This window comes from Lytechinus variegatus, chromosome 1, assembly GCF_018143015.1.
Source record: "Lytechinus variegatus isolate NC3 chromosome 1, Lvar_3.0, whole genome shotgun sequence".
NCBI lineage: Eukaryota > Metazoa > Echinodermata > Echinoidea > Temnopleuroida > Toxopneustidae > Lytechinus > Lytechinus variegatus.
The window spans coordinates 85070079-85142167 of record NC_054740.1 but is presented as its reverse complement, the minus strand read 5'-3'; the positions used below and the strand labels follow the sequence as shown (position 1 = coordinate 85142167).

Genomic DNA, 72089 nt, shown 5'->3' with positions numbered 1-72089 from the left:
AGATTAGTGTTGTCCTCTACCCAAGAACTCTTTCAAATTAGGGCACACTTTTTAAACCTTTAATGAGGTGATATCTTTAAGAGTAAAATTTAGGGTTAACTTCGAGCAGAATTCATATCATTTATTAATTCTTGACATCCCGTTGTGTATACTCTGGGAACACTCCAAATTCACTCTACTAATGTTTCTCATAGCTGGCAAAACTGGTTATGTGACTTTGTGAAAACTTTTGGCGATCCTCGTTCGTTTTGAAGGTTAATTTTACATGTCACATGTTTTTTACTTAAAGTTGTTAATGTGAGATATTTTTTGAGGAAATTTGAGTCGACCGGCAGACTTGACATAACTTGAAGCCATATCATATAGCACTTTAGTTGGAGAGTGAGCTTTGATCTCATACTCTTGTTTCAACATAATCGTGTGAATGCCAGTGATGGGATCAAAATAATTCGCTATACATTGAAGTGAAATGGAGAAATATATATTTCATGAAAAATTTCATTCTTCGATATTGTTGTGTTTTTTTTCTTCGAAACCTCACCCCTGACACACATAGACATGATAACCATAAAATATGAATCGTATGCGGTATCAATTTAGTACCCATCCAATTCATTTCATGATTATCAAATTTACCTCTACCATTCATAGAAGATATAGTAGGATGCATTTTAAGCGTTAAAAATATCCTTCAAAATACGCCATATGTGCAATCGCTTTGATGGGAGTATACAGTTTAAAGAGTATTATCGTCTCCACACTAACGAATTGACACCCTCTGGAGATCGCGTTATAAACCCGTTAGCTTATGTGATAATGTTTGATTAAGCCGACTGAAATCTAATCAATTATGAAATCCATCATGATTTTCCTAGCACATAAGGGGCTGTGATGTATTCAGAAGTAATTATGTTATATGGGGGTTTGTTGATATCAAGTCACTAACCATTCCCCGCAAAGTAGGCTTAACATTGTGCAGCGTATCCTGGCAAGTATTCCATGAAGTTTTTCTTAAAGTTACAAACAGTGTTAGCAATGACAATTATTAGGCCAAGAAAATGTGTTTTAACAGCAAATAAAACATTGCATAATTATTTCAAAGTAAATTGTTGCGATTAGAAATGATCGAAATTTGCTTGTCAAAGTCAGGCTTTATTCGAATCATACGTAACTTAATTCTATCACCAATATGGAAAGGAATTGTTTGTCACAATATAAGGTATAGTACAGAACTTAGAAGTCAGAATGCATAGGTGCAGCGATTGGCAGCTGCTAAAGGTGGAAAAATTGTCTGTCTAGTACTGGGATACACGTGGAACCGTGCTAGAAGTTTCAATCCAGTCTGTCTTCTACACCTGAGGCGTGATGTTTTCACGGAAGTTGACTCATTCGATTGGGAAGGTTTCATGCAAGAAGATGGAAGTAGACTGAAAGGGCATGAGGGGACTATACTCCCTACCCATTACAAATATGTGGAGGGAAAAAAGGAATTGGATATTTCATAGCGATCAAATCGTCGATTATTTGTTTGAATTGGATGGATTTATGGATCGATTGGTTGAGCGATCGATTGATTGATTGATTGATTGATTGATGATTGATTGATGATTGATTGATGATTGATTGATTGATTGATTGATTGATTGATTGATTGATTGATTGATTGATTGATTGATTGATTGATTGATTGATTGATTGATTGATGGATGGATGGATGGATTGATTGATTGATTGATTGATTGATTGATTGATGATTGATTGTTAGACTCATTGATTTATTGATTCATTCATTAATAATTGATTGATCAATTTATTTATTCATTTATTATCTGATTGATTTATTGATTTGTTAGCTGATTGAATATTAGTTTGAAAAATATTGATCTGTTTCATGTCCGAATGGTTGGTTAAATGATCAACGACTATTTCTTTATTGGATATTCAAATTATAATTTATCTTTATTCTTTATTTCCTAGGTGGACCAGTTTCCATGTTTTGCTTTTAAGATACATTGCTCCCACTTCAATGCAGCCTTTTTTATTAATCTTTTTTTATATAAATATGATATTTTATCTTATATCATTTTGTTGTGTTACTCATTTTGTAAGATTCTTTTTCTAAGTTAATCTATAAGAGAAATAGAAATGAAAGAATGTTTCTAACTCGTAGTAAACTCCAAAAATATTGGTCAAGATGATAAAAATGTAGCTAGTATGTGCTCGAAAAACAAATTGACCAATACAATGGTTAATATTGGTTATATATTAATATTTATCTCTTACTAATCAAATTATTAATTAATTACGTCGATAAAAAAACCGACCTCCCCCCCCCCCCGAAAAAGGAAAACTTCCAAGTGCCATAATGTGCTTAAGTATAAGTAAAAGTAACACGGTTAAATATGATTGAAACACAATCATATTGGAGAAAGTTTATTACGAATTTTCAGACTGCTAGATGATGCAAAAGACATTGCGGTCATTTGAGATAGATTCATAATTGAAATAATTTATCTCTAATGGTATTTCCTCTGGAATGAGCAATGTAATCTTGGCTAGTGTGTTTAGACACGTTTCATATAGAACTCAGTCCATCACATTAAATTTAATGAAGTCTTTTTGGTCATGTTGGTGGAGTATTGCAAGGTACTTCGTCCCGACCTATTTTCACCACCGGTGGCTCGGCGGATCTCTTTTTAATGGACCTCAAGATATTTTGCATCATTTCATGGCCCACTTTTTGTGTTGATCCAGTCGATACAAATTCGTTCCGATCATCCGGTAAGTTAAACCGATTAGGAATTGGGTCCCTGGCCTCGAGGACGCCCTGTGAAACTGCCCCCTGTCACGTTTGTAAACAAAACGCCCGACTGTGGGGGGTTGTCACGTGTGGCAGGTACCGTACGTAATGGCGTCATTTCCGAATGATCACACTGAACTCTTTGCAGACGCCATACAGGACATACACATATGAAGCATCATGTCAGTGGAATTTTGCAGTAATCCTTTGCGAGTTTTGTCAATGTAGGATGACATTGATCATCATTGCATGCTTCTTCGCCGTCTCGATAGAAACCCAAATCGTCGTCAACATCAATGTTATTACCATCAACAGCAAAAATGAACATCATCATTATCATGATCATCTTCATCACCTCCGTCTCCATTTCCTTTCGAAAAGGTTCGGGAGATTACGCCATCCTATCAGAAAATGATATTTGTCGTCATACCATTATGCCTTTTTGACGCTTAGAAAATATGGGCGTTGCCTGTTCAACAAATTTCCCATGACTCTTTTATTCAAACTTTGTACATCATACAGGTTCATTCATCGCTAACATCACTTAACTCTTGAATAATATGCAGTTTCAAATGATCAAATTACTGATTATTACTCGTTTTTATAACCTTGTAGAAAATTACCTGGTAATTATAATGAGTCCCAACAAATATGAAACAGGAGTTCAAAGTTATTTTTTCAACATACCCCAACAATTTATGTTCTTTTATCTATATCACCATAAATTCCAATTTCTTCATTTTGACACCAAATAATTTGGATATGAAGGTTTTACGCGTAGATGAACGAGAAGAAAACAGATTAATGTCAAAACCAAGATGCAGAAAAAAGGGATCGAGATTTTTATTTAAGATGCTACGGCCTTACGTAAGAAAGTGATAGCTCTTTAACATATCTTCTCAAAAGACAATGGAAACGTATGAATTGTCATAAGACATCGTGTGTATTTCCAACAATCACTAAGCATTTTATCGTCTACAAGTTGATAAAAATAATTTCTTGTACTATTTCTCTTGGGAAATTTTGATCACTGTGATCAATTATGGCCTCATACGTGAATGAATACTAAATTAATATTAAAAAAGAAATGTTTTTATGCTTTGTGAAACTTTGTTTCATTCATGCGTAATCTGATATGAAAAAGATCCTCCTGGACTCGATATCAAATAAAATATTTTTAACCATTGACAAGATCAATCTTCTGACTTGATGTGTAAGAACAGCGAAGCTAAAAAACTAAAGCACGAAGTTAAAATCAAACACTGCAATGCGGGAACATCATTATTGTTGTGAAAATAAAAACACTTTTGGAGTGCTCTGAACTTTTATCAATATTAAATTTTGAAACTTGCAGGTCATGTTTAGATAAGGGCTATTGTGCTTTTGATTCGGGATTGGATGGATCTCAAAGTCGACTTTTTAAATCGATTCAATGGCATTAAAATGAATTGTAAGACCCTAGAATCCAATTTATAACTTTAAGCGGAATGAATGGAAAATTAAATATGTATATATTACCATTAAATTGCATAGAATTTTAAATGAATCAATAAATCGATTTAAGTGCGATAAAATTCACCTTACCAATCCCACTATGTTTACTATTGTCTATGTGGAAAAATACACTTTCACTAATTTTGTCTTTTCAAAACACAAGAAAATGTTTTTAAGATGCAAGTTTCAGATCTTTATTTTTTCACAAGCATGGATAGGGTCATCTAACATTGAGTTATTAAGATAGAATTGAGGTTAAAGAGAGCAGACTGCCTCAATAATATTGAAATTGAAAGGCACATTTCCTGGCAGGCGATGAATAAATGTCAATTGTAGAATGATGCATTTGATATGTCGGCTTCATTAGCATAATTTTGATCCAGTTTCATCCTTCCTAAAGTACAGCCTTCTTTATATTAACTCTTCATATTGAGAGAATGGCCTAAAGCCGGTCGCATTCGGAATACAGTGATATAACATAATTTCAAATATCAATTACAACTTGAATTTAATCCAGTCAAAGTGATCATTTGAAATTTGCGAGTTGTTTTTACCACTTTGCTTTGTTTAAGCAAATATTTAACGCTGTTTTAGAAATCCGACGTTTTTAGGAGTTTAGATTGAAAATTTCGGACTAAATTAATTCAAAATGTTACATGTATACCATCGACGTTATTCCTTCAGCGAATAATAAAATACTAACAATTTTGTATTACGTCACTGTGATGCAGATGAGGTAAAGATGAATCCAGGTGCTCATCATTAGACCTGTAAAGGCTATTGATGACGTCACGGTCAGCTCCGATACTCCTTGGTTAAGCAAACGAAGCGATTAAAATGACGGTAATTCGACCAGGTGTGGGCCATTATCGCATGAACTTTCGCTTTTAGGCTCCACTCCCCTTCTATTTGCTACCCCCCCCCCCTCTCCTTCTCCTATTTCTCTCAGTTTTATGGATCAGAAAATGAAATCAATGAAAGCAGAGGGGGCCTTTTCATAAAGCTGTCCGTAAGTTAAGAGTGACTTTAAGTACAACTGGTGACCCTTCCCTGTGGTAAATGATATTCACCATAAAAGGTTCATTGGTGACTATTTAGCGCATAAGAAAGGATCACCAGTCGTTCTTAAAGTCGCTCTTAACTCACGAACAGCTTTATAAAACACCCCTGGGATCATATTAGTCATTAAACTTTCCATGAATAGAATGATGAAATGTTGTAGAAGGCTGAAGAGGAGAGATCTTTGTTTAAAAAAGAAACAGTTTCGTTGCAACGTAGGAGAACAATCCCCAAGCTCAATCGCTCAATTATATTTCATATACACTTGTGTGCCATTAAACAGTCTTGAATCAGTATACATAGCTATATTCTGAAGACTATATGATCTTCATCGGAAAAAATATATCATTCTATTGGGTATATCTTTCATGACTACATTGTTAAACTGCTGTATCTTGCGTTAAGAACTCGGGTATGCTTGAGAAGTTCAGGACCATTTACTCGTTATAACGGATTGGACAAAATGACAATTCTTTTGTGTCCTGGTGAAAAGTGGTCTTCAACAACAATATTGGTAGAAATTTCCAAATAATTTGGTTAAGTTTGACCATATCTGTCATATTCAAAGCATGCTGATCATTTAGATCAAGCTTTATCGAGAGTGTAGCAAATGGTTGTCGATATGGCGTGCTTTTTCCTTGAATCGTTCTGATTTTCTCGAGTAAAAATTATAACCGAAACCCATTTTTCTTACAACTACTCAATTTTCATTTACTCATGAAACGACAATTATTATTTTCGAAGAGAAGAAAAACCATGTATGAATGATAATTTTTTGTATTTGTGTCTCACAATGTTGTCAAATTTTAATCTAGGCTAGACAACACTATCATCTGATTTCTCATTTTACTGGATCTTACAAAATCAATTTGATGTCCGGTCATGACGTCGGGCAGTCATTCGTTTGTTTTCAATCAATATTTTCGTATAAAACAAAAATAATTTATTCACTTGTTATCTCTAGAGGGTATTCGTAATGATTTTGAAATCCTAGAAGAAAAAAAGAAATCATTGTTTCATCTTTAATGACAAAAAGACGACGAGTAGAATGACCAAGTAGGTTCGAATTGAATGACCTAGCGTCCTCTTTTCATTGCTATATTACTCAACCGGCTTGGCCAGAGTATTCCCCATTTCCTGTAGAATGGAGACTCCTTTTGGCGGGAAGATTCTCTTCAAAAATGACAAATGGCCAAACTACATGCAGGCAAATAATGTCGAGGGCTCGTGAAATAGAAAAACCCCCGATATTTGGCAATATTCCCCTCCGTGAAACGATTGGTAAACACGAAAGGCGGGTTGTCCTGGCAGGGAATGGAATGAAACCCATCACTCAAAGTGGATGCACGGGGAAAGTTTCATCAAAAGTTCGCGCGTCAGAGATAGCTATGAAATGAAGAAGCCAAATTATGATTCATGAAAAAACAGAGATCGGGAATATAACTTGGAAATAAGTAAGATTTGTCTTTCTCTTGGTTGAATCAATGATTGATGGCAGCGTGGGAAGATATGTGCGTTGTTACTTCATTTGATTTCAAATGCGAGTGTTTCATACCCATGCAAGGTATGCCCTTTACAGGGTGTACAGGAAAATAAAAGCCAAATTTTGATTTCTTCGTATAGGAAAAATATTGTATCAGTAACAATGAAGATGATTTTGTTTGTAACATACAGATTATTTACATTCCAATGATACCTCTATGAATTTTCTGGGACCATTTATCACTGACACCTAATGTGAAGAAAATAAAGTTATTTCGTTTGCATGAAATGTATACTGAACTTAGTCAACAATAAAAAATAAAAGCAAAACAATTAAAAGTGTGAAATTGCTGGATTCATGATCTTTTTAAAAGATTTTTCAACATAACTTTGCTTTTGAATGAAAAGATTCAGAAATTTCAATAAAAAACCCACCAAAGCAAGACTTTCTTGAAGTTGATAAAGCATTGTAAACATTTGCATAGATCCTTGGAACACACTAACAATTTTATTTTAAAAACACCTACTGTTTTGATCTTGTTTAGAAAAATTATTGTGATGCATGGTAATTAATCCTTGTCAAGGAATCATTCAAATACGAATAACATGCAGTTTTAAGTGATGTTATTTTATCGTCAATAATTTGATATTTTTTTTAATAGATGCATGTATGTGGTTGATTTTCTTTCTTTATACACCCAGTTTTTTAAAAATGAAATGGGTTTTTACGCTATCCAATTACGATAAGTGTTGTTAAAGTTTTTACACAAAAATAGATTGAAAATTTTCACAGAGGTATATTTGAATGTCATGTCGACAACGAGAGTGTAAAAGCTGAGTTAAATTTATTTCTCCGTGAAGTTTTTCATATCAATCTCTTTATCAAAAGTATTATAACACATCGTACTTGAATAGCGTAAAACTCAATATCAAAATCGACACTTCCTTCACCTCAGTGGGTTGCTAATAGATAAGTCATAAGTATATATATGTATATATATATATCAATGCAAAAAACGTTCATATTACTTGCATATTCATGTTCATTCAATCCCACAGACTTACATAGAAGTAAATGTTGTAAAAAGTGAAAACGGTAGAAATGATAATATTCAATATCGCTCTCGTGACAATCTGGTGTTGCCACGCAAAACCTGGCATTTGTCGCGTGTGTGTGCGCGTGTGTGTGTATGAGGGTGTGTGTGTGTGTGTGTATGTATGTATGTATGTGCGTTGAGGGTGGGTGTACGTGTGCTCTTGTGGGTGTATGTAACTATTACACCGTTCTCTAGAACGTATGTCCTCGATTCACAATTTCAACTCAAAATTATCGCAATCATCTTTCATCATTAACTTTAAAGTTTTCTTATTTTACTTTTATGGTTTTTTTTTCCTCCTACATGGGGTTTAGGTAAATATATTCCTAAGCACAAATATTTCGCCCTACTTCTGTTCACGTTTTGGCATTTATTACAATAAATAATCGTTTAAATTCGCACAGTGCTAAAGGCCAAGGTAGTTCATATTCCTATTTCGATTGGTGTGATTAATGGTCGTATTATTCATAAATGTAGCCCTATGACCCTATAAGATCGTTCCGTTTCTATATTGCTGCTGCTGCTTGGTGCCTTGTTGATATTTCATCAAATTTCTTGTCACCATCACCTCTGTTATTTTTGCGATTCAGAATCCTCGCTGATAATCGAAAACTATATCATTATTTTATCTTATTTCCTGGAAACAAAAGCGGAAAATGTAGTTAACCATACACAGCTTACATGAGGTGCGAGAAATACAATTCAACTACCTTCGTGAAGGGATTTATTCCCTAGTGATGCATTGAGGCAGAGGCACAGTACCTAAGATTTATATCAGAGTCAAGGAAATGAACCACAATACCAGAGGATTGTTTCACAAACCCTTTCGTGGAGGGGCACATTGGCTTTACAATATCTGGCGTATAATCTGCCAAAGGCAAATTTATTTTTTGTTTTCATTACATTTTAATGAAGTTTGGGTGTATTTTTTAATTTTGTGATAAGGCAAAATTGTATTTTTGTCTGAATCTTTTTCTCTCTAATCTATTTATTTAACTTAAACCATTGTGTGTCGCAATAACTGCAATACATTTTGGCTTGTCATATTCTAGATGTTTGTATGATTTTGCATAACCTTACTGCACAGCTTTATGATACACCCACTTGTTAAAGGGAATGGGATAAGAAAATATGAGACACCCTACCCCCTCGAAGTCCGTAGCCCTTTTCACATAGCAACAAATAATAGCCATAACCAGCAACTTAATACGAACAGATAGATAAACATAAAATTAATAAATAAATATATACAAAAATAAAGATGTATAAAATAATTCATAATTAGACTAATTAAATAAATAATTATTAAAGCTGTAAAAATAAATATATTTAAAAAAATATATATTACACCTTTATGTAATGGTTTCTAAAATTGATGGGGTACCTCTCACATTGAATATAACCAAAATAAAAAGACAGAATCAATTCACTCAAGCCCCTCTGGGATGGAAGACCCGTGTTTTGCCGCTTTGAAGGACACATTACTACCTGAATCTTCATGCTCAATCCCGAGCAGGCTTTGCTGTGGTTGAAATGAGTGTTTAAGTATTCGATCATGCGAGACCACTCCGAGTGGTTCTTGTAAGAGTGGTATTGACACTTGAGAATCAGAATTAATGTTACTCATTCAGCCAGCGCTCAAGTTGGTTGTCAAGATGATTGAAAATTTGAAATAATTACTCAAGACCAACCAGGTCAATGACATCTTATCTAGGCGACGCTTCTAAAGAGAGCTATACAGTGTGTATCAAAAAAAAAAAGTTTACACTTTGAAAAAGCCCTGGGAATTAAAAAATATACAAGTGGGTAATTTTTACACATATAATCTTGGGTTTGGGCCTCATCTATCCAATGAAAGTAAAAGTTTTGTCAGAATGTTACACTTGAGTGAGCACTGTCCGTTTTGTTGGAAAAATCTTCAGGATATTACAAATGTATAATTTTACAGGATTTTTTCAAAGTGTAAACTTTTTTTTGATACGCACTGTAGTAATGACATCGCTTGCTTTCGTAACACATCGTAATAAACTTCTCTTTCACCGAAATACATATAGGCATGAGGTTGTATGGGCAGATGAATGTATTAGATCCTTATTTCGGTAAACTGATGTTGAACTTGACACTAAGTATGTCGATAAAAATAGAAAGTCATAAACACTTTTTTATATTCATTTAACATTTTTATGATCCATATTGTAGAACTGAAGTCAAAGTAAAAATACGCATGTACGATTTACCATGAAATGTTTGACATTTGGTCAAAACTTGATGCCGATGTTTGCAAAAGAAAATTGCTCAGTATTTTTAATCGAATGATCATGGGTGAGTAAAATAAACTTGAAACAATGTGTAAATAGTGTGTAATGTTATATAACGCTGATGTTTACAAATGTTTTACCAACTCATGGGTATTCTGTCTCATTTCTGTTACGATATTTATTTGCTTACTTGCTTTGTCATACAGTCTATTTCGTTGCTTGCTAAATTACATTCTAAATCATTTCTTCAGTTATTTCTTTATTGACAAACAAATCAGAGATATAAACAGATCAAATGATACGCTCGCGTGAGAAAGTAATCGCCCCTAAGTTAAATAAAATGTCTTAATATCTGTACTATTTTCCCAAGAAGTAAAAAAATAGCAAAATGTAATTTATAATATTGATCCTTTTATAGTAATTAAAATCATCAACAAATTCATAATCTAAGAGAAATTCAAACATATCGAGGACAATATTTATATCACTCTGAAAATAGATGCCTAAAAAAAATTAACGAATTAATTGAAAATTTGCTTTTTACACAGACTTTTATGAAATGAGGCCAATTTCAGTTCACAAACTTAAAATATTGATGATTATATACGCGCTAATGACGTCGTATAATGAAATTGAATTAGACCAGGCAAGTATAGAATAATTCCATAATAATTGAAGGTCACTAAACAGAATTTCATGCTCTACTGTTTTAGGCAGAACCATGAATTATTTGAATTTTCATAGCATTAAAAATAGATGGCCTTGAGGATGCAGCGTTCCCGCACGAGATTAGAAAAAAAACACCGAAAATTGAAAATTTATAAGAAACAGACAATTCGTTATTTTTAACAACTGAAATATACTGAAATATTTTCGGCTCATGAAATTCAAAAGTTGTGATTGCTCGTCTGCGTGTATGCCTGACAGAATATATTGTTGCCAACGAACTTCAATAAATATAACATCCCCGTCATATTTTCTTGTTTCTTTGTGCTCTAGTAGTTTAGGTATCATCCAGTGAGTTGGGAGTCCCTGCTTCATCCTATATTTTAGCATTTTCAATGTTTTCATCTTTTCTTTAAACTATTTTATTTCCTCATATTTTTTTCGACGATCTCTGCCTTTTCGTGTTCAAGATCTTGCAGGATCAACTTGATTACTTCTTTCTCCTTTTTTTGGGGGGTGTTCCAAATAAATCCCCTTTACTTACCTTATCTGAAACCTGTAAAGAATATTTTGAAATTGACAGTATTTTATATAGAATGAATAACCTTTGTCATGAATGTTTTGCATGCGTCATCACAATGCATTTTTTTTAAAGTACGATATATATATCAATGTTCCTAATCTTCACGGCTAAGTGTAAAAGTACATTAATGAAAAGGGATAATGAGAATTGCCTCTTCAAGTATAAAACTAGAGTGGTACAAGTAATTTTTTTTTTCTATTTCCAAATTTCCATATTTGTTCTTCACAATTTGGGACTTGTCTCAAGATAGTTCTGCAATATGGGACCTATTATGAACAGCAATTTGAAGGTGTAGTATAATGTTTTAATGAATATGATGATATTTGCGAGTCTGTCATTGGAATCTAGTTATGTCTTAAAGTAGTTGCGTTTTCCCCCATATTTAAAAGCATTGTCTCTTCTCCTATATTTTCTAATAGGGCGCCGCAATGGGAACACGATGGTTTCTTGCCCTGCTCTCTCTGTTCTTCATGCTGCTAGCACCAGTGACGTCATTTCCGGCCAAATCAACAGAACAATCACATAAGAGTCTGGCTGGGGTTGCGTCATTCCTACGAATGCTCAAAGACCACATCGTCAGAGGGACGGATTCCAGGGGTACGCTAAGAGGGGTTAAAGGTCGCCAAGTTTCTCCCAAAGTCAAGTCACTCAACATTGATGTCCTTCCGGCATGGCCGCCAAAACCAAATGCAAAAGATTGGAGTCTTGAACTCGACATGGCGCCAAAGGAAGACCTTTCCAATTTGGCCAACGACAGCGATCGGGATTTACCACCGGAAGTGGTGGCAGCGGTGGGATCGACAGAACTAGAAGATGACAAACGCGGGAATGATTACGGACACGGCTTCTTTTTCGGGAAACGCGTTCCAAAAGATATACCCATTGATCGGCAACCAGAAGAGCCAACGATGCACCGCCAGAGAAGACCTGACGACTACAACTGGGGTATGTGGTTTGGCAAAAGGGACAAAGCTGATATGTACGGCTGGGGAGGCTTCTTTGGCAAAAGGAGTGGTGATGTTATAGATTATGAAGATTTTGTAGCATAACAACGATAAATCACTTCCCCATTCACCATATGAAAAAAATGCTTTTAAAAAAATAATGAAAAATGACAAAAAATGAAAAAGGTAAATGTTTTGAATCATTTTAAGAATTTACAAAAATCCTATTGAATCGAAATAAGTTGTTTTTAATGGTACCTAGGTATATTTAAAAAAAGGGGATCTTCCTAACCGATGAAAGTGCAAATTGCATTAAATATTGAAATACAATTGAATATGAGAATGAAACTAAGCCAATTTTGAAATGAAAACAAATTCTATGCGAATGAGATATGAGAATGCTTGACATGGTCTATCGATCTTTAAATGTAATATATTATTCCGTTCATGTTTTAGTACTTTGTAAATTAGTATCATTTTCTTTGGAAAATTTATGCCTTAATGCACTATATATATTTCAATATTGGCACCTCATAACTTAATATTACCTGTGGAAATTATACTTTTGCAGATAGACATATCAAATATGAGATGCTAACTCGTTAGATTCAATGCAGTATGTAATCTTAGATTTCATTCGTATTTTGCAAACATCAATCACACATGGTTTCATGTGAAAGCCAACTACTATAATTTATCATTAAAGGGTATTTTCGTCCTCGTTTATGTGTTCGAAATTCGTTTTAATCACCTCCCTTGTGATTTAGTACATATATCACACCTACGCCCTTAAACCCTTTCAACACTTGTTCATGAAAGGAAATATATTGCTCATATGAAACTTGGTGTAAAGAGAATGCTTAGGTAGAAAAGGCCCTGGATCATAAATAACAACCTCAGAAATCTAAGACATAAAATCAAATCGATGTATCATGCGTCTATTTAGAATTTATCTTTATATAATGATTTTACAGTGGATGAATGTATAGATGTAATCATTCATCGGAGTTTTAATCGTTCAAGGAATCAACGCCATTGCCAAGAATGTGTTACGGCTTGGGTGAAGGTAATTAAACTCAGGTATCGTAATGTGATGTGCCATACAGAATGATCATAAACAAACGCTCGAGACTATATAAGAGAGAAATTTCTACTCCTGTTTTATGTACAGGCAAATGACATCTAAGCATGATAAATCGATATTTAAATGTGCATTACCTAATTGTATACTAAGAAGGCAATTTTCCCTAAAGTGAGAAGTCGATCGTTAATGTAATGTTTTATAGATTAATATATCGATAACAAGACAAAACCATATATATATATAAACGTTAATATAAACCTAAAATACAGTGGAATGTGATTTCTTTTAACAATACAAGACCAGATATTTATCATTATTGAAGTGTTCTAAATGTAATTTTTCATATACAGTTACAACCCCAGTAATTTTTTCGTAAAGGAATCATATACAGGAATAAGTATAGTAATATTGCTTAACACAGAGGAGAGTGCTACAGTTGTCCCCTTCACCAGAAATTTTAACCCCCGTTTTATATTCGATTGCATCTTTTCATTAAATTGAAACTTTATTCAAGTATAGATCAAAACAGTGAACAACGATCCATACTATTTTTACGTAACTACCCCCATCCTTGTTTTTCAGAGTGAAATCCTCGCCGGCGTACTAAATATATTCCTCGCCTCCAGAAATATGCTTGTATGGCCTTGTAGCAAACAGTGTCATCATAAAAAGCACCTTTTTTTTTTACTTCTGTGTAATTAATTGTACTTTTAATTACTTTACTGAATACAAATGATTTCATATTCAATTTTAAGTAGGTAGTCATTTTAAACTTCAATAAATACATATATGTTAAGTATATCATTATGGATTGCCCAGCAGAGCCACAGTTCGACATCCCTCGTAAAATTAATTCATCTATACATTAAGCATTTAGAATATACCAATGAACGATTTTGTTTCAAAAAGAATCCACTCACACTACCATATTTTCTTTTAATCAGCTTGTGTTTTATTGCTTTATGTAGAGATTTATCTAAGCCTGAGTTGAGATTGAAAAGTTAGTATTTTTTCATAAAAACGGTTTTTAGATATTTTGGTGATCCATAATTATAGTTGCAGTTGCAGTGCCAGAGCATATTATTGTGACGTGTGGTTGCCTAATTTTTACTGTAGTAACGTGTTCATCATATTTTGCCTCCGACCATTTCATATTTGAAATTTTAAAATATTACTGATAGTGATAATAATCATAATTCATACATAAATTTGACAAATTGATTCACTATGATTGATTCATAATATACTACAATACCAAGAGTGGAATCGAAGGGGTGTATTCCTTTTAGAACTAATATTACCCGACAATGTACTCAAGAAAAAAAAGGGTTGCTTTGAAAAAGAAATTACATTTTCAAAATTTTACAAGGTTTTTTTTTCGATGATCTACACATAGTTTATTTAAATGCAAATTCTTCGTAATCAATGTGAATAGTTTGTTTGGTCGTAACACCTGGCAAAACGTTTTTTTTTTCATCATGCTTTACATAAATTGACAAATCATAAGTAATAAAATAATAACTAGATTATTACTGTTATTTAAAGAATTTGATTATACATATTTTATGAAATCTCAGAATTACTTTAAGTGATGTATTATTTATATTGTAAATTGTAGTGGCTGTATCTGCTTGTTCGAAGATCTCATTTAAACATATTGTAAAAAGAGTCCTTTACATTGTGACATAAGAGAAAAATAAAGAAAAACGTTTGATTTTTGATGCAATGTTTAAATTTGTCTTTATTCATCTATTTTCTTTTATAGGTTTTCCATATCAAACACTAGTACTATCATGATTATAACATTTTTTAAATTGATTTCTATTGTGATGGCGGTATACAAAGTAATTGTATTGGGCATGAAGAGTAACTATCTGTTTTTTCTACAATCTTTAAAGTGACAAAACTTTGGCGGCGTACACTACGGTAAAACAATCATTATAACTAATAATTTACTTTTTACATATTTTTTTTTCTTTGAATGCGTCACGTTTTGGTAAACACAAAAATCTTCCATTACAGTTTCTTATATTGAATCTAATCAAGTTGAATGTAAAATTATGAAAACAATATTTTTAAAGGAGATTCAACAATATTTTTTTTCTTAATGCTGCGTCTTATTTAAGAATAATCACGTAACTAAAAGGAAATCTGAAGATATTTCCGTTTAATCTTTGAAAAAAATCAGGTTGGATGTATGTAGAGAGGGAAGAAAGAGAAGTATGGATGGTAGAATGAAAGACGGGTAGGGGTAGTCGGAAAGGGGAAGGAGTTGATCGGAGAGGGAGAGAGAGGGGGTTAGAGTGAGAAGAAGAGAGAGATAGGAAAGGGCGTCAAGATATTGTGAAGGAGGTTTGGGTGGTGGATGTGGAATTAAGAGGATTATGAAGTACATATAGAAGACTCCATATTTTCATTAATAACAAAACGTTGGAGGATAGCTAATAAAGCAATAGGAAGTGTCAAATCAACATACCATGAAACGAACCTGATAACGAAGAAGAAGCAAACACCATGCCCGTCCAACTTTATCAATTTCAATCCATTTTTTCAATCAAACAAATGGGATAAAATAATCTGTTTAATAAGATATATCTTCTTCGGTTAAAATGAAAGAGGTATATTAATCAATTAATGACATGACCTTGTCATTGAAGATAAAATCTACATTACTATGATTGACGCTAATAATGTTGACAAATATTTATTTGTAGGGACACGAAAAAACAACTAAGCGATTACGATCAAAGGAAATGGTAAAACATTTGACAATAAATAAACCTGGTATAGGTTTTCATATTAGATGTTGACTTGCCAAGACGTTACATAATATTGTATAACAAGGCTAAAATATAACGTGATTATCGGATGTCAACTTCCAAATGACCTCAAAACTACGCACATTATGTATATTTAACATTGAACAAGGAGGAGGTAGTTAATGGATACAGAAATTGTACTTACAACTGTATACACTCTAAAAAAATAATAAAGAGCTAAATCTGCTCTTTTAAAGGACAAGTCCACCCCACCAAAAAGGTGATTTGAAAAAGAAGAGAACAATCCAACAAGCATAACACTGAAATTTCATCAAAATCGGATATAAAATAAGAAAGTTATGACATTTTTTTTCTCTTAATTTCGCGAAACAGTTATATGTACATAATTTTCGGTAATATGCAAATGAAAGGACTGATGACGTCATCCACTCACTATTTTGTTTTGTTTTGTATTTTATTAAATAAAATAGGGAATATCCTATTTTTCTCCTCATTGTCAAGTGAAACAACGATTAATTCCTCCCTGAACATGCAGAATGAGCATTGTTTAATGCTGTACGATTCAGTCAAGTTGGTCCTTATTGTCAAATCTATCAAAAAAAGGGAAATATTGTATAATTCAAACAATAAAAGACAAAAGAAATAGTGAGTGAGGGACATCATCGACTGTCCCATTTTGAGTTGTGTATATCACTGTTATGTGAAAAATAAGCAAAATTATGTACAAATTATGTACAAATATGAAACGGAGATTAATAAATCAAATCAATCTGAGTTGCAGTCACTATTCGAGCTCTTAAAAGCGTTGATTTAGCATCTTATCTATAGTTTCACATGACAAATAAAAATAATTATAAGTGGGCTATTTTTATCTTTAAGAATAAACTAAACACGTATAAAAACAAATTAAATTAAATATCACTGTTTTGTGAAAAATAAGCAAAACTTTAATATGCATAACTTTCTTAATTTACATCCGATTATAATAAAATTTTCAGCATTTTTCTAGTTTGATTTTTCTCTATTTATTCAAATCAACGTTTTTGTGGGATGGACTCGACCATTAAGAGCTCAAGCACTTCAAGTGCTGATCCGCAGCACCTGAAGAGCTAATAACAACTTGTGACTTCCTACCCAGAACACCCCAAGTACTATAGTAAATCAATAACTGATATGATATTGTATCTTGTAATATTTTGGACTAGTTTTGTTTATCAAAATTATGTACAAATATGAAATGGAGATTAATAAATCAAATCAATCTGAGTTGCGGTCATTATTCGAGCTCTAAGCGCTGATTTAGCATCTTATCTATAGTTTCACATGACAAATAAAAATAATTATAAGTGGGCTATTTTTATCTTCAAGAATAAACTAAACACGTGTATGTATAAAAACAAATTAAATTAAATTCTAAAAAGTAAATCGAAACACGCCATGAAAAGAGAGGACCACAATCCAGTACTGATGTTTGTGCAACCAATATGATCATGGCGATGCACACTCTAAATTAATCAAAAATAAATAGTGTTAAATTTAACACTTTATAGTAAATGTTCTCGGGTGTGCTAATTTTCAGCACTTTGAATGCTAAACACAGCACCTTTGTTGTTTCATTTCGCACATCACGTACTTTTTAGTGGGCTTTCCTTTTTATGTGTGTGTCTCTGTGTGTGGGTTTGAGGTGGGTGTAAGTGTCTGTGTGTGTTTAGCATCCAAAGTGCTATGAATGAAAATGGATTATACGAGCTCCTAAAGTGTCGAATTTGGCACTTCGTTTTTAAGAGCATATTTTTTTACACAGTATTAATCAAAGTAGGAGAGTGCACGAATGTTTTGTAAAAAAAACGTCAAATGCTGTGAAAATAATACGCGATGTTGCTTGAAAATTTTCCCCATGAAATTGCCCTTTACCTAAAATTGTACCAAATAATCTTACACATGATACAAGATCAAGCATATCATCACAAACCTGCCACTGGATCACTGCCGGGCGATGCAGCAAACAAGTTCAGGAGGCTGAGTTTATAATACTTTAAAAGGAGCTATATATATAAGCTCTAAGTATACGCGGGTTCTTCCAACACAGAACACGAACAGATGAAGAGGTGGATGTTGCTGGTTTGAAGGTATGTGCTCAACTGCCTGAGTTTGGCAGGGCATAATTTATTCCTCATTTCTTCTCTAGGCTTTTTTTGTACAATGTACTAGATTTCAATACATATTCAAATTAACTTGTAAGATGACAATAAGAAAGTAACGCATCATCATGGATAAGAACCAATCACACATAAGGAGTCTTACAATATAAATATTCATGATTCAGTCAACCAAGAGAGAGGAGGGTAGTAATTAACATAACTGAAGAAAGGACCAAGAGATAAAGGAATTTGATAACAAAATGAATGGTCAAGTGTGGGATGTAAGGAATGAAGGCTGGATGAGGGTAACAAAGGAGATGGAGATAACAAAGATAAAATAGGATAAAAGGCAAGAATGCTGATGGAGACTGAAGAAAAGGGGAAAGTAAATTAGGATTATTTTTGGAGTGGAGCAATGTCCTGTGAATGAGAGAGGGGTAAAGAACTTTGAACTCTGGCTTAAAAGCAATGAACTAAAAGCTACAATGAATACACAAAACTGCAATAAAACTTGAATAATGCACAAACTAGTGCCCCACACTACGGTTTCCTATACTGGAAGACGAGAGAGATCGTCACATTATCGAGCCATGGTCACATAATAGAAAAGAATTTAATGATTAATTGTTTTTAAAGAATAAATTTGGTGTACCCCAAAAAGGACTATGTATTTAAGGAATTCGATGGAAATTAGGCGAAATAAATAAATTCGATGAATAACGTTACAAACATCACTTTTAACGGTAGGTGGTGGCAGCGGTCAGAGCTTCCTGGGAGGGCACATGAGAGTAATTCATCCGCGTGCAGAGCATGCCGGACAGGCGTAAGTAAAGATCACATCACTTTATTAATTCAAATAATTCATTAAAAATTAGACAAAATGTTTGTATATCAAAATATGAATGATATAAACAATGTCATGTTCATACTCTTTCATAATTAAGGCCTCTGGGGAGGCTAGACTGCATTTTTGTATTTCATTTTAATCATTATTATCCATAATGCAGTTCGGGTTTTTCTGGCAATGAACTGTGTGTGTGTGTATTTGAGTTTTGTCAGACATGTATCAGTCAGATATGATTATTTACGTTTGGGACCGACCTTTAACGTCACCATCCGAAAGACGTAACCAGGGCTCGAACCTCGAACCTCTGCATCAATTTGTAACTTCCCCCCAGCTTAGATTACAGGCGCACGCCACAACGCCCAGAGGCCGAAATTATTGTTAGTCTTATTTCAGGCCATTTAACTTTTGATTGAGCTGGGCAAGTACCCAACCTAACATATCAAGTTTTAATGTACTGTTAATTGTGACTAATTTCAGTGAATTAAAGCAAAATCTATCGTGGGATTGATTTTTTATGATTTTTTGGTGAGCTTTGATTTAACACGTGAGTGAATGGGGTCTGTATACTACTCCGGAACCAACCTCAGGAAAGCAAGTGTGTTCTGCAAAATAATGAATCATTTAAAGTATGTTCTCAGGGCTAGTCTTTAGGTTTTACTAAACACAAATGCACCTAACACAAATTTTACGTCACTACAAAGTTTGTGAATTCATAAACAAAATATAAAGCAAAAATCACCCACGATAATAAGTGAATATATCTTAATATCTTATCACTTTCCCTTTGCATTAGTTCACGACTGGGATGAATACAGCCAGAAGAAAAAAAAAGGAAATTGAGATGAAATCAAATGCATTGTTTGACAGGAGACGTTTAAGTGATATTTAAGAATGATGCGATTTATTGTAAAGTGATGGATTTGTGGGTTTTAAACAAGTCTAGCTTGCAGTCGCCGTAAACATGCACTTTATACACACCTTTGCATCAGGTCGGTCCCGACTAATACTAATTCGTGTAAAATCCATCGTTGCCATGGAGATATAAAGGGATAATCATCTGCAAAGTCATTGGGTGAGTAGATTTCTTATGTCACAGTATCTTATCAATCAATTTAGTATATTTCCCAGTGGGGTTTCTACTTTTCCGCGAGTTGTTATCATCCGACTGGCTGCCCATAGTCTAAGCTTCTCTGTCTATGTTTCGTATGGGGAAAAAACTAAGATGGATGAAGAACTGGACCAATGCATATCATACGTTGCACTCCCAAATGGGAAATGGGCTGTTTATTCTTACCTAATCTAGTGTCAAACCTACTCTGCAAAATTGAACAGGAAGACTTTGGTTGAGGTACGGGAAATATACGGAATACTTAGGTGAACCGCAGTAACAATGAAGACGACATTTTTGGAAGTGATCTTTGTTAAGAGAAGACTATATTTGCAAGCCCTTAGACATGGGGGTCGGGGACGGGGGTTCGATAGAACGTCATAAAACTTCCAAGAATAAAACAAGGAAATAAGGTAAATGAAAAGAGAAGAAAAGAGAGGGAAAGGAAAAGGAGAGGTTGCCTGCGTTATCATCCCCCAATAATTTACAGTCGAACATCATAATATTTATAATGAATCATGTGACCAGTATGATAATGAAGATAAGGGGGAAGTACATGATAATCATGATCGTGATGGTGATATTGATTGAGGTATAACGCGTGATGACCATCGATTTTTCGGAATTTGCTTACGATTGTTGAATGAAACTTTCCTATCAGAAATTGTTGGAAACTGATGGATGGAGTATTAAATGATCCTCAAAGTGGCTCATTTTCAGGTCAACTCTTCAACAATTTTCTTTTAACCTCGCTCTTCGCGCTCGCATTATTTTACCTCCACCTCTACCCCACTCCTGCCGATGTGCAGATGTGGGCATGGGGCCATGGACCAACTAAAGTTTCATGACAAAGAAAAAAGGAGAAAAAAAATAAAAAGGAAAGAAAAAGTGTGAAATATAATATATTTTTAATTTTTAAAAATATTATGTAAAAAATGCCTCTCACTTAACAATTATGTCAGTCACTCTCCCCCACGCATGGCACCCATGTTCAAGAGGCTTTCACACTTACTAAGCCCCGTTTTAAAGTCTTTACACAAAAAATGTCGAGCTTTCAGCACTTTGCTTGATTTACGAAAAAAGCGCCCAGTGCTCCATGGAAATAGCAAAATCATTATCGACAATCTAACTGGTCAACGTTGAATTTCATTAGATTGAGATTGTGCAATGGAACCAGGGTGGGACACTCAGAGTATTTTTCATTTTCAATTCATATACAATACATGATAGAAGAAACTCGAAGATTGATACGAATTGAAAGACAGTCTGATAAGGACGATAAAACGTATAACTTAAAAGATGAAGGGAAAAAAATCATTGCCCTGTAAATGGGGTGCTGCGTTTTCAATTTACTATAGACGGCACCCCCGGAAATAAGTTTGACAAGCAAGCCAAAAAAGGCGGTTATTGCTCCCAACAAATCTCAGTAATTTAGGAGAAATAATCTTTCTTTTTTTTTGTCTGACGACAACCACACGAACAAAAACCCTATCACCCATTATTTAAAAACTGTTCCATGGCCCCAAGGAAAAATTAACATTAAAGCTTAAAACTGGCGTCCTTTTTAGTAAGGTCACATCCACTTGTGCTGGTCATCATGATGAAGATGATTGCAGCTGACAATAAACTATGTTTATCTTTATATCACCAAAAGCTAAATAATAACTTTTGTTGATATCACTTTATGTGAAGGGGTAGTTAATGTTTTAATCACACCGTTTCGGCATATATTATTACTTTTTTTTGCTTTTTGTTCGTCAAAACAATCGTTCTCATGGCCCTGAAAAAAGTGGGGAAAAAACTAGCGTAATAGATATTGTCAGTAAAGTCACAACCAATGATATTGTACAGGTCTTCATGATGAAGATGACTACAGCTGATAAAGAACCTCGTTTATCTTTCTCCGAATCTCGTAAATCATTGAGCCACATCTACGCGTGCCTGATAGGTCAGGTCTTGCCTTAAACCATATAATGAACACGTTGTTCAATGAATTCCAAAAAAATTGTTTCCTAAAAACATAGGCCTTTGTATATGACAAACAATAGATCAAATATACGAGACATCCAAAAATCAACCAGCATCATACCATTTCCCCCCGAAAGATGGCGCTCTTCTTCTTTTGCAAAAGGCTAGGCCACTGAACTGGAAATACGTATGCCTATTTCCAGTGGGCTAGGCAAATGACAACTGCTGATACATCAGTTTATTCAAAGATACCACAAGGGTCTTTGGTTTATTGTATTAAGCCGCTTGCAATGATTTATAAAAGTGTGTATGCGGAAACCGCTTGTTACGGTGTAAAATCGAAGCTCTTTGCATTTGGAGGCAGGTCCAGAATCAGTTGAGGATTAGGGATACATAAACCTGCAGTGAGACAAAATAGTGTCTCACCCTAATCCTCTATAAGGCATATTCATTGATGGAAAATGTAGTCATCCTTGTATATATTTCTATTTGACTAATATCAAATTTTCATGGTGCCGCCCTTGTTTAATGATGACTCTTGTCTTGACTCTTATGCCAACATAAGTAGCGCATCTAATTTTGTCTGAAGGAGAGCAACAATAGACATTTCTACTTTGATCGATGAACAGGCTTCGTCCTACAACATCGTTGGAGTAAACTAAACTAAACTATAAGTTGGCTTCAATAAATTCCTCGTATACTCCCCAGGAGTGGTGGATGTGCACACATTGTGCGCGAGAATTGAATCCAATGACCGGGGTAATAATATATATGTATCTGTAAAGTGCTTAGACTCTTCGTTCCGATGTATTAAGCGCTATATAAAAGCGGATTATTATTAGTAGTAGTATTATTGTTATTATTATTATTGTTATTATTGTTATCATTATTATTATTATTCTAATATTATTTACTATTATTATTATTACTTGCCGGATTATTTGAAGCATCAATGCTGCGATTTTACAATGTTGTGTTTTACGTTATTTATTTTAATCTCCATTTCAGTATTGAAGAACAGGACATAATACAATGTCAGGATCACTATACTCGAAAATAAAATGAGAGAGCTACGTACGAGGGCCAAGAATCAGGGGAATAAGGGATACAAAAAAGTAATTCAAAACAGGGATTGGGGTGACAGATATCCAACTCATTGTTGGTCTTTAGTACATTGCAGGTAGATGGGGCTGCCTGACTATGAAATCAAGATGAAATTAATTTAGGACATTGTAGCTAGTTTTACATGCGTTACACCACGGCGTTACTCTGTTAGTGTTACAAACTTAGAAAAAGAATCGAACTACAAGCAGCATTTCTGCTATGCTTCGACAACTACAGTGGCAAACCCTTCAAGAGCGTAGGGCCCAAGACTCTACTAATGTATCGCATCATTAAAAATCTTGTAGACGTCCAGCAACAACTGAAACACTCATCATTCAAATCCCGAGGTCATTCTCAAAAACTCATGATTCCATTTGCAAATACGGAATGTTACAAAAATTCCTTCTTTCCTGCCACTGCCAGGTTATGGAATTCCCTACCTCAGGACGTCGTAGACAGCACCTCAGCAAATATATTCAAGAGTGAGGTGCAACATGTCAGACTATGTTAGTCTGCATTTGTATGTAAATATTATATATATGTTTGCTTTTTTTACCACAACTTCAACGGTGGATTCTCAGCACTCAGCATTCAAATCCACAATACAGTACGACAATACACCACAGGTGGTATGTACTTATATAGGAAGAAGAAGAAAATAAAGTTAGATCAATTCTGTTTATTAATGGTGGTACCGGGGCCGAGTCCGAGTGGTCTAAGCGCCTGGCTATTCATAAAAAATCCGGGGTTCGATCCCCGGCCGCGGCACCTATGCCTGTTAGCAAGGCATTTTAATGTGTTATGCTCTTTTATCCCGCTTTCAAATAAAAGGAAATGCTATAGGCATTATTGGTAACTTGGTGTGCACTTGTTTTAAAAGTTTTAAAAAAAAAATGTTATCAATGCAATATCAAGTTCGATCCCGGAAGTATTTTTATCGTAGAGGGCAGTATAACGCGACCGTCGTCGATATCGATAGATCGATCTGGAATTTGTTGCAGACAAACATATGGTGAAGTTGAAAAGCGAGAATGACATGACGAGGTAAATTGTAAAAAAATGGAGTTTCTAGAGAGTCTACGCCGTTTGGAAGAAGATGTCGAGAATTATAGTGACTTCGAGGTTCGTATTTATTACAAAAACTATGATTTTATGATTTATTTAATTTGTAATACTTTGACCAAAATATCGTGATCTTTGAGACTCGCCCTTTTTTCTTTCGCGCGTTTCCCCGATCCAAATCGTTGTTACGCATTGAAAGAACGCATTCCGCAATGTGTCGTTACGGGTAACGTGGGAAGTCGAGACTTCTGACTGTGTCATGTGTGACTCAGACCCAAGTGAATAAAGGTACTGCCACATGACATGTAAATTAGTACTCTGTCTCTGAGAATTATCAAATTAAAATATGAAACTTGTAATTGTAATGTATTAGAATTTTAATTGTTATGAAATGAATAACAGGTTATTTTTTAGTAAAAAAATATGGTGGTGTGAGTGTTTGGCTTTGTGCACGTTGAATATCTTTATTCAGTGGTAAGACTAAGAGTAATTTTTTTTTTTATTTTTGGTGGGAGTGCATATGGAACTCTTTCCCTTTAACCTCCATCTGATACAATTATCTTGCCTTTGTCTGCTTGATTCCTTTTCTGAAGATTTGCTAACGAGCGTGCGCAAATAAGGTCACACTTTTTATGACACTTTTCAGCTGAGTGCGCATTATACTTTTAGTTGATCGCCATGGATTTTAAATCCATGGCGATCGACTAATGGCATGTGCACTCGGCTGAAAAAGTGTGACCTTATGATGGATTTTGAGATCACGACACCGCGAAACCCTTGGCCTTGACCTATTTTATATTGATAATTCTATCAAGCGAATTTCACTTAAGGATCTTGCCTACCGTTTGGTCTTTATGATTTTGATTAATTTTTGTGTGAACTGAGAAATTTTTGATCGAAAATCAACTTCGTGATAATTTCTAAAAATGCACGCAAATTATGGTCACCCCATCATAAGTCAAATATAAAAGTAAAAATTGAGGTCAATTATACTAAAGTTAGCCAGGAGGCTCGAGTCCTAGACCTAGGCAGAGACTTTTTTTGAACACTAATAATACAGTTAACATAATGTACCTCTCCACTGATTTTGAGACATACAAGAAAAGGCAAGGAGTGAGTCTGTGTCCGATAGTACAGTAATAGTCACTGTAGAGTAAGCGTAATGTCATTTTTTGACATGACATGTTGCCTTTTTTACCAAAAAGTGACACAGTTTGTCACTGGTTTTTGCGAGCGTACATGTATGGTCAGTTCCCCCATGTCTGCGCGGTCTCCCAAGTCTGCGCACCCGCGTATCTGCGCGATTCTAGTTAAAGAAGATACGCAACGAGCACGAACTTTACAAATGCAATACATAGGCAGGTATTCATTAAAAAATCCGACTCAAAATGGTGGAAAAATAATGAATTCAGGGCATTTCATGTGACAGCCTCAAAAATGCAGCCTTTGTCATCAAAATCCCCGAAACGTGTGCAAAGTGAATGAGTGCGCAGACATGGGGTACCATTGTTTTTTTTCAATCTGAAAATGACTGCCTGCAGTTTTTTCAAGAAAATCCTATATTTTCTGTTATTTTTAATGAGAAATTTGGTACACTTACTCTTAATAATTTAAGGAACATTATCAACTCAAAGATTTTGTGTAGTAAGAAAAAAATCATGTTAAATCTGAACTCAAATTGTTAGGTGCGCAGACTTGGGGCCCACCATCATATATTTATCGCCCGATGGTTTTGGTAGGTGTAGCGGTAGGGAGGTGTAGTGGAGCCTTCATGACCATCGCCTGAGGTACAGTTAACGTTTCATTCACTTACGTGTGCTTTACTCTCCACGGAGCCAGGGAATTTGCCCCTATCTGTCATGTGTGTATACCACTGTCAAAATGGAAATTGTTCTTCGCGATATGTCTCCTTTCTCTGTAAAGATCTAGCCTTACATGTAAATCACCACTCATTGTAAATGGGCTAGAACTTTACTTCTGACATTCATACAACATTGATTTCACTTTTAAACAAATAATGTAGGTCTAGACTGAGTAGACTCCAGATCTGTTCATTAAAAAAACATGAAGTATATTATGAGGACACCGGGAAAAAAATTGCCAATATTTATGTGCCCATCTTGTTCTCTTTGTTAGTACATGTAGCTGATGCATATAGAGGTTGGCAGATTTTCTGTCTTCTCATAATATTTCTCCTTTTTTTTTCATGAATTTGTTTGAATATGGAAATCAATGTTGAATGAATGTCTGAAATGAAATTCTAGCCCATTTACATGATTTAGGGCTAGATCTTTTACAAGGAAACAAGAAATCTTGGGGGCGAAAGTTCAATTTAGACCGCAGTATTATACGTACCTGATAGGGGCACAATCCCTGGCTCTGTGGAGAGTAAGCACACGTTTGTGAATTATTTTTACTCTCTAGGGGCCCCCTGGCTGGCTCCTAGTCAGGTGAGACCGCCAGAGGCATTCCACTTGTTTGAATTCATTGTCAATTGCTATAGGCCTACATGTATGAAGTATTATTTGCAGCTTTTCAAACATATTTTGAGATAGAATGAGTTCTTATTAGATTTACTCTTCTATCCCCTTGTTTTTAAAGTTATGTTTAAAAGTTAAAACCCATTTCTTTTCAAAATGTATCGAACGGGTCAACAGAACAGCAATTACTTTTTCTTTGTTATTTATGTGGAGTGGTGTGAAACAAACAGCTTACGGTTTGTAAGAGGACTAAGAGCACACTACAAATTGATATAAATAACATTTTCCCCCGATAATTTTGTTGCATTCTAACAACTCCTTAGAATTACTGATGTATGTTCAAGAGGGGATATTTTTCTGAGGGCAGTTTCTATTCTGGTTACATATTATACAGATATTTTTTGACGAGTGAAGCCACATCAAAGTTGAAATTAATATTCCACAACATGCATCTCCACTATTTTCATATTAAGGACAATGGTATCCATGCATTTCTATACATGTTGTAAACTACTCTTTCTCTCTTTCTACAGCAATTACCTGTACATAATGCCTTAGAGAGAAGGTTCAGAAACACCTTGTATTTGGGAAAGTCTACCGAGGGGATATCATTGCCTGTAGCTGGTGAGTTTTTATTAACCCCTTAATCCCTAGCTAAAGCTTCCTTGGAAACCCCTTTTTAACACCCTTAAATTCCCTCAAGTAATCCATACACTGAATGTGTAATAAAAAAAAAGAGAGACCCCAAAAGTCCGTGTGATGTGATACTTAAGGTAGAAGACCATTGTACTGTATAGGACATATTTTCATGATTAAATGTCTTTGTTTCTAATACATGTAGTGAAAACAAGTTCATGTAATTCAGCCTTTGTACAAATGGATTAGAAATGATACTATTCATTAACTAACACTTACATTGGTTTTATTTTCACAATATAGCCTGTCCAGAAGCCTGTCACAAAATTTTCAATTCTCTTCAATTCATTGTTACTAATGTACCAATCCATGTTGATGATATATGGTTCAAGACAGTTTAAAAACTACCATTTACATGAAAGATGTGTTTGCCCCTTCACTGACCACTGAAAGTGTATTCATGAAACCTGAATAAACCCTATTGAACAAGAACAAAAAATTTACTTCTTGATACCTACATGTACAGTATTTATTGAAATAAAAATCAATAAAATTGCAAAAATAATTTTTTTTTTTTTAAAGAACGTTTCAGTCTTGTGTTTCTTTTTAATACATATTTTATTTTAATGTATAAAATATTTCCTTAGAATATTGTTAATCTGCAATTTTTCAGATGTTGCTGTTGATCTGTTCCAGAATGCTGCAGAGAAGAATCTGGGCACGTTTACACGTCGCCATGTTGCCAAGTTTAATCGGTAAGTGAGTGTATCTGGAAGATAGTCACAGATGAAGGGGTCCATTTCCTCACTTCTGTTCATTACAAATAAGCTTTTGAATTTAACCTAACATATTAAACGTAATGTTTTTACATCTTTAGGTCTAAATTGCCCTCCAGCCCCACACTCCCTTTCTCAGTCAATTGCTGCTTCTAGATATGTTGTGTTTTTCAATGTAGTAATTGAGTAGAGCTCTTTAATGAGTCATATGCATGAATAAAACTGGAATTAATCATTATTTTTTGCGTGCAGAAATGGACAGATAAACCCCTCGTCTTCCATGCTGGGTATGATGTATGCTCGTCGTCTCAAACGACAGAAATCTTCCTACCTCCAGAAAGTAACTTCCACTGAACTCTTCCTGGTTTCCATGGTGAGTTTCAATTTATTTCTTAAATTTCACATGTACATTACAAGGAAAGATACATGTAACAGATTCATAGTTCATAACAGTGGGTACCAGGAATGGAATCAACACTGGCTTTAGGGACATGTTTTGTTATCGGCTTAGTCTTGTGAACAAAGTATATGAGAGAAACAGAATCCCACAATCCCATCCTTGGAGCTCGTGCCCTTGGCTCTATTCCCAATTCTATTGAGCTTGTTTCCATTATACTCATAGGTCATCAGTATCCTTTCGTTTTCCGAATTGAAAAAAACTTGGGTTTTAGATATCTTGTAAGGAACTGAATTTCACTAAATGGTCAAGTACAAGGTTCAATAACCTCTTTGTAGCCCAACTTAATAGGACTTTTAGCAAGTTCTCTTATAAATTTCAGTAACTGTCCAATCTTGTCACGATCACTGTTGTGTATGCAAAAACTTTGTGTGGCACATATTTCAGCTATTGCATTGTTTTGGCCCCATTCTAATAGATTTTAATGCCTTATTATTTTACTACAGATGCTGGCTACTAAATTTCTCTATGATGAAGGTGAAGATGAAGAAATATTCAGCGATGAATGGGCGGATAGTGGTAAGTTTAAACTGAAAACAGTCATAGTTATTGTTTTCTTTTTTAAAAAAGGGTTAAACAAGGGAGTGATCACCATCGTTTGTTTTGTGGTTGAAGTGGGTAACATTTTGATGATAGTTCTGTAAGTCTATGTGAAGCAATCAAGGAGTAATGCTGGTGGGTCTCATTTCATACCTCTGCTTAGACCATATGCATGCTGACAATCTTGCTATTATTTGCTTGTTTGTCGTACATTGTCCTTCATGTGCAGAACTCCCAATACATTGTAGATAGAGCCTAGGTGATTGCTGTACCATAGAAAACTGATGAACTTTTTAACTGCATGCACCATCCATCAACATTGGAAAGCCTTTGGGGGTTGGAGCACCCAATTTATCGGTCAAGAACTAGTACACATGTAGTAAGATGACCTCATCCAGTGTTAACTGTCTTTATTCAGTGTTAGCTGTCAATAATCTCTTTCCAAGTTTGTGTTTAGACTGAATTGCAAGGAAGAAAACATTCAAACTGGAAAAAATTATATTTGGTCCCTCTCAATCTTTGATATCAAGTTCCACATTTATGTATTTTAATTTATTGGACAGTTTAATATAGATGTTCAGCAAGATATTTGAAAGATGTAACGATAATTTTTTCTATTTATTATTTTTAACAGCTAAAATTGATGTTAAAAGGGTTAATGAACTGGAACGAGACTTTCTGGAAGCAATTGTAAGTATAGTTCTAATTCTTTTTCAAACTCCATCTAATGCTTTCATATTTGAACTGTGGAACTCTCAAAAAAATCATGTTAATTTGAAATGTGATAAATGGGGAAAAATGAGTAGATTCTCCTCAATGAAGCAAGTATTCGTTTAAAGTATTTAATCATTACAGTCATTGAAAAAAGGATTTATTCAAAACAGACAGCAAATGAAAAAAATATTGTTGATTTTCTCTGTTCCCCTCTCCCTTAATCAACACCCATAATTTTAAAAATTCTTTTACCATTGCGTTTTAAAGTGCACGAATACACATGCCTGTAGGATGGTGGAGCACGTGGTCCTCGGCCGTGTTTCCAGGCGTCTTGCGTCCAATGAGATTCTTGGTGATGCCCGGCGTGGCTTCCGCCGGGGGCTGTCGGCTGCCACCCGGCTGTCGTTGGCCGTTCATGGCTGGTCTTTCATTTTGCAGAGGCGCAGTCGGGTTGATGCTGTCTTCTTGGACTTCCGGGGGGCCTTTGGTGGAGTGCCCCATGGGCGTCTTGGCGTCGGGCTCCAGCGTTGCGGCATCGGGGGTGACACTTTCAGCTGGGTGATGGCTTTTCTTTCGGACAGGGGGCAGTCTGTGGTTGTTGACGGCGGGCGGTCTTCGTGGGGGGATGTCTCCTCTGGTGTCCCCCAGGGCTCGGTCGTCGGTCCGGCTCTCTTCCTTCTGTTCATTGGCGACATCCGGGATGACATCGGGTCCTCTCTTCGGCTGTTTGCTGGTGACTGTGTCGTCTACAGAGAGATCGTGACTGATGAAGACTTTCACATCCTGCAGCAAGATCTACTACAGCTGTCATCCTGGTCTGCTACATGGCAAATGAAATTTAATGTCAAGAAATGTGCTGTACTTTCCATCACACGTAAACGCTCTCCTCGCACCTATGATTATTTTCTTGACTCCGATGCGATACCTAGAGCCAACAACTACAAATGCCTGGGAGTGGCGGTGGCTGCGGATCTGCGTTGGAGTCTTCACTGTCGGGACATCGGGAGGGAGGCCGGTCGTGCACTGGGCCTCATCCGCGGAACTCTATCACCGTGTTCCAAAAAGGTTAAGGCCGGGGCATATACTGCGTTGGTCCGTCCTCGGCTGGAGTGCGCTTCTGGGGCGTGGAGTCCGCGCACTGTTACAGCTGTTAAATCACTGGAACAGGTACAGGGATCTGCGGCCCGGTTCGTTCGCTGTGGCTTCGGGGGAACGGCGTCCTCCTCAGCCTTGGTCTCCACCCTTGGATGGAACAGCCTCCACACTCGTCGGCTCTTAGCACAATGCTCCCTTTTTCACCGGATGCACCATCAACTGGTTCGCGTGCCTTTGCCACAGGTCATTTCTCCAGCAACCTACTTTGGTAGGCACGACCATATAGCTAAATATGCCATACCCAAAGCTACAATAGACACATACAAATATGCAATGTTCCCTAGGACAGTACGGATATGGAACAGATTACCAGGACATGTCATTCTCCATGGAAACCCAACTACGTTCAGAGAGGCTGCACTACCTATCATCAGCATGATGCAGCCTCCTGTTGGGTCCCACATGCTATAAATGGACCAATGCATGTTTTTACTCGCACCCCTGCATGCTCATTTTTATTGTATATATGTGAGCCAACCCAAATCCTGCACCTTGTCACCTCCATTGGCACATGACATTATCGACATCCCAGTATAGCTTCCAAGGAGCTGCGTTTTGGGATTATTGCGACAAGTAACAAGTAACATTGTTTTCAGAAACTATATCATAGTGTAGCAATATGATAAAAAATGTAGATTATGCAAATTTCATAATTGAGGATATCATTTGACAAGGATGTTTACTAAACAGAGGGCATTGATTCTATTCACATTCCAGGACTGGGACCTGTACATCAAACCAGATGAATTCTTTGAGTTCTTACAACAAATGGAAACATGGTAAGCCTCACAAGAATGTGTGTGTTCTATGCATGTTTTATTGTTAGGCATGCAGATAAGTCATACTCTGTTATTTGAATTTGAATTATTTATACCATGGTCACATTTGCTCTACGGCGGCCGTACGGCGAGTCGAAAACAGCCGTTTTATTCCTTTTTGTCTCACCTGCGAAGCAAAGTGAGACTATAGGCGCCGCTTTTCCGATGGCGACGGCGGCGGCGGCGTCAACATCAAATCTTAACCTGAGGTTAAGTTTTTGAAATGACATCATAACTTAGAAAATATATGGACCTAGTTAATAAAACTTGGCCATAAGGTTAATCAAGTATTACTGAACATCCTATTAGAGTTTCATGTCACATGACCAAGGTCAAAGGTCATTTAGGGTCAATGAACTTAGACCATGTTGGAGGAATCAACATCGAAATCTTAACCTGAGGTTAAGTTTTTGAAATGTCATCATAACTTAGAAAATATATGGACCTAGTTCATGAAACTTGGACATAAGGTTAATCAAGTATCACTGAACATCCTGCATGAGTTTCACATCACATGACCAAGGTCAAAGGTCATTTAGGGTCAATGAACTTTGGCCGAATTGGGGATATCTGTTGAATTCCCATCATAACTTTGAAAGTTTATGGATCTGATTCATGAAACTTGGACATAATAGTAATCAAGCATCACTGAACATTTTGTGCAAGTTTCAGGTCACATGATCAAGGTCAAAGGTCATTTAGGGTCAATGAACTTTGGCCAAATTGGGGATATCTGTTGAATTCCCATCATAACTTTGAAAGTTTATGGATCTGATTCATGAAACTTGGACATAATAGTAATCAAGCATCACTGAACTTTTTGTGCAAGTTTCAGGTCTCATGATTAAGGTCAAAGGTCATTTAGGGTCAATGAACTTTGGCTGAATCGGGGGTATCTGTTGAATTACCATCATAACTTTGAAAGTTTATTGGTCTAGTTCATTAAACTTGGACATTAGAGTAATCAAGTATCACTGAACATCCTGTGCGTGTTTCAGGTCACATGTCCAAGGTCAAAGGTCAATGAACTTTAGCCGAATTGGGTGTATCTGTTGAATTACCATCATAACTTTGAAAGTGTATGGATCTGATTCATGAAACTTGTACATAAGAGTAATCAAGTATCACTGAACATCCTGTTCCAGTTTCAGGTCACATGATCAAGGTCAAAGGTCATGTAAGGTCAATGAACTTTGGCCATGTTGGGGTTTTTTGTTGAATAACCATCATATCTCTGTAAGTTTATTGGTCTAGTTCATAAAAAGAGGACATAAGAGTAACCATGTATCACTGAACATCTTGTGCGAGTTAGAGTAGTATGCAAAGTCAGCACTGCTGCTATATTGAACCGCGTGATGCAGGTGAGACGGCCAGAGGCATTCCACTTGTTTACTAAAACCACCTATATGTAGCTGGTACAAACAAATGTTAAAACGGCTGTTTTCGACTTGCCGTACGGCCGCCGTAGAACAAATGTGACCAAGGTATTACACTCTCTTAGATCAAGAACTGGGAGTGTGATTATGTAGTGACTAATTAATCTGATGAATGTAAGTTTATTATGTTAAAGTTCAGTGAATTTGAATTTGTATTAAAAATTTCATTTAGGCCGGTGACTAAATCATGGATAAGTAATTCTACTCCAAGAGCTTAAAGAAACTGGTACAAAAATACCGTAGCGAACACATTTCTTGAAAACACATTTTCTTGATTATTATGAATATTAGACAAGGTGCAGCCAAATTTGTCTCCCAGTGCATCTGATGGAGCTATTTTTATGTGCTACTACTAAATTTCCCCTACATTTCATTCGGGTGCACAAGTGTTTTGCATCAAATGTTGCATGGATTTGGGGCTGTTTTTAGGACCTTTAGACCTTTCTTATATGACAAGATTTTCTTCACGTCTGTGCCGGGATCTAGCAAAAGCTAGTCCTAGCAGGTCAGAACTTTCAGGGTGCACAGTGATACATGCAAGTGAATATGATACAAAATTAAATGGAAGTAGGATTAAATGTGTTTTGAATTACATTGTAATTGGAATGAATATCAGACATCAGCTTGGCATGATTATGGCAAAATTAAATGATATCACAGTTGCTATACTTTAAATTTTGACTGTATCATATCTAAGAATTAGTCCTGCCTCACTTAATTTTTGTTTTCAAATGAATACTAGTTTTCTTTACCTGGAGAGTATTAGTTTTAATAGTTGACTTTTGTAAAACTGGGTTCCTGCCTGAAACTTGGACGGGTACCCGCTATTGAAAAGTTCTCACCAAGCTCGTATATCATTTCATTCTAGGATCGCCTTAAATGAGGGACGTCGGAGAGGCTGGTTTTCCTACTCGGATTTCAATGTACTGATGGAGCATAAAGATTGGTATACCACCATTTCTCAGCTGCTTGACCAGTCTTTGAAGGTATGTTTTTGGTTTAATAAAAAATGGTCTTCTCCTAGGGCTCTAGATTTGACAATATTGAAATAATGTGATATTGAAACTTCAATGAAGAGATCACCTCGTAATATTGTTTTAAAGAATATGGGAGTTTGAGTGTGTTACACACTGGAAACCTTTGTTGAAATGTTATTAATTTCTCTTCAAAGTCATAAACCCACACATTATCCTCACCCCTGAATCAAAATTACTGGGCCATCCCAAAACCAATGTATTTCCTTGTCCATTGCACCTGTCTTATCCCTAGCTCAAGATAAATTGTTATGTATATATTAATTGACAGTTATTCATGGGGTGTATGTCACCATATTGTAATATTGCAGTATTTGATAATCAAATAACTCAAATTTAGCCCTACTGTCTTTTAGTGGTGTAAAAGCTTACAGATACTTTGGCAGATTTTTCTCTTTTTGCTGTACAATAGAGGTATCAATTTGTTTTCCATGCATGCATTTGTAACAGTTATTGATAAGTGCCATCAAATTGTTTTCAACTCCTTTAACAAACTTCTGCAATTTTTTTTACAAGGTATTTTTTAAATTCATTATCCAACTCATGTTGGAAATCTCTGTTCAGTTGTTTGATTTAACATCATCATCTAGGTATTTGCTTCTTCAAGAGATTCTGAAAGTAAGTTGAGTGAGTAAATGTAAGTATAGATTACTGTTACAGAAAATACCTTCTCTGTCATGTTGTAAATGTAGTGTATTCTTAACATTGAACTGGTCCTGCAGTATATTTTTGTAATCATTCATCCTCTTTTGTCTCTCCATTTTTGTAGGTGATTGGTATGTGTCTGGCTGCGTACTCCTTGTGTAGTGCCATCGTCTGTTGGTCAGTTCTGCTTATGCAGCACCACTCTGCTGTTCCAGGAATGGCTCCGGCTTCGGACAACTACAGTCATGTGTTCCACGGAGTGCGCCCTCTCAAGGCAACCCAGGTTTCATCTCACCAGAGCGAGATCATGCTGCCACCACCGAATGTGGTCCACTCTGCTTCCGACCAATCGTCAGCACCCTCTGAGATGTCCCCTTGTCCGAATTGCAGGCAGTGTTGCTGTAATCTTGATCAGGGTCACCTCGACTCTCAGAGCGTGGCTGACGGCAATACCTCTCCTTGCCACCTCCAAGGTAATGAAAAGCAGGAGCCTTTAAGTTGTCAGCAATGTCTTACCAGAGGATTTAGGGATGACTATTGGTTACGGACTAAGGTAGATGATGTTGGCCAGGCTCTGATTTCATTCTACCATGCCCTTCTTGTTGCTTACCACGATACATCTGCGATTCTCTCCAACAACAGTGATCCAGGAAGTCCGATGAAAAGTCGCTCACACCAGATCAACCACTCCGCAACTCAAGGCCAACTTTTGACTCCAACCCCGTCAGAATATCTTCCGGACGTTAACTGTCCTCTGCTGTCAAGACGTAAAGGCATGAAGAACCCTAGGGATTTAAACATGGACTCGGACTCCAACCTTGCTTCCAAGAAGCAGTGTTCTGTTTGTGATGGCATGGCAAAGCGCAAGACACTGCAAGAGAGAATTCATACGCTGCTACCAAAGTCGATTATGGAGACTGCAGTACCGGCAACTACCGGAACAATTCCTCTTATTGTAGCATGATGCATTTCCCATGATTTGGAATATGTGGTTTAAGAAATTTCAACAGCGATGGCTTGAAACTACTAATATGTCACTGGTGAAAGGCGAATAACCTAGAACCTATAAATGTCAGCACAAATTTTGATTCCCATTCAATGCATTTGAATTACAGGCAATTGTTGATATGCGAGAAGAATTTTTTTCTTGCTATTACACAACCACCTTGGTAACCTTGGGAAAATTTCTTTGACATCAGAATACTTGGAATAATGTCTCACAGTGGTTTTAACAAGTACTGCTTTTTTCTATCCCTCTTGCTGCATGGCGAATTCAGTCCCAAATTGCATGCCTAAATAAAACTTGGTGAATTTAAAATCAGTACTTCAATAATAAATCGTTGATAGACCATTTAATATTAAGAAAATTATGGCTATAAGTTTTCTGTTTAAAAAAAATGGCAATTCTCTTTGAGTACTTATACTTCCACCCCTGATTATCACACTTCTTAGCTTAACCCATGTGGGGTTTGAATAGTTTTGTCGGAGTACAAGCCTTAATACTTAAATGCATATTCTGCATGAAGTTGAATAGCTTTTTGTAATTTTGTTGTGTTTAGCTCCAGTTTACAATCCGAAATATAGTATACTAGTACCCTTAAATTCCAAGATTCTTCAAAGCATGGGTTTCACAACACCACTGATCTACAACTAACTCATCACTCTTCATACAATACAATCTCTGGCATGTATGAAAATAAAGGAGACCTATTCTGATATATTCTTTCATAAAATCGGTATTATTTTACCATCGGTATTATGGTGTGTATGTATTAACTGTATACTTAATTACTGGTGTATTACATGTATGTTACTTTTTAGTTATGCCTTATTTATTCATTTGTTATGAAGCATGACCCATTACCTATATAATCCTGTTAGTTTTCTACTTGCTGTGCTATGACTATTTATTATTTAGGGATATCAGAGTTCACAGCAGTCAACTTGCAGTTGCAGTGGAGCAAAGGTGTGATTGCTGAAGTGGTGATGATGTTTTCCTCTATACAAAGCATGTGTATTAATTGAAAGTATAGGGAGGGTGAGTGAATGAAATACTACTCCGTGGAGGTGACTGTACATGTATATCCAGGTATCCTTGATACATTTAAGTTAAGCTTTATTTTCCTTTTTTCTTGGCAAAGTCTCGTCATGTCAGTGGCATGGGGCTGCTAACATGGCCAGCCAGCCAGCCTGGATTTTTTGTTTATTAAAGCTTTCTTATACATTTAGTGCTAGCAAAAGCTATATGTACATGTAGCTGATTTTTATTCTGTAACTTATTAACTGCAATACTATGAACTGTCACTGCTCTCTACACTTGTGCAGATAATTATAGAAAATCCTCAACATTTCTTAAACTGCTTTAATAGGTAAAGAGTCTCAGTTTTTTTTTCTTATTTAATTTATGTACTTCATGATAGCTCCATGAATAATACTCATTACTAGTCATAAGTCATGTGAATTACATTTAATTTTTGTCCATTTTCATGAGGTTTTGTCAAATATAATTATATCAAAATTGTTTTCATCATGCTTTCTGAAAACAACACTCACAGTTCATTGGTGGATGCCATCAGGTATATCTTTAATTATCTGAAATGAAGTTTTTTTTCAGACATTCCTTGGCTGACTAATCTTGGATGTATTAGTCTTAGCCAGGAGTCAATTCTATCAAAATTGTTGACACAAGTTCCACTTTATAAAGATGAAAAGTATCAGATACGGCTTCGAATTCCAGATATAAATTCTGCATTCAAAGAGTCCACATTATTCGATGTACTTTTGGAGATAAAGAGCATATCATGTAGCAAATCATGTTTATCTTACATGTATGTGGTGAAGATGTAGGGATGATGATTATATTCTATAATCATTAGTGAATGCCTAGTTATTGGCTTCCAGAAATATATCCTTCCTATGGTATGTTCATTTTATGGTATTCATTAGAACATGAACAGTGTACATATTTGTGTACAGAAAAGGGCATTCTAAACAAAGCATCAGTATTTTGAACAGAGTACATTATATTACTGTGTTTCTCTGAATCACTATGTACGTCTTATTTGAAGATTTTGAGGACATTTGCTCTACCAGCGAGTACTCCAAATCTCGCATACACTTCAGCGCCATATAGGAAATGATTATCATTATTATTACAATGATTTGATGTGTAAATTAATTCCTTTCTGGAAAGAGGTTGGCAGTCATTGTAATGACTGCTGGGTAGTTTGGGCTTCTGGCTCAAGCCACATATGAAACCCAAACTCTGAGTGACCTGAATCACAATCCCATCAGCTAGACAGATCTATCTTGACTCATCATTCTTCCTAGGGAGAATGGTTACCTGAACGATTTTGCAATATTTCCACAATATGCAGGTGTTTATGTTCTTCTTTGCATAAAAATCATACTTCAGATAATTTCTTTTTCAATGCACTTTCATGCATTATCATGCTGAATAAGACTACCATATGCAAAATGACCATAGGAAAGTTTGCTTCATGAGGAAATGCCCAGAACAAGGCAAAATCTTGCTCATCCAATTTCTGTGGTTTATTCACAGATTTCTTCACAGAGGCAAATGTTTTTTAACAACCGTCTGTGCTTTCCTGTGGATCAGAGCATCCAAGCCACCCACCCCCACACACACATCCTTTTATCATTGTATCTTTGAAGGTTTGTTTTTCTAAGGGGTAATATGCCTGAAGACCAGAATACTTGGATTTACATGCAGTCCCATATCATGAGTGCTAATATCAATATTTTAGTTTTTCTAGAAAAAAAAAACATGAACAATAACACTACTTTGTTATAACCCTTCATTCTGTTATAACCTGTTATGGATTGACCTTGTAGTAGTATTAAAGTGCCATTTTATGCATGCAAATTTGCCTTTTTAAACAACACAGGAATGTTGGATAAAAGTATTAAAATAATGCATGTAAGAATCATGTTCATTGTCTGGTTATTGAATGTGAATTTAATTGTTTTGCAAGTCTAAAGAAGTGGTAAAAAATGTGTAGTATGGTGAACAAAAATGTGAAACAACAAAATTATAGAAAAATTTGTGGCGTGAAAGAGAAGTAACATGAAAAAATATACAAATAGACATGTGTGTGATGATTAAGTATTTATAAAAAAGGTGAACACATTTTTGTATTCAATGAGATAAAAAGGTGTAAAAATGAAATGTGAATGAAAGTAACATCACTGTTTTGTAATATGGACTTCTAATTTAAACTACAAAGCAACTTCAAACATTAAGCAATCTCAGAGAGTGTAGTGTATTGTACTTGAATATTTTATTATATACTCCATGTGAGTGATACAAATGATAGATGTATGCACTGACAGAAAGTGCGTATGATATAAATATAAACTGGAAAAGTTGCGTGGAAACTGCTCTGGAAGCAAAATTGAAATTCATTTGATAGCTACATGAAGGAAGTAAAATCAAATTGTAAGTCTGTCATTTTTTCCAGAATGACACTACTGCCCCCCCCCCCATCACTTTTCGATAAAAGCAACATGGCTTGTAACATAGTACAAAAGAAATACTCTAGAGACAAAATCCAGAGAAAGATCTCAAAAGATAATACAAAGCAACATATTAGTACATCCTGGTTCATGGTCCAACGACATATTGAGCAGAAGTGACAAAAGAGTCACTGAACTCTTTTGATCTTGCTATTTATCAAGTTTCTTTGAACCCTGACTTTATGAAGGAGGTTACATAAATCAGGATATAAAAGAAGTGTCTAACTTGTTCATAAAGTATTTATTTTGAACTGGGTTTAGAAAGTCAGAGAGTCAATTGGACTTTAATAGTTTAAGTCTCTTTGAATTTGGTTCATAAAGAATCCCTTTGAACATGCTTAAAGAGTGCATTTGAATTTATTCATAACAAGTCCCTCCTATCTTTCTTTGTATAGTCTTTTTTTTACTTGATTACCAAAGTGTCTCAATGAATTTGGTTCATAAAGATACTACACCAACAACATTTGATTTTCAACAAGTGACTGGTCCAGACAGAGAGCACTGAAAGGAACATCTTTGAACTGGTTATAGAAGAGTCAATTTAACCATGTTTCCTGGTTATTATCAATCACACATGGTACATGATTGCTTCAGACACCTTTTTATCAAAAGTCCATATCTAGGTACTCTACAATTATACAGCATATTTAACCTGGCTATTTCAAAGCTCTACATTTCATTTTATGGTGAAATCTGCATGAAAAATCCACCCTCCATAAGATATATAATTTTCCTGCTTCCTTGTATAGAGTAAAACGATGGCAAATAATATCTGAAATAATACACTGACAATAATAATTTATCTTTAGCAGTTCAACTGCATTCAATGTGAGTGAATGGCATAAATAAGCCCTATCCAAGCCATAAGCCATGTTCAAATTGCTGTACAAATGATGTTCGTTGGTTAATAAGACAGTTCAGAGTTTTGCAAGCATACCAATATCAGTGGAAAGTGTAACATTGAATAGAAGATACAGAACAATGTGCATGGAGAGTCAAATTTGTAAATCAGTGATAAAATACAAATATACCAGGCTTTGAGTAAGTATAGGATAGGGGGAATTGTAGAGTACCAAAGCAATGACGTCAGTTGCCATTGTGACACGGCGGCCTGGTTCTAAACGAATGAATCCGGAGCGTGTTTCTCATCGGAGAAAATGGCTGCTAACGGAATCTCATCATTTGCAACCTCAGAATGATGGTAATTTTTTCAAATACAAATGTGGATAGACGATCGTCAGCTGTGACACTGTTTATAACCACTCTGGTTTGTTGTCATGACAGTAAAGTCACACTTCAGTACTTTATTTGTCCAAGGTTGGACTGGCATTACATTACTATTTTCCCCCGAGGGAAAAATGGTAATTTTGCCAGTACAACCAACGACGAATAATTCCTCCATACTTTCGAAATAAAGGCCTGGTATATTTGTTTAATATCCTACATTTAATATGTTACAGATCTTGATAATCTAGTTCTTGTACACCTAGTTCATCTTTTTTGAATCTGAATCAAAATATAGATAACACGCTGCGCTGACTGACCTACTTTTCCTGAAGCTACACACTCAGCGGAACATGGATTTGTGCCTGTGCCCGAGAGATTGCACTATCTATGACGTTAATGATGGAATAGTGCACTATTCCATCACTGACATCACAGAATAGTAATTTTTCTTCAGTCGGTGTGTCATTTTCAACATCATCACAAGATAGTGAGAATATGTTCAGTAAAATGATGCTATTTATACCAATCCGCATACATGATTTAATTTATGTCGGATATAATTATCAATAGTCAAAATCAAATCATCAGGATAATGCCTCTCAGCACACAAAAATGTTCTTCAAGATGCAAGTAAGGCAATTCAAGCAAGTTTTGAACCAGTATCCTGACTTGAAGGCCAGCGCTGCTCTACATCTGCACCATCAGATACTTCATTATCAATCAATCAATCAAACAATAAATTGGCCAACAGTAGTACTGTTTCCTTGACGACATATTCTAAATAACATAGATATACCATTAGGGTCAAGGGTTAGAAACTCTGGCTTCTCCATCTTTCTGTCATCCTTTCTTTTCTCACATCTAAATTAAAGTCCACACATTATATATAACATTATGCCTGGTAACCTCATCCTCATTAATAAACAGGTCCCTGCCTAACATATCATTCATTGCTCGTCACTGACCAGAGTGTCTTTGTAACCTGCCCACTCTCTGTAATACACAATACAGTCTGTATGGCATGTTAAAAATCTCAAATCATTCATTAGAGCCCATTTTTAGAGACAATAAAATCAGCATCATATATACATATATATATATAAATGTGTGAAGCATTATATATATATATATATGTATGTATTTATCTCGGTATTTGGTGGTACATAATAAACAAGGGTCAGGCTTGAATATCATATGCCACAAGTTGTGAATGATTCTTATCTATCTCAAATGAGGGAAAGACGCATGTCATATTCTGTCTTCGAGAAGTTTGTTTATCAAATTGACTGAAACTGGGTTTAACAGATATGCTTCAATCAAATATGATTAGTTAAATCAGGACAATGAACTTGAAATGTCAATGAAATATATGACTCACAGCTCAAATCTCTGAACCAGCTGGTATCTTGCACATGTTGTTTGATATAAGAGGTAAATGCTACAATGTTAAATGCCATTTTACCCTACGGCAAATATGTTCTTCCTTCGTGAACAAAAGAATGATGTCGATTTGTAAAATTCCTGATACACACATGAGCATGTACTATCTTTTGAGCACTATACTCGGAAATCTGAAATTTCACACATTATGAAGGAATAAATAATTTCAGGATATTCCAATTCCAGGTATTACAGTAGTTCATTCATGAAAGGTTTGATTCTTTACCTATGAATAGGCCCCAAAGAAAAAAAATAGCAAATTTGAATATGGTAAAACTGAAGGCAAACCTGTCAACAACAGATTAATACCTTTAAAAAGCAATAACAATTATCATTCATTTGGTCTGAGTTCGACAACTGGAAAAAATCATGAATCAATGATCAATGCGTAAACACTTTCTACCACGCATGTCCCCATCAAAATGTTATTGAATTTGGTAGTAATTTTATTTCATTGTTTCAGAATTTCCTCTTGTTTCAATGTACCTTGAAAAACATTTGCCGTGACATCAGAGATCAATATATCAAGGTCTTCACATTCCAAACTGACAACTCTACCAAAATAAATCAGTTGAAGTATCTCTAGCCTGTTTCATACAAATTTTAATGATTACGGAAACATTGCAATAAGAGAACAACGATGGAAATATTGAATGTGATTGGCTGCGGAGGCTTGTTACCATTATCGTTACCAATAGAATGAAGTTGCCATATTAGTAGGTTCTTTATGAATGTGTCTCAAGGGCCTATTACACAAAGCTTAGCAATCGTTGAAATTTTTTTTTTTTCATTTTTTCACAACTTATTGCATCGACTACAATGTGCAATTAATCCTGAAAATCAAGCGTAAGATTAATTGCCAACCTTTGTGTTACGAGACCCAGATCTTACACTTGTCCATCCTCACATTTCATCGGACTCGTTACTTCAAAATTTATGGACCTTTGCAATGCACCAAATGCAATTCTGTACAGCCATCCTCACAACCACATTTTGGGGTAGTAAAATAGACAATTCTTGAGCTTTGCAAGCTATACAATGCACCAGTACAATAAGACATGATAAAAATACTGGTAGCTCTTATGTGTTCACAATAAAATACTCCGCTGCTCAAGAGAGAGAAAAGGATGTAGACTTTGGTTTGAATTCTTCTATCTGTCCGGCTGCTGCACCTTGAAAACTCTTGCTGATGTATCCCCTGATGCAGTTACTATGGTGTTACCATCCCTAAGATAGAGAAAAGACAAGGACGGATGAATGAAAGTGAAAGAAATTAGTTTTATAAGTTGATAAACAGGGAATATATGGAATCTCAATCATCTATTCTACATATATCCTGTGAGAAATGCTATTGAGATGAGAAATACAAAATAAACCGAGTCTCAACACTGATGAATATTTGTGTAATTCACCAACAAGTGGAATGCCTCTGGCAGTCTCACCTGCATCACTCGATTCAACATAGCAGCAGTGCTGACTTTGAAAACTACTATAACTCGCACAAGATGTTAAGTGATACTTGGTTACTCTTATTTCCACGTTTTATGAACTAGACCAATGCACTTACTGAGATATGATGGTAATTAACCAAATACCCCCAATGTGGACAAAGTTCATTTACCTTACATGACCTTTTACCTTGATCATGTGACCTGAAACTTGCACAGGATATTCAGTGATACTTGATTACTCTTATGTCCAAGTTTCAAAAGTCAGATCAATAAACTTTCAAAGTTATGATGGTAATTCAACAGATACCCCCATTATGGCCAAAGTTCATTGACCTTTGAACTTGGTCGTGTGACCTAAAATGCGCACCGGATGTTAAGTGATACTTGATTACTCTTATGTCCCAGTTTTATGAACTAGACCAACATACTTTCAAAATTATGATGGTACTTCAACAAATACCCCCAATGTGGCCAAAGTTCATTTACCTTACATGACCTTTTACCTTGATCATGTGACCTGAAACTTGCACAGGATGTTCAGAGATACTTGATTACTATTATGTACAAGTTTCATGAATCAGTTTCATAAACTTTTAAAGTTATGATGATAATTCAAAAACTTAACCTTAGGTTAAAATTTGATGTTGACGCCGCTGCGCCGTCGGAAAAGCGGCGCCAATAGTCTCACTCTGCTATGCCGGTGAGACAAAAATCTTATGTATTCTTTATGCTGTATTTATTATATGTTATACTCAATTTCAACAACTAATTTATTATAATGGGGAGGTGAAGTTTGAAACATATGAGCGAGTTTGGACTTTTCTGGTGCCTGTTTCAGATATATAAGCGTTTAAACACAAGAGCTGCATTTCCAATCCTGACTGGCTGAAAATCAATTTGCGTTTGATAGGAACACTTTCTGCAACTAGCCCCTCTCCTTACATACATATAAAATAAAAACATTGTCTCCAAGCACTTTAAAGAGAAGTAATTTCCAAGTCATCCAATTCATTTACGAATATGTGCACCATCCCAATTCCCTGGGAAATATTTCGAGCATGTGGTCATCATGATGACTAATCCTATTTATAAGATCCAATTATTCTACTAAGTATGGAATGCCTAGCAGGGATACCTAGCCATAGGAAATTAATGCTGTTAGGTATTGAATCAACAACCTTTCCTTTCCAAATAAACCACTTAACCACATTTTTTCCACAACCAGACAACCACTGACCTGCTAATTGCAAGATCAAGGATCTCTCCTTGATGGCCGGTCCATGAGGCAACCTTCTCTGCTGACCGACTATCCCATAGCTTGACCATTCCATCCAGACCAGCTGTGAAGATCATTGGGGTCTCAACATCCCAGGCTAATCTAACGATGCCAGCCTGCAAATCAGTGAAGAAAGAGGAAATAAATGTGCAATGAAGTTTTGATTTACAGATTATAAACAACAAAAGTGCTTAAAATAAGAGATATTGTTTAAATGTAAAACAAGAGGAATGCCTCTGGCAATTTTTCCTGCATTACACAATTCAACATGGCAGAAGTGCTCACTTTGAAAACTAACATTAATAAATTTTTTTCAAAAACATCATTCATTAGACCTCAAATGACTTTTGACTTTGATCATGTGACCTGCAACTCATACCAGATCATCAATGATAGTTGATGACCCTTATGTTTACAATCTTCAATTAAGTACTTTAAATGACTGTGTTAAGTCAATTTAGAAGACCAGTACAACAAAGCAATCTTCTTTTAAGTAAATGTTAGAAGCTATTACGTCCAATTATGATTTCAAAAACATTTTATTTAAATCACACAGAATTATATATATCAGCTACCCTGATACTCCAACCTCATTTATAATGGCTACAATTGAAAAAAGACAGTACTCTGATTTTCCCTTCCTTTTTTTCATATTCAGTGTAAATCATAGGTAAAGCCGTAGGACACTGACAGAATGTTGGGATCAAAATGATGATAAACTTACCCCATGGTCACACTGGTGCCTTAGCTTCTGTGTGGGAATATCCCAGATACTCAACATGCCATTAAGGGAGCCCAAGGCAGCAAGGGATTGGCTTGAAAAAAAAGAAAGAAAAGAATTGTCATTAAAGAAAACACCCCTCCTGAGTTTTTTTTTCCAAATAGAAGCAAGAAATTAAAGGAATTAAGAACTCAATGAAACAAAATAATTATTTTTTGTATGCTATGATTTACTGAAGTTGTAACAAATCATGTAAAGATAGGCAACATTCATGATGGAACATATATGATAATTTTCATTTGTCCTGTGCATTCATCCCAGTTAAAATAATGCCTCATAATAATTTCATTTTGTTAGTGTCTTCATCCTACTCATGTAATTGCTATGTAATGTGAAAGTGAAAGCATCCTGAGATATCAAGCATGCATTCTCTACAGAAGATAAATTTCATTTCATCCAACATTAAGAAAAATTTACCTTGGTGAAAATCCTACTGATTCCACTGAGTTTGTTTCTCCAATATCCTCCTTGATAGCACCACCAGAAAATGTAGCAAGAACCTGCCAATAGATTTATCCAAAAGATCAAAAATTGAACTTTAATCTTTTGAAAACATTTGAAAGTCTGCAATCCAAGCTCCTACATATATATTTGTTTTGCCATATAGATGTTAGCAACTCTTATGAATGACTAGGAAAATATGAAAAAAATAGACTTTTAAAGGGAAAGTAGATCACATGGACTATGATTATTCAAGCAACAAGGCTATGTAGAGTCATGAATATGTTTGAAAATGCATGGCTTGAAACCATTAAGTAGGAAAGCCGGAACATGGTAGTCCGATCTGTAAATTTTTAAAGCCTTACAGCACCTTTTCTTTGAAAAAATATAAATAAAGTGAAATCAACTATCTTAATCTATGTCTGCATACCTTTCCTGTGTTACTATTGAGAAGTTTGGCTGTTCCATCAATTGAGCCTGATAAAGCTAAGATGTTATCATGGTTACAGTCTAATGTTGTCACATCTCCCTCATGTCCATTACCATCTAAAAAAAATCAATGTTATTTATCATTCTTAATTAACCAAACACATCTCCCAACTATTATGAATAATATCTCCACCAATATTTCTTTATACACATATTCATTTATATGGCTTTGTATATCATACACCTCCAAATGATAATAAAATAGGTTAGACAGATCAATCCATGAAAAAAAGTCTGCTGAAAGATGCCATTTGAAGAACAATTCAGAAAATGTGGAGAGTTGATGAATAACGGTTTGATGAATAGAGAGCATGCTGCTATTAATTGGTAGCAGCAAAATAATTCTAGTATTGGGGGTATTGTAGCATAGAAATTTAATCCTGCTCACAGTGGAAGTTATATAGCCTACTAATTCACTCAAAGACACAGGTTCAAAACTGAATAAATTCATTTTTTTAATAGTGTCTTCCCACGTTGACCCCTAAACAGACACGTAACTATTATTTCATGTTTTATAAAATTGAATTACACAACAAGATACACACATAAAGAATTGCATACAAGTTTCTAATGCAAAATTTGTGGTCACATTTTTTTCAAAACTCAAGCCAATCCTTCACAGACATACAGTTCAATAAAATGTAATACCGTGGAAAAAAGAAATTGAAAAAAATCCACAAATCTTACAAAATTCAAAACATCAAAGAACAGAATGCCATTCTTGCCTTTGAAATGGTGTACTGTGTTAGTTTGTTTCAAATCCCAAACCTTGACTGAACCATCTTTGTACCCTACACAACATCTCTTTCCTAAGATTTGAAGAAATATAGACAAAAGAAAGAAAAAAATAAAGCAAAATGTGATTAAAAACATTGTTAAAAACAAATTAGCCCTAAAAATGAGCGCAAAAATATGATTTTTGTTTCTCAAAATCAATCAGAAAAAAAATCAATATAGTATTTTTACCCTAATTGAGAAGACATCAAAAAAAAAGGATGAGTCATAATAATTTTTTTGATTTTTTTAAATACTAAAATACTAATTAAAACTGATATATATTTATAGTTCCTTCCTATCATTCTTCCTGTTGGATTTTGGACAGGTGGCAGCCATGCATGACATTAGTTAAAATTATGGTTGAAATATTTACTTTTGAGTACAAGTCAGAGATCATTCACTTGTTAGTTTCTTAAATATGATTTAGAAAAAAACATACACCATACTTCAATGAAAGATATATATAAACAATATATGAACAAACAATTTGAGAATGATTCTGATTACCAATCAAATGATATTTATAGTTATTGTCATTATTAGTCCAATAATGTCTTATTCCACTTTATAAGATGTATCTAAGCTTTCAATAAGTACAGCAAAATTACCATGGCTGCTGTGTGTTTCGAGGAATACGTTCCTACTAGGTCTCTATTTACCTCACCTGGGTCCGGTTTAGCATAATATGAATGAATTCTTACAAAGGAAATTAACACGTGGAGTTAAACCCAACCCATAACTCTGATCTAAAGATTAAAAAAAACATGAATCTTCTATAGGCCTACATGTAAATTTCCTCAATCCTCAAAAGAAAGAAAAAAACAACCATGAATCATGAAAAAGCAATATACCGTCTGGGAAGATTTTTCCACACGTAAGATGGCATCCATGCCCCTGCATCATCTTACAGTCACCCGATGGTATCTTCCACATCCAAACACTGCCCTCTACAGTTCCACCAAGGAGAACATTTGCACCACTATGCCATGTCAGCCACTGCAATGAAATGTTCATGAAAACTACTTATGATGAACACAATTTACATTGTATAAAGTTCTAAAGGGATTGCTTTTTAAAAATGAAAATGGATTTAATGAATAAAACAAATTTTTAAAATATTTCAATTTTGTGTTTGATGGAAATATACAGAATTGGTGTAAACAATTGGCAAGCCAGTCTTCACCTACAACCAATTAAATCTACCTTGAATAAATACTTTGACTGAGATTAAACTATATTTCCAATACTTCAAGAGAAAGAGAAGTACTTGTAAATAACATATAACAAAACAAATTAAGTATTTAATGGAAGGTTGACTTAATCGATTAAGTAAATTCATAGATATAATCTAAGCATGTGCAGGAAAAGTTCATCTAAACTTCAATCTAAAAACCCACTGGCATTCAATTCTTGAGGAATGCCTGACAGAGCAACAATTGATTCATGCAATCTGAATTCCAAACATGGAGTATCATTCATTAGAAAAGCAGTTGAATGAATGGCTTGTTGCTAGGTACCTGAAAATGTACATGCATTATTTAGATAGCCTACTCTACCGAAGCGGGCCTATTGTTTGCTCATTACACATTCCAAGATATCCTGCAAGGTTTATTTTTATAAGGGAATTATAAGCCTTCCATGAGATACTTATGTGGCTGCTCTAAGAGAACAATATTACTCCAACATGTTTGACAGTAACAGTGGAATATGAGAGGTCATTTGAACCATTAGCTAACTACGGAGTGGTCATTGCGAAATGGAGTTGGTAATTCACGACCAGTACAGATCCTATCAGCAAATTGGCATCTATCCATCAGAAGGGAAGAGTGTGCACATATTACAAACAGGTAAATCTTCACTGTGTAACTATAGAAACTACTATGTTAATTGTCTGAAAAAATACCTGATGTACTTTGATAAGGTACATTTATTTCATCATATATAAGGAGTACATTTATTACAATAATTCACCCCAATCTAATATTCCTATTAGCTCTTAATGTGCCATTCGCTGTAATCAGCGAGTGCCATATTTTTTCAAGGAGTCTATATGTTATTGTTTTATTCATAAAAAAGGAATCACTCCTGAGACAATAATGTTAAACCTCTTGTCCATAAGCTGAACTGAACAATGGAATCAATCATGCATGTAATGCACTCCTCAAAATTCAATAGGCATAACAATAGCTGTATGACAATTGCACGAAAATGTGTCAATTGCACTCCAGTGGATGCACAGATATGTGTTCATGGCACGTTAAGGGTTAGTGATGATGATGATGTCGACAATGATATTGATATGATGATGATTGTGATGATGACAAGAAGAAGAACAAGACAAAGAACAACAAGTTATAAAGTGCTCGTTACTGTCGGATATGACACACACCATACTCCACAATCATTACCACAGCTTTCCCAAAGATGCCCATTATAAAGCCTTTAAGCATTTGAATGTATTAATTCCCTCCAAGGATAAATATTTCTTTTTTACACTTAACCACATTATACTAATTAAAACTTTCTCTAAGCTCAAGAACAATAAAAGATGATGGAACAAACCTCTAAATCTGAGCATTCATACGTCCAGATCTCATCTTTGTCTGCTAGCTTCCAAACTTTGATGACACCACTCATATCACCTGTAGCGACTAGTTCACCATCATAGCTGAAACAAACACAAGTCACAGAGTCATTGTGACCTAAGTAAGAAATAAAAAGAAATCATGCAAATTATTGTTAGTCACTGTAGATTTCATCATCAACTGCATTCAATGAATAGAAAATATTACTGCATGAAGGCAAAGGCCTACAGTAGTACTCAAGAGTTAGTGAACCCCCACCACAAACTGCAATCTTTTATGCTAAGTGTTGAATGTAGACAACAACACTGCAATGTTCTGCAAGCACAGAGAACCTGACTTCACAATTAAATATCCAAAACATGGCAGAACTTGAACACTTCAAATATGTTCATTTTCTGGTGGAGTTCACTAACATTTGAGCACCACTGTACATCGAAAAATGAACTTATTTTTTTTTTTAAATAGGCAGTTTTACATATTACCTACTCCAGCAGGTTGGTCCCTCAAATAGATTATTAGAGATTGGGAGTTACAGAATTAAGCAACCAACGGCCTAACTACGATTCTTACCAGTGCATTCTAAAACTGATTCTCCTGTGGTGGTATTCCAGATATAGGCCTTGTCATCCTCCCCTCCAGTGACAGCCAAACATCCACCAGCAGGATGGATGTCGCAACAGAAAACAGCACCTAATAAACACAAATAAAATGATAATTATTACTGAACGGATGTATCATAACATGTGACACATAAAATACAATAGATTCCCAAGCGTTTTAAAGCACCAGGCATCCTAACCAAAACAGTTATCATATATTTCACTTCATTCTGATCATTTTGGTTCTTAAAAATGGGCTAAACATTAGCCTTATAGTGTAAAGATACCATCCCAAAAGTTTCAAAGTATCATATCTAAAGGAACTAATTTAAAACTTTGGAGATGTTAACTAAAGTTTGAAAATAACTGGGGTTTGGTTTCATTGGCTGTGTGTATACAGTGAATCTGTGCACTCAACACATTAACAATAGATGAACACATGACCAACATGTACATACAGTGTGCTCGAGGTATACACTGAATGTACAGTGCAGCGGTTCTCAAAATCAGGCTGACAAATTGCTTCTTGTATCTAAATTAAAGGTTTTCATCGTATATAGTGGTCTGCTTCAGGGTTTTTGAGGACAAATACAGGCACTCATAAACATGTTTCATCTCAGTTTGAGAATTTTTTAAATCAGCTTCTCACAAAGTTCAATGATCCCTTTAATGTATCCTATGCTTGTACTGATCAAGCTGCATGTAAAAGTTGCACATTGATTCAGTCATTCAGAGGTCCATTGTTTCAGCCTTCAGTCATGTTCATCAGATCCAGAACGAGACATTAGATTTCCTTCCAAGACATGAACAAATCACACTTGATTGATACACATCTTTCACAAACAAAATGGCTGCATAATCACATAACATATACAATACATGCTTTGATACAAACTCTGTGCATTCCATCTTTACATTCCTTTCTGCAATATACAACAGGATGATTACCTAGACCATTCACAAATAATGCTTTCTCACCTGAATGACTCTCAAAGCGAGTGATGGCATCATCCCTGGGAGCTTCTGCAGCCATAGCTCCTTCTTCATCGACCCCTCTTCCTTCATCGTCATCGCCTTCATCTTCCAACTCATCGTAATCATAGAAATCCATATCATCCATCTCATTTGCTATGTTATCTTTGCATAGAAAGCATGAGAGCACATTAATTAGTGAAATTAAACAATTTGGGAAAACATAAAAGGCATCAATGAATTTAGGGAAAAAATTACTTTGAATATGAAATATAAGAATTTAATAGGTCACTGTGCACTTAAAAGCAATTACAATGACATACACCTTTGATATCTTGAAAACCCTCTGATCTCATAAAATAGTTCATTTCAATATTTTATGTTTTGAGGGCAATGATGAAATCTATTAAAGACTAACAAATTCTGAAGAAAATAAGGAATTCAAAAATCTAAAACAATAGTTTAAGTGTTGTTTAATCAAGTGTCACAAAGCTAGTGGTATTCACCTGCAGGGATGTCATTGTCATCATCATAAAGCTCTATCCCTTCATCCAGATCAGAGTCCTGTCCATCATTACCATTTGGATCCATCCTCTTACTGTTCTGACAAGAATGAGAAGAAAAAGTGAAGAATAATAATGAAAGCTTATTTACAATTCCCTTTTGCTTTGGTTTCAGTGATTTCATTATTATTCTAGATCAAATGATGAAGAAACAAACAATAACTCCTTGTTGGGCTTTATTACACCATTGCATTAAAGAGGAAGTTCGCCCTTAAGAAAAGTTTGAAGTAAAACTGGCAATTTTAAGTTTTGGATTTGTGACGTTATAAACGAGCAGTTTCCCCATAAGTTATACTATAGAAAATGCATAAATTTCAATGAAATGATTTGTCTATTGATATAACTGAAGGTACAATAAAAATCATTTTCAATTTGAAAATGACATTTCATTGATTTTTTTACCATAAGATATGTTGGAAAGCTGCTCACATATGGTGTCACAAATCAAATACTTCAAATTCTAATAACTTATTTCATTCTTTGATGGATATTCCTTTGGCAGTTCTCTTATCATATTTTCAAGAAACTTTTTGCCAAAACCCACAAAGTTACCTTCTTCACCTTCCTCCCTTCCTTTTTTCCTTTTCTCTTCTCTTTTTCCCTTCTTTTTGGGGACATTGGGGGGAGACCACCCCCACCGCCCCCTGACTATGCGCATGGTCCTAGGTCAGCATAAAGACTTTAAAATGCCTATTTTTAGCCACTAGCCCACAGAGTATAGCCTATAGGATCGACCAATATGCTACATATGCAGTAAAAATGTTAAAAACTTGACTCCACTCTCAGGCCACCCATGGTTTCAAATCATCTCGCGTGTGAAGGATATGCACCTGGTACACGCGAATCTTTCACACCTTTTTAGCTCAAATAACTATGACTTTACATCATAGCTAAGAATTCTAATTGTGCTATGACACTTACCGAACCATATGGATCGTTGTTTTTTTTAATAAAATAAAAGCATTTTTTCGTGATCTTCACGTAGATGCCTCTGGATCAGCGTGGATATCAATTTTTGCCTAAAGAGAAGAGGGCGCGCGATACGATTCACAAGCCGGTTTGTTTACGGTTCTGCAGCTTGTACTGCTAGCTGCATTCTAGGCGATCAGCATTATTTTCTTGCTCGTTCAATCCACTTTCTTCATCATCTTGTCAAAAGATGGCGTACTTTACCTATAAGTATACACATGAGATGCAACCTGTTGATTTTTGGTACAATTTCCTAATATGCGCCGACGACTTGAATAGAGAATGTTCGATAGGAAAAATTGAATTCCGATTGTTGTTTGCGTAATTTCCACCGCAGTATTAAGGATAACTAAGGATGGATTGAATGGTTGATATTTGGAGGTAAGCGATAAAAACACTTTTATAAATACATGTAGGCCCCTAATTCCTTTTTAAAATGAACTCAAAATACGAATGTACAATTACAAGATTAACTTACATAGTGGAGAAATATTGAAAGGTTTGGTGTGTTTTATTCCCTCACATTCGTGTGATGAAATGAATGAAAACGTCGAAGTCCACTATGAAATCACATGTGTTGTGCGAGGTTAGTATTACTAACCTCGCATGTTGTGTGAGTGCTCTAATTCTCAGGCAGCCGACAAATTGCTCCTCCGAGTCAATTATTCAGATCTAGGCCTAGTCTAATTCCTAATGTTATCTTTATCTTCACAGTATTCTAAACAAAAAACTATTTTACAATCTTAACCCTATGCCCTTCCAGATAATAAGTCCGGGGCAAATTATTATATGGTAGTGGATCGAGCGCTAATGCAGTTTCGCACCGGCCGGTTACCAGCATACCTCATCACCAATATTTGTTCCCGAATGTCATGACAAGTCTCTCAGTCACATTTCAATGTCAATATATCCACCACTTTTCAAAATATCGTGATCGGGAATGGCTGTATTTCGGCTTCGATCTCAACATTGTTGATCGACACGGCGTAGACATCGCTTCGCAGATCGCTTGGATTCACCGTGCACCGTAATGTTGATATGAATTGAAGTTAGCAACCAAATCATGCGAAAATGTGGCGAACACACTGCCAGCATGCCGCATGCGAATCTATGTTCGCATGATTTGGTTGCTAACTTCAGTTCATATCAACATTACGGTGCACGGTGAATCCAAGCGATCCGCAAAGCGATGTCAATCAACGACGTTGAGATCGAAGCCGAAATACAGCCATTCCTGATCACAATATTTTGAAAAGTGGTGGATATATTGACAGTGAAATGTGACTGAGCTGAGAGACTTGTCATGACATTTGGTAACAAGTAGTGAAGTACCTAGGCCTATTGGTGATTAGGTGTGCTGGTATTAACTGGTAATCGGCAGGTGCGAAACTGCATTAGCGCCGTGGATCGTATTACCGAACACTTTTCATGAATTTGATCATATCAAACACATTATTCCAATAAAATTCACCAAACTTTCACCATAGATACACAAATACCTACAAAATATAAATATGCAGAAATTTTGCCGAAATTGTTTTTCATTTTTACGACATCAGCTTCCAATCGGACCCCTCTTCGCAAGTGAAATATTTTGGTCACTTGAAAAGGTATCGTATTACCGAACGTGTGTTTTCTATGGGAAAAGTTGGGAAAATAACCAAGTCACTCATGAGCTATTTTGACCATATTTTATTGTTTTGAGGATATAAAGACTTCGAAATTGTGTTTTTGATAATTTTTCATCATTTTTCTATTTAAGTTCCTTTTGGAAAGAAGTTGCAAAGGTTTGAGCGTACCGTACCGTATTTGACTATTTTCTGACGCATATATGATGCGCGCGTTCGGTAATACAAGGCCGGTTGGTAATACAATCACTTACTATACTACTACAAGTAGGAGCGTTAACCGTCGGCGTCGCCGTGTCACCTCTAAATTCTAATTTCAGTGCTTATCTTTCCATCAAAAAAGGCCACATGTGGGGCTACACAAAAAAAATATAAGGCAAGTGATTTCATAAATGAATGAAATTACGATCCAACTACCAATTGCTATAAATATTTGATTGCACTGGATACAACTTAAGAAATTCAAATGTGCTCACTCACCACCTTATCCTCTATCTAGGCCTAAATCGATATTTGATCGGGAAATTAAAGTGATTCACATTCACTTTAAAATCTGAAGAAACTTAGATGTACATGTACGCGGTACGGTATATGTGAAGATGAAATAGAGGAAGTCTTATAAAAATTATTGCTTTGGGGGCATTTTATATATTTTTTTTAATCATGAAAATGTTGTGATATCGGTATAAATGGCTATTGTAATACGAAAATAAATGTTATTCTTCTGGCATAGGCCTACATCTTTTTTCACTCTGACATCATTGGGTATGTCAGTTCAAGGGGTGGTGGTGCATGGGGCCCGGTGGTGGGGGTGACTCCTAGTTGATGGTGATCACGAGAAGTTGGGGTTATCTGGGGAATTGCTACAGAATGCTTGCACATTAATCAATTTTTATTATTGCAGTATTGAATTTGCAATTTTTATGGTTAATCGTAAAATGGTTGGATTTTTTTTCTCGTGGAGTGGTTCATTATCAACAACATGATTTCTGTCGATCTGAAATAATGATTTTCTTGCAGCGCGCTAATAATTTTGTTAAGGGGTGCAAGCCACAATCACAATTTCAGACTGAAATCATGTGATTGGTATTTTCTATATAAATGTACAACATTCGGGGTTGTTGGGGTGGACCACGGAAATAAACTGAGATTTATGACAAGGAACATTCACTGAGTACTGCAGTATTGAAGTTTCTATTGATTGCAATTTTTCTGGTTCGTCGTGAAATGGTTGGACAGTTCGATTTTTTCGTGGAGTAATTTATAATTTTATTTAATAGTGGACCTATTAGAGATGGACATTCTACGCTATTATTTTTTTTATCGAACAAGATCCGCCGCCTTGTGATTATGTGCATCTTGTATGATGAGAATAGGTGTTTGAAAATAGCGACTATACCAAGGCGTATCTGATTATTTACAAAGGGACATCTTTCCTGGTTTTCCTGGCTGATGCCCTGTGTTAGAAAATGTTTTTCAAACAACATGCTCTAGATTTGAAGCAGCAAAATTAAGAAGCAGAAGATTTATGACATTATGTTATTATTTGATCCACACACTTCCGAACGCACATAATTACCTCAATAACATTGAGAGATAAACGCTCCGTACACGAAATGAGCCATGTAACTCTGGAATAATAGAAGTAAAATTTGAAAAATGAGATTATAAATAATTATAGACAATCAATCACAATATTTCCTCCATCTTAAACTATGCATAAATTTTCCCAAATAAAACACATGAAACTAAGATTGCCAAAAGGAAACCAGAACTGCACATCGATTTTCCAAGATTGAAATGATTTATCAACTTCTGTGAGCAAACAGTTTGTGCAATATCAATGTCTAATCTCGAACTGCTTTTTTCAAATCATGACCTAATTGATAGCGGAACACGGTAGGATGAAAGTAGAAAAATATGAAGAGAATGCTATTCAGAGCACAATGACGGTCACAAGTCATCATTTCTAATTAGACTCTAGTGTAAAATTAATTGAAGATGTCCAATTAAAAAACATAAATGTCGTCTGCTAGAGTCAGTCCCGTAAACCGGAAGTTGGTAACCGATGATACAAGTCCTGTTTTGAAAGTGGAGTGCCGCTGCCTGAACCAGTGCCTGAATCAGTGACAGTGTTGGGGAAAGAGTCAAACTCACAAAGACTCATCGCCGTTAAATCGCATTCTATTGTGAAATTAATTTCAAGCGAGTAATGAATTATGGCTCTTGGTAAATCGGCGAAAATCATGCTTAGTTGGTGAGTTGTACGGTTGAAAATCATGATGATGAGCGATATTTGTAGACTGTAGTCCCACATGCGGATTCCTGTGCGGTAATGTTAGTGAATGGTCCTCCTGACACTGGGGCCTGGGCCCCTGGGGATATCATAATAAAGGTCAAGTTCACTCAAGAAGAAAGTTAAATTGAATCAATAGATTGAATTGAATCAATAAATTCAACTAAAAAAGAATCATACTGAAAATTTAATCAAAATCAGACACAAAATAAGAAATTAATTTTATTTGAAACATTTATACGCTTATTTTTTCTCAAAACACTTGTGTCTAGGCTCTAACCTTGTTTATTGAATGAGTGAGTGATACTAGTCTTGATGACTCCATGATGATGTTTTTTTATCAGATTGAAAAACGACAACATCATGGAGTCCTCAAGACTAGAGTGATATGCAAATCAGAGAATCCATGATGTCCCGCACTCACTATATCAATTTTTCCTGATCTGATGATAGGGACCCTCTTGTGTGAACAATAGAATTTTAATAATGGCAATTCCATGTTTTCATGGAGGAATAAACGTTTGTTTCACATATCTAGGATAAATTTACAATAATTCATGTTTCATGTAATGAAATACAAAAAAAAATAAAATAGTGGGTGGATGATGTCATCGTCTCCTCATTTGCATACTGAGTACTGACCTAGCCTTGAGGACTCCAATAGTTTTTAATATTTTGACATGTATTTCTTCATCATGGAGCCTTCAAACTCTTTCCATACATGCATAACATAAGCGAGACCTCCACACCTGGATGGATTTCCCTAGGAAATCCATATTTAGAGGGTGAAATCAGTTTATAAGTGTGAATTTTATTGATATTTGAACCTTCAAACGCCTAATGCATATGAAGGGATAAAATTTATTTCACTATGAATGGCAAAAATGAGAGGTTTCTTACCAATCCGATCTCGTGTAGATCCCTCGATCCGTTTGTCAACAAAGCAAATACAATAGGCCTGACCCTTAAACAGCTTTGTCACGATTAGCAGTGTTACAAAATGCTGTTTTGAAGAACAATTTATAGATAAAAATTATTATTTAACAAATACTAACATTTAATATGTGATTATAAATAATCAAATTAATACTATTTATAATTACGTATTAAATTTCCTAAAGAAATCCATCCGGGTGTTGAGGTTTCGCTTATGCATGTATGTAAATATTTTCATGGCTCCTTGATGAAGTATATGTCAAATATTAAAAATATCATCATGGAGTCTTCAAGGCTAGTACTGACCATAATGTGAATATGAGTGTTTCGTTAAATTTCTTTCTTATTTTCCAACCGTTTTATTGAAATTTTCAGTGTTGACTAGTGCTTGTTGATTTTGCTCTTTTCATTGAAACCAACTTTTGGTTGGGGTGGACTTACATTATATGTAGCTTCTGATGGTTTAATGAATGGTCATATTTAACTTTATTACAGTTCAATAAATTTATACTATTTGTATTAATTTTGCTATTATGGAATGCAAATACTGTTACCCAATTTCCCCAGACAAATTGGTGCATGAGAAATGGCAAGTGTGCGCAATGGAACTTGGCCTCTTGAGTAATTCTATGTCTATCTCATGGTTTACTTTCCACAGGGCTGGCATCATTGTGATAGGTGTTTCATCATTTGCCATGGCCAAAGTGAGTGTGGACAAAAATCGGTACGAGATCTTGAAGAGCAAGAACAGGATGAAGACATTCAATGACGAAATTTCAGATCAAGAACATGTAAGATATGCGAACATCAGAAAATGAGGAGCTTGTCTTTCTTTAAGAGTGTCTTCTTTAAGAATGGCAGTTGCTGGACAAACATAGAGATTTTTCACACACCAATCATCCTAGATGTGATACATCATCATGACTGCAAAAGATATTAGATGAATTTCACAAATATCAAGTCTGCAAGGTGCAACATTGATTTATTATTCCTGCAATATACTTTCTGTTAATTTTTGGAGGAATGTAGTCAGGAGGATCTTAAAAAATTTGCTTCGAATGCTGATTGTCTTCACTTGATTTACATTTTTGGTCAGTGATCCATCTTGTACATGAGATGTTTTTTGAATCTCTATCTTTACTAATTGTTTGTGAGGATTAATTATCTTCAAGTTGATAAACTATGTCAAATATATCTTTCAATCAGATATACATGCTAATTTTTTTTCAACCTAAAAGAGGAATTCATCTTGTAAATAATGCAAAGAAAACCGGATGATTAGATGTTTGTCTAGCTCCATGTACCCAGAAGTATCAACCGTTTCACAACACATCACCGAGGATGATGGACTAACTGCAAAAGTATTATTATTCATATGATTTTTATTTGGATGATGAAGCAGTGCTATTCAACTGTTTTAGTCCAATTTGTTGTAAATTTTTAGATACTTGTAGACCTCTTTGAAATGATTCGTGACAGTGTTAAAATTTTGTTCACATACAATGTAGTGAATCATTGAAAATTGGAAGCTGTCTTTGATTTTTTTTTCAAACTCTTATGACTGGTATTGTTGAAAACAAAAGGGCAGAGCAAAAGGGAAATGTTTATTTGTATGAAATGAAGCTTTTAATTTTCCTTTTCCCTTGTGTTGGCTTTGAGCAAGAACACACACACACTCCAACCTTGGCTAATAGTCAGTTGAGTATTGTGGCCCAAATGGATTTGTCTCTGGACTTTGAAATAGAGGGTCGTAGGTTCAAATCCCAGCCATGGAATAGTTTCCTTCAGCAAGAAATTTATCCACATTGTGCTGCACTCAACCCAGGTGAGGTGAATGGGTACCTGGCAGGAATTAATTCCTTTAAATGCACTGAGTTTGGAAGGCTGCTGTAGCTACAGCCGGGGTAATAATATCCACGTTCTTTGGATGTCCAAGCACATAGAGAAGTTATTCATAATGTGTTATGCGCCATACAAGAGCTTTTTTATGATTATTATTAATAATAAAAGAAATAATAATAATAATCCGCATTTATATAGCGCTTATAACGTCGGAACGAAGTCTCTAAGCACTTTACAGACACATTACCCCGGTCATCGGATCCTTGCATGCCAGCATACAATATATGCACCTTCTCCACTCCCTGGGGGGTATTCCAACAAGAGTTCCAAGACTCAATTGCTTTGCATACTACATTTAGGCTTTCACATCCTATCGGGTACCCATTTAACACCTGGGTAGAGAGTGGCAATTTGTGGATTGACGCCTTGCCAAAGGACGCTAGGCCATGGTGGGATTCGAACACACGACCCTCTGATTACAAGGCGAGAGTCAGAACCGCTACACCACGACGCTTCCACATACAAGCCATTAACAGGCCTGACTATTGCCCTTTGTCATTCTAAGTAATTCAAGCAGGGCAAGTTTTGAGAAAAATCGTTTCTTATTCAGACCTTTTTATTATGAAATAACTTCATAATTAGCCCTTATGATGATTGAACAAATTTAGAATGTTTTGATAATAAACCAAGTGGGTTTAGCCATTGGCTTACAGTCTAGAACTTGACCAAGTAATATTTGGTCAAGCAGCCATAAACTTGTTGTATTTTTTCCTTTTACAAAGCGGTATGCAAATACCTTTTTTTTTCATGCATTTAAAAAAATGTTTAGTTTTAAATTATGTGTCTATCAGTGTAAGATATTTTTTGTGTTATAGTGAAATTGACGATGATTCTGAATAAAATAATGTAGATCAATTATTTTTTCAACTCATGATATTGGGTATATTTTCATTAAAACTATTCAACTGATAACACGCATAACCATATAGTTCAATGCTATGCTGGGGCACTCACCGGGGCATTTTTCTCTGCACACAATGATTTGCATATATGTTGCATAAACAGGAAATCCCATGCATTCTTAAATATCATGTAGTTGGCATTTTGATAGTATGTACCTGCAAAAAAAATTGTTTACTTCTCAGCTATTTTAGGCAATTCTGATTCATTTAAAAAAAAAAAGTCTGGAAGTTATGAATGAAAATCAAGATGTACATTGACCTTCATTCCAGCTAACACTGCAGAGTGCCAACACCTTAATTCTAAGACTTATTTTAAACAAAAAAATGTCTTTTTATTGACCTGTGTTATTTGGGAAATACAAATATTATATTACATGAGTTATTTGAATGATGAGAAGAAACTTTCATTACACTTTGTAATTTACAGAGAATTTCTTTATAAAGTTCTATTCTCATTTTTCATCTTATTGTGTGAAAGTGTTCTGATTTGAGTAAAAATGAAATGGGACTTCAAACAGAATTCCTAATTATGACCATTTACTACAAAATTGTACTCAAAATCTATTGTTCATAATAATAATGAAGCCAAATTTTAATCTGCTATAAATTGTCTCATTTACTTTTGACTGGTAATGTTGTCAGTGTTAAGCATGGACAAATTGCATAATTTTTCAATCAACATTTTACAAGTTTCCACACATCTCCACATTACAACTAAATAAGATTAGTTTCAGGGTATATGTCTATCTTTGATATAATGTGTCACACTTGTGGCCAGTCAAGAAATTCTAAATAATGTTTCAATAAATATTGTAGCATTTGGCAACGTTTCTGCCCACAATATCTGACCACAGACAGCGAAAAGTAATGATCATTACAAAAGCTGATAAACATATTTCCTTTTGTATCTGGCCAGTAAGTCTATAGTTAGGTAGGAATATTTTATCTTCAATCTGCAAGAAAAATCTAATGAAACATAAATAATGCCTGACATATTTTATCACTGCGGCATCAAAGTGGTTTTAAGGGCATGTATTGGCTGGTTCTCAATCCAGAGAGCAAATGTCATGGAGGTAAATTGCCAGTTCCTCCACTGCCAACTCGTCCACTCACCACATGGTCTACATTCATTTAGTATACTGCCATTGCGTCCATCAACATTTCGGCTAACAACCATTTGGTCCAATCATCACTTTGTCTGATCACCAGTTTGTCTATTAACATTTCGTCAAATAACCAGTTGCTCCAATACCCATTTTCTTTTCATTCATTTTGTACAATTCACACTTTAGTTAAATTAGACCACACGGTGTATAGACTAAATGGCTATTGGACCAACTGGTTAATAGACGGAATGGCATTAGACTGAATGAAAGTAGACCATGTGATGAGTGGACAAACTGATGGTAGACCAAATGATAGTAGACGAGTTGGCAATTGGACGAATTGACATTAGACGAATTGGAAATAAACCGTCAGGGAACCTTTAAAACAGTGAAAAAATAAAACACATTAAGTGACAAAGAATGAACTTAGAACCTTCATGGGGATGGGGCCCCAACGATGTCCACGTGAATATCATGTCCATCTCATCCGCTCATTAACCTTCTCTCATCTAGAGATTATATTAATAAATATATCTTATCTGTTCATTCCACTGACGATATCAATCATAATCAAACGTTACTCGATTCAAGCTGATTGACAAGGAACAATTGTCTTTCTTTATTCAGCTGTCTTGTGATATATTAACATTACTATCCACTGTAATTAATTCTGTCTTTCTAAGTACGATCATCAAGCCACAAAATATTTTTTTCACATTGCTGCATTTCTCCCCGTTTCTCTCCTGGTTTCTTAGTTTACTTAGCTTATTTTATTCATTTTGTGTTCTACATCATATTTTCATACTCATTTCGATTTTAATTGTTTCTCCTCGTCTTTTTTTTTTCTTTATTCCAACAATTTCACAATCTTGTTTTATTGTTCGTTCTTATTTTCCATCTTTCTCCTGCATTTTGTTAATTCTTTATTCTTCTTCTATTTTTTCTTCTACTTCTTCTTTGTCTATTCTACTTCTCATTTCTTTTTCTTATACTTCTACCTTTATTTCTTTTTTTCTTCTTTTTCTCCTTTACTTTGACTTCTTTTTCTTTTCACCTCTTCTTTCTTTCTCTTTTTTCTTCTACTTTTACTTCTACCTCTCCCTCTACTTCTCTGTCTACTCTGCATTAGCATGAAATCCGATTTGGCTCTCTTATTTCTCATATCACACAAGTTGTTTCGTCGATATAATGCTTTTGATGATTCACTCTTTTGTGTAATATCTTGTTATATAGTATTAAACAAAATCACTGTCTCTTTAAACCGATATTTAGGTGGCCTGCTGGGGGAAGTAATCTACCAGGGGGTTGGGAGGGGGTAAATGAATGGTCCTCTCCTCATAGGACATCCATGTGCTTTAAACTAATGTTTTGTAAATCTAATGAGTGTCAATTTCTCAAAGTTTAGATTCATTGTCAGATAGTATAAAATAGTAAAAATAGTATATTATATAGCACTTGTGCAATGCAAAATAAAGTAAACTCAACAGTTATATTCGCATTTCATTGAGAATCAACGAATAAAGAGAAAGGCTGTAACACTTAAGAGAATTTAAAAGATAATATTTTAAAGTGTATCCAATTTACCTTTACCAAAAATTTAGAAAGGCTTTTAGGTCCAACATCGAGTGTTCTTTTTGTCCTTTGATTGCAGTGGCCAACCCGGGATTCGAAATATATATAGAGGGGCGCAGATAGCAAATTCAAAAATAGAGGGGGTGATGATTATGACTTTCTTAGATTTTTCTATATTAATATGTATGTTGAATTGATGATCATATTATAGAGGGTGTGTGTTTTCCTTGTGCCCCGCCTGGATCACCTAATGAACAATCTCTTTCTTGTCTGTCTGCATGGAAACGATTTTCTAAGAGGAGATGCTAGTTTGTTGAATAAAACTTGACGAGCACACAGTTATGGGTTCATAAGTTTCCACTCTTAATGTTTATCTCGGTACAACCTCTACATTATTGCATACCATGCAAACACACTTTCAACACCCTGCTTCCACAGGGCAATGTCACTAAAGAACATCCACATCTAGACTTGTTTTCGGCACTCATATTGTAAATAATGGACCAACCACTGTGCGTGTTACATTTCTGTGTTACTACGCTCATCTCTCCAATATCATAAAGAATTGAAACCTTTTATCATTCTGATTGTTTCATAAGCGTGATGTCTTGATGTCGTTCACATGATAAGGGATGATCGACAATTCACAATTTCACATGCTTACACCTCATTATAATTTCTCATTTCTTTCGCATCTTCTCGATCAAGAAACCTACATTCACTATTTGTTTTTCAATGTTCTATAAATAGAATTGCGGGGATGAACCTGAAGAGGTCCAAGTTTGGGAAGTTAACGGGGGAAGGATGGGGACATGTCAGTGAAAGAGAAGGAGAGAGAGAGAGAGCTTAAAGGAAGAAACGAAGAGAGGGGAAAATGGAAGATAAAGAGAAGAGATGGATGTCACTTTCCCCCAACAACGACGAATCCAAAATCAATGGCATGTTGAGAAGCAGTAATACTCGTGAGTGCTCATTTCCCCCAAGGATCAAGGTCAACCCGTTCTGATTTCAAGGGGAGAAACGTTGGTCTCCATCCTTGATTAGAAAAAAAAATCTTTAACAAAACAACAGAAAATTAAGGCCTCTCAAGACGACAAACGTTCTATGCGGGCGCGCGATCAGAAGTAAATAGTTATTTTGACCACGAACTTGGGAAATCGATGTAAGGCCATTCTGGAACAAAGAAGTGGACAAGAATAAGAATGAGCACATTAAAAGATCTAGTCATGTAGTAACGATCAAAGTCATTTTTTTATACTTATTTACAGTTTTTACACCAATATCCCGATTCGTTTTGTTAATTACTGTAATGACTGCAGTTTATTGCCGTACCCCTCCTTCCAACAGATTCTTTCCCCTTTCATCGCCAATGCCAGTTGTACTGTTTTCTTCTCATCTAATAATTCATCCCTACATTACTTTGGCCTCTTCCTCTGTTTTTTCATAATTGGCACCTTCCCTCCATCTTCATGACACTGATATCCGGTGACCCCCCTATGCACAACCCCATAGCTAGTTAATCCTTCTTCTTCGAATCTCCTGCCATTGAAGTTCCTCCACTCCTCTTGCATCCTCCAAGGGTGTGCGAAGGATGTACAATATTCCACTCCAAGGCCAGAGGGTCGCAGATCACCCCCTGTGGTCGGAATTGATTTTTGTCCTTTCTTGAGAAGAATAAACTTGGGGGTAAGATGATGGACGCCGTTTTTATCCGCGTGGTTCAAGGCTGTATCTCGATATGTATGCCTCCGAGAAATAGCAATACCAATATCAAGGTCGCCAAATTGACGTCAAGGGGTGCATATGAGTTGGAGTGGTGACCCAACGATTCTTTTAAGCATAAGTTTGACCCTCTTGGAAACTGTCATTATCCATGGCAATTGAATTAAGTCACCATTTTCGACTCCAAGCTCGTAAAATCCCGTAAAAGATTATAAGGATTTAGCATAATTTGAAAATAGCGAGGACCTGTTTTGTGTGTGTCAAAATAGCGAGGATCTTTTCTGTTGTTGCCTGTCAGAGAATTTTATAATGGGTCAAGCAGTTAGTACCGATCATCGAAATCACCCATTTTTAACACCAACGTTGTACTGTTGCAAGTCTTATTTCCTTACCTATATACAAGGGAAGTCTACCCTAACAAAAGTAGATTTGAAATGGGGGGGGGGTGGAACAGGCATAATGCTCAAAATATCATCGAAGTCGGATTTAGATAAGAAAATTAAGATATTGTAAAGTTTCTCTTATTTTTCACAAAACATTTATAAGCCTAATACAACGGTATGCAAAAGATAGAACCATTGATGTGACTCATTTTTTCATTTGAATTTTTATTATGACATATGAAATATTTCGATTTATGCAGATTTGACAATAAGGAGGCATCTTCATGGTGATGAAAGGTTGCCTATATGGTAATACTATTCAAGAGGGATTCAAAACACACTTATATAACCATAGACCTTAACTTGTCTTATGCCATCAACAGCGCTTTGTATAATTGAATAAAAAAAACGCTATATAAATCCAATTATTATTATTATGTATTTATTTATAGTAGGAACATACACAAGAATATCAAATGGATGACATCGGTATACCCACATTTGCATACCGACCAGGATGTGCATATAACTGTTTCAAAGCGATACTTTTAAAGTTCATAATTTTTGTAATTGACATCCGTAAGTGATGAAATTTTATGCGTTATGCTATGTATTTTTTCTATTCTCATTCAAATCAACGTTTTTCTGAGGTTGACTTGCATGTCCTTTAAAGGGTTTGTCACATTGGGTATTTTAACCAGCTTATGCTGACGTACTGTCAATATGGTCATCCGCCCCCTTGCTGAAGAACTGCATTTTTAACAAGTACAACACCAAATCAATTTTTTTTAATAAAATATCATCATGATGTTGATTGAAAGGCAATTGATATCAGAACAGTAAACGGCTTGCCAGCCTGCGTACGTTTGCACATGGACCTACTAGCAAATGGTACCGACTCTGTCAAGCCCTTTAAGGAGGGAGATCCGCCGCTTTGCTAGTAGGTCCATGGTTTGCACATTCCCAATAAAACATTCAGGTGATAGGCCCGAACACGACTAACAATGTACATTGAAATAATAAATTATTACCAATTTCAATATTTTTGGAGAGAATGTTTAAATATCTCATTGGTCATTTCAATTCTCTTTCATCCCCACGATATCCCCAAAGAGAAAATTATGTAAATGAAGCCTGTGGGGACAATAACCTAATGAATCAACGGCCCCTGCACACTATAAGAAAGTAAAGACAGAAAATTGAAGGAAAGTGATAGAATATGAACTGTTCTCCCAAAGGCAATAAACCTAATTTCAGATGCTGGACTTCATGACCACCTCTCACAGCCCCTATGTAGCCTCGTGATTAAGCGAAAGCACATCATACTAACGCCGACAGCCCCTCGGCACAGCCCCCTTCTCATTACCGTCACGAAAGGCCACAGCGCCACTGGATATCTTTACATTATCAAACTTTAGTAGGACCGAACATTATCGTCATCCAGCGCCGAGGTGAGGTGTAAGTTTGTCCTGAAGATTCGCGGGTTACCGGTTATTGACCCGATGTTCGGCAAAATTCGTTTCTGCATCGTGGAGATGCGATTATTACGTCACGAATGACCTACATTTTTATCTGGTCACAAAACCATCGCATGATTATTGCTTTCGAGTGTGGGAGGACTGGGGTGGCATATGATGCATTGACTACGTTATTAATATCTACTGTTTCAAGAACTATGATGGAAGCGAAACTTTGATTCCGGAGAGGGTTTTAAGGCCTGTGATTATTCGATCAAAATATTTTTCAAGATTTATAAACGCCCCAGTGCACACAGCTAATGTTAAGTTCATAGGCCTATTGGTTTTTCTTAAATATTAATTTCTACCCTAAGTCAAGCTTTGTTTCTGTTTGATGGATGTGTTAATGTGAACACACGAATTCCGAAGAGATTTCAACTCGTATGCTTCTGCAGTTGCACGGGAATCAACCTTTTAAAGCGCGGTAAGAGAGCGGTATACCTTGCATAACTTCGGATATTTCAACATTAACTCCCATCTTAATACACAACAGACGTTCAAATTCAATGGAATAACCTATAGAAAGTTTCTAACATGACTGCACTATATAAATCAATTGTTGTCAGTGGGGACATGCTCGTGGCCAAAGGTGGCGCCACGCTGGTCTTCACGTTATATCACGTGATCAGAGAGCAGCATGTTGGAATGTAATACAGCCCCTCGTTTCTTTGCAATATCCAACGCTCTCTGTGACACATTGAGAAGTATCATTTCAGATCTAATGTTTCTGTCTGACGAAGAAGATATCATTATTAACATTATTCCCTCGGGCACATGTTATGCATAAAATGTTAATAAGCCACAAAGAATGAAGGCGAACGTTACACGAATATCAGATCTTTATCAGCATTAGATATAAAACAACCGTCCTCCATTTGACCTGTTCTCTTTCTCAACTTTTTCAAAGTATCCCTGACTGTTAAGTTGATAATAGAAATAATAACAACCAAGCAAAAATAAAATCTACAATTGTGGTGGAAAACTTCAGTAATATCTTAAATGAAGAGCGCACCCCTTTAAAGCTATTCTATGCATCCGCGATGATATATAGGTTGTACCATTTATTCATCTTCATGTGCCTTAGTGAAAAAAGTGATCTCGCAATGACTTTTTTTCTTATTCCTCGTCTGTATTTTTTCTATTAGTACTTTCGGTATTTCGAAAGAGATAAGTAAGAAAGTATAAACATCAAGATTATCGAAATGTCAACAAGGTATTTGGAAGATGGATCATAGGTGGCTCAAGGAGGGAGTTGTCAAGTTCATGGAAGACGTAATTAGTTGAAAATTCAGAATAAAAAAAAGAGCATCCGCATACCTTTAAAAGAGTATAGAAGAAGATATATACACCTCGGATGATAATAGTAAAATCGTTATGACAACTGTGGTTGTACAGGTTATTATTTTATTTCGTTGCATATAATTATTATGAATGAACTCGTGGGTCAAGAATTGTATTTTTATGGCGAGTTTCAAAGATACATGAACCCGGTGAATGACGGGAGTCTGGTATAAGTGGATATGTCGTTCTAATAGACCAATTATTCTGGTAACAGTAGTATCTGAGCTTTGGATATAGTGTATATGTGTTGTTTGATTTTGTCATCAACCAAACTTATTCGAAAAAAAATATCTTGAATTAGAACTTAAAAGTCCTTTTAAAAATCCCTGATACATAATACTCTCTTCATTCTACTTCTGCTCATCCTTACAAAATGTCATTCCCAATCCCCCCCCCCAAAAAAAAGGTGTTTTTTTAATCTCTACCCCATGTCTTTGAAACATACCTCCTCCAATGATACGCAATACTACCTCACTTCTCCTTTAAAAAACATGTTTACATCTGAACTAGCTGTTCCGATCTGGTATGATGTTATGGTGATGATGATAATAGGCCATTTTAGCAAACACTTCGCAGACACTTCCTATAACGCAGATTCTTTGTCAAAAGCCCTTCATAACAAAGCAGCCTTTGTCGAAAATATGTGAATCAAAACAACAGTGTCGTCTTTTGCAATATTTCGACCGGTCCGAATCTTAAGACGATATGCTGTCCAGTCCACTAACTTTCGACAATGACCTCTAATCTGTACTTTGTGATTTGACGGGCATTTTTAGTAGAATTCATAATGTTGCAGAAAGCGTGTTCGGTGTGGATGTTAAAATACGCTTATGATGATTATAATGCTCATGCTGATGTTGATGATGGCGATGATAATGGTGATGATAATGATGAGGATAATGATGAGGAGAATGATGGTGCTGCTGCTGCCGATTATGAGGAGGACGCTTATGATGAAGATGTCAACGACGATGATGATAATGATGATAATTATGTTGATTAAATTAGAGATTTCGACGGGAACGAAAATTATATGGATGATAATAGTACTATTCATCTTATGGATTGGGTCAAGCAAGTCTCGGACTAGGAATATTTTTTAACATTTCAAATATTAATTCAAATAACAAGTCTACTTTAATGTAAATAAATGGCGCCAAAGAAAGTAAAATAAATATGAAATTGTTGTACATTTCATGGTTCTGCATGCAGACGATCGTTAATACTTAATCATCCTTGGCGTCGATCGATACTAAAAATATAAGTATGGCGGTGTTGACAAACAGAAAAGCACGTTTTCAGTACGCTTTAAACTTTACTCTAATAGACACGTCATGGAGTTACAGGGCATTATGTTTTGGGGGGAGAACCGACCCCATCCCATAATACAAAGCGGGTGTGTTTCGTCCCATGTTATAAAAATATCACGATACAATTGTTAATGTACGATACTTATTCATATTTCTTTAACTGCAGCTTGTCCGTCACCTCTGTGTTTTTATACATCAAACATGGAAGAAGTCGTATCGATATAGTTCCCCTCCTTCAACATGCTCAAGCAGGGAACTTTATTGGTTATTTGTCGGGTATATGATAGTGGGTTATGGTGTTAATGGCGAAATTACAGAGTTGTTGTACATTTACAAGGACAAAGTACTGTGTAAACCATGGCACTTCTGCATGCGGCAGTAAAAGTACACTGCGAAAAATGAATAATAAAAATGGAAAATAAAGGGAGGGAAAATCCATTAAAGGTGGCATAAAGGGATGTTAAATGAGAACAATTTTTTTAATATCAAAATTACCTTTTGTTCGTTTTAACTGTAGGCCTAGAGACCTTTTGTTTCATCATTTATAGGCCTACTGCATGATAGATAGACCATTATTACCGTCTCTTTTCAGTGTTATTTTTTTTATTTTCCTCATTATTTGCCCCTTATTCGTTTTTTCTTGATATTCATTACTTTCGAAATTATAGGGGCCCCTAATCCTTTGTTGGGCCGCCCCTTGAGAAACATCTGGCGGATGTGATCTAAATTAAAAAAAAACGTTTAAAAAAGATAGAAAGCATTTTTTGAATTAAATCTAACACAGTGCATTAAGCGTTTAAAGCGCCTTAATACTCTAAGATAACTAATGCAACGAGAAAATTTTGATTATTATGATGCTATTTCAATATGATTCAAGTACATTTGCTTAATAAAGATACCTTGTAACCAAATAACAGACGTTATTTATTTATTTATTTATTTGTTTATTTATATATATATTTATTTATTTATTTATTTATTCATTTATTTATCTATTTATTTGTTTATGTTTTCTTCTTTTCCATTCAACACGACACTGCCCTGCACCTGTAATGGCAATTTTAGAAAGCTAATATTTTTTTCGTATTAAAAAATCCAATTTGGAATATGGAACGCAAAAATAATATTTTTTTTGATAATTTTTTTTGGCTAAATATCAGTAGAGAAGGGTCTTACACTAATATGATCAGGGTCCCGTAACACAAAGGTTAGCGATTGATCATACTCTTGATTTCCACGACTGATCGTATATTGTAGTCAATGCAATCAATCGTAGAACAATATTGTACGATCATTGCTAAGCTTTCTGTTAGGGGCCCCTATAGTCAACCCAAAAAGTCGTAAATTTATGAAGCACACTTACGTGTCAAGAAAGCCAATATGTAAAGTATTTTGTTCGATGTAGTTATAAAAGGAAGGCATTATCCCACCCACAAGCACAGAATGACTGTAAAGCGGGATCTGTAAATCCAATGACCGGAGTAATAATAAAAATAATATAGATATATTTACCCGGGGAAGCCACATTCATTTCTGAAAACTGTTCTCCCAGCAGGCCCTGCTATTATTATTACCCCGGCTTTAGCTGGGCTGCCAAGGCGCTCAAAGCATTCCCATTCACCTCAACTGGGTTGAGTGCAGCACAGTGTGGATAAATTTCTTTCTGAAGGAAATTACGCCATGGCTGGGATTCAAACCCCATACCCCCTGTTTAAAAGTCAGAAGACTTATCCACTGGACCACAACGCTCCACAGAGAGGTCGCGTATGGTCGTAGTGTTGGAGTTGTCTGTCGTAGTATTTTTATGTCATGCGTTCGGTTATGTAATCAGGAAAATGTAAGATCTTTTGCGGGGTATAGTCCTACTACGGCGGTGCCACCAGGTCTACAATGGACCGACTCCTTTAAATACCCCTTTAGGCTTTACACTAATTCTATTGATTGTATTGTCAGTAGGGCCTGGTTAAAAATTAAATGATTTGAGAAAAGAACAATAATTTACTTACGATATTTTTTCTGTAAGACAACTTTATCAATGTTCCATTGTTTTTCTGACAAGTAAAAAACTATCAAGATGAAATTTAATACATATCATATCCCATGGGTGGAAATCCCAGGGGGACATCAAGGGGACGCGTCCCCCTACCCAAAATAGTAGTGGGACACAATATAAATGCCCCGTACTATTTTCGGTCTTTTA

The 72089-nt window shown here is 35.5% G+C and overlaps 2 protein-coding genes and 1 long non-coding RNA gene across 4 annotated transcripts; 2 read left to right on the top strand and 1 right to left on the bottom strand.

Annotated features, from left to right (window-relative positions):
* The first annotated feature begins 24399 nt into the window (after positions 1–24399).
* On the top strand, positions 24400–40291 carry LOC121425985 (protein CNPPD1-like). Its single transcript, XM_041622115.1, has 9 exons — positions 24400–24537; positions 27491–27581; positions 28267–28348; positions 28622–28742; positions 29273–29345; positions 30001–30056; positions 31953–32014; positions 34358–34475; positions 35293–40291. Exons 1-9 carry the CDS (start codon positions 24475–24477, stop codon positions 36130–36132), a joined length of 1506 nt encoding a protein of 501 aa, XP_041478049.1. The 5' UTR covers positions 24400–24474; the 3' UTR covers positions 36133–40291.
* Positions 40292–41549: 1258 nt separating this feature from the next.
* Positions 41550–55489, bottom strand: LOC121425994 (angio-associated migratory cell protein-like). 2 transcript variants are annotated; one of them, XM_041622132.1, is made up of 12 exons: positions 55383–55489; positions 52249–52345; positions 51749–51907; positions 50742–50861; positions 50149–50288; positions 48438–48582; positions 47535–47618; positions 46751–46866; positions 46297–46379; positions 45823–45913; positions 45060–45214; positions 41550–43598 (listed from the first exon to the last, which is right to left on the bottom strand). In XM_041622132.1, the coding sequence occupies exons 2-12, from the start codon at positions 52331–52333 to the stop codon at positions 43523–43525; spliced, it is 1254 nt and encodes a 417-aa protein (XP_041478066.1). In that variant the 5' UTR covers positions 52334–52345; positions 55383–55489; the 3' UTR covers positions 41550–43522. The 2 variants fall into 2 exon arrangements, with proteins under 2 accessions (XP_041478066.1, XP_041478059.1); XM_041622125.1 differs by having other exon boundaries at positions 52249–52340.
* Positions 55490–56951: 1462 nt separating this feature from the next.
* LOC121425978 lies at positions 56952–58840 on the top strand. The gene is made up of 2 exons (XR_005971548.1): positions 56952–57159; positions 58793–58840. It is a non-coding gene; the product is annotated as an uncharacterized LOC121425978 (long non-coding RNA).
* Positions 58841–72089: the final 13249 nt, after the last annotated feature.

What these genes read in the sequence shown, in the direction of transcription:
- LOC121425985 (XM_041622115.1), top strand. Translation starts at nt 24,475, where the DNA reads ATGGAGTTTCTAGAGAGTCTACGCCGTTTGGAAGAAGATGTCGAGAAT. An exon ending in GATATCATTGCCTGTAGCTG is followed by an intron (nt 27,582 to 28,266) that starts GTGAGTTTTTAT and finishes GCAATTTTTCAG; the next exon opens with ATGTTGCTGTTGATCTGTTC. An exon ending in GAGACTTTCTGGAAGCAATT is followed by an intron (nt 30,057 to 31,952) that starts GTAAGTATAGTT and finishes TTCACATTCCAG; the next exon opens with GACTGGGACCTGTACATCAA.
- LOC121425994 (XM_041622132.1), bottom strand. Translation starts at nt 52,333, where the DNA reads ATGGATCCAAATGGTAATGATGGACAGGACTCTGATCTGGATGAAGGG. An exon ending in ATCAGTTTTAGAATGCACTG is followed by an intron (nt 50,289 to 50,741) that starts GTAAGAATCGTA and finishes TTTCTTACTTAG; the next exon opens with GTCACAATGACTCTGTGACT. An exon ending in CTTGATCTTGCAATTAGCAG is followed by an intron (nt 43,599 to 45,059) that starts GTCAGTGGTTGT and finishes TCTCTATCTTAG; the next exon opens with GGATGGTAACACCATAGTAA.